The sequence below is a fragment of the Sciurus carolinensis genome, chromosome 10 (genome assembly GCF_902686445.1).
Source record: "Sciurus carolinensis chromosome 10, mSciCar1.2, whole genome shotgun sequence".
Taxonomy (NCBI): Eukaryota; Metazoa; Chordata; class Mammalia; order Rodentia; family Sciuridae; genus Sciurus; species Sciurus carolinensis.
The window spans coordinates 110,223,336-110,295,424 of NC_062222.1; the positions used below are offsets into that span (position 1 = coordinate 110,223,336).

Here is a 72,089-nt window from a genome sequence, read left to right on the forward strand (position 1 = left end):
TCATACCTTTGTTTAAATATCACCTTCTCCATAAGACCTTCCAGACCAACTTTTTGAAAATGGGACCATTGCTACACCTACACACACACACACACACACACACACACACACACACCAGCTAGACAAGGGCTCCACCACTGAGCTATGTCCCAATGCCCTCACGCCTTTTAAATTTTGAGACAGGGTTTCACCAAGTTGCCCAGTCTGACCTTGAACTTGAGATCCTCTTGCCTCATCCTCCCAAGTAGCTGGGATTGTAGGTGTGCACATACACACATTTCGTATCCTCTTTTCCTGCTTTATATTGCTCCACTGTACTTCCTCTAATATACTATGTTTGTGACTCATATATGTTGCTTGTCATTTATCCTTCCCCTTCCCCTTTCATAGGAGCAGAGAATTTTGCCTGCTTTGTCCATTGCTCTATTTCCAATGCATAAAACAGAGTCCAACACATAGTAGACATTCAATAACTGTATCCTGAGTGAGTGAATGAAAATAATTAATAATATGTGATACTCATAAATTCATCGAATCTCTTGCTATAGAACTCACTTAGATTAGAAACTTTGTAGGTCTCTGTTCCCTCCTTGTGCCTTCTCTGGGTTTCTCAACTTTGCTAAGAGGTGAGTCCTGGCCCCCAGGAGAGGTGAATATTAAATCATGAGACTCCTTGTTTAACCATCAACATGGGCTCCAATTTCCAGAGGTACCACAGAAAGACTGCAAAGCCTTGGGACACTGGAGAGATCATCAGTGCGCAGTATTTTTCAAAAATTTGGTTGAGAAAAATATGATTTTGGAGATGTGTATGAACAATATACAGTACAACTGGTTCTCTAGCACCTGGACCCCTGAACTCAATTCCTTTTCAGGTCCATCCAAGTGAAGAACAATTAACCTGGACTGTACTCAGAAAAATTTCTTTTGCTGAATTATATTTTGACATTATTCCATTGGTCTAATTGAAAAACATATATTTTATAAAAATTCACAATTTAGTCTGAGGATATTGTTGAGGATGGTATTTAATATCCTCAGGAAAATTTAGGAAAAGTTCTTCTCAGGGCTCTACCAGGAAAAATCTTTCTTTCTTTGAGCAACTGGTTATGTCTCCATCCCTGCACTGACCAGTAGGCTCAAAGGTCCAATTTGGGGTTCACAGCTGAGAGAGTCCAGCATATTTTGTGTGAATGCCCTTTCTAATCCACTGCCAGCTTGTGCCAGTTTTCATCCATCTGACACAAAATGTAAATACAATGTTATTTTCACAACATTGAACTAGATTACCCTGTATTCTGAGCTGATGTCCTTTCTACTTTATGGATATTAACAAAGAAATTATTTATTTTATGAGGTTAGGGTCAGAGCAAATGGTAGGATAATTTGTGCTTGTTGGTTTTTCTAAAAAATAATTTTCTGTTTATTTGTTGTTGTTGTCAATGGACCTTTATTTTACTTATTTATATGTGGTGCTGAGAATTGAACCCAGTACCTCACACATGCTAGGCAAGTGCTCTAAAACTGAGATATGACCCCAGACCTTGTTGGTTTTGTTTTTGTCTTGCTTTTAATGTTTTTACTTGCTAAAAGAACATGGTTGTATCACTTTTTCAATTTCTGGTATTTGGAGAAATTTTATTGACTCAGAAAATAGCAAGTCTAGAAGCATTGGTTTCTACCTCACTCCTAGCTTCATTCGACTTCACCTGCTCTCTTCCTTTAGTCAGATTTTCTTATTCATTTACTTTTAAATTTTTTTCTTGCCATCTTCAGTCATTTCTGAGATGTGGCAGACATGAATAAATGAATGCATGAATGAATAAGTACACTTATAATGGGGTAAGGAACATATCAATTTGCTTGGCATTGTCTCAACTCCACATGGTGCCAAATGCCTTTTTTTTTTTTTTGGTAGGTACTGGTGATTGAACTCAGGGGCTCTCTACCACTGAGCCACATCCCAACCCTATTTATTTATTTATTCATTTATTTAGAAACAGGATATCACTAAGTTGCTGAGGCTGGCCTCAAACTTAAGATCCTCCTGCTTCAGCTCCAGAGTTGCTGTTGGGAATACAGGCATGTGCCAAATGCTCTTATTCACCATCACCTTGCATGTCTTCAGCAGGGTGTATAGTGCTTTGTAATTTATGTGTCTCCTCTTACTTATCCTTTCAGTAGCCTTCAGAGGAAAGTGCGACTTCACCTTTTCCCCTGTTCTATAGGCTTCTGGAGTTTGAGTTGTCTGAGGCAGAAAACCTGTAGGGAAGAGGTTGAAATTTTAACCTACTTTTGCCTACAAGCTGCACTCTTTTCCTCGAAACCGTATTACTGCCTTTTATTTCTTTTTCTTTTTCTTTTTTTTACTTTTCAAGATTCATATTTTATTAGCAATCAATTTAGTATTTTTAAATTTGTTCCAACTAGTTATACATGACAGCAGAATGCATTTTGACTCATTGTACACAAATGGAGCACAACTTTCCATTTCTCTGGTGATTCCCACTACAGGGTCACACCATTCGCGTAATTGTACATGTACCTAGGATAATACTGCCCTTCTCATTCCACCATCTTTCCCATCCCCATACCCGCTCCCCTCCCCTCACTTCCGTCTGCCCATTCTAATGTTCCTCCATTCTTCCTTGCTCCTCCTTTCCCACCACGCCCCATTATGGATCTGCATCCACATATCAGAGAAAACATGTAGCCTTTGGTTTTTTGGGATTGGCTTATTTCACTTAGCATGATATTCTCCAGCTCCATACATTTACCAGCAAATGCCATAATTTCAATTTTCTTTAAGGCTGCATATTCCTTCCTTTTACATTACTGTCTTTTTGTTTTTGTTTTGTTTTGTTTTGTTTTATGTTACCAGGGATTAAACCACGTGCACTTAAACATTAAACCACATCCCCAGCACTTTTTATTTTTTATTTTGAGATAGGATCTCGCTAAGTTCTTGGAGCCTTGCTAAGTTGCTGAGGCTGACCTTGAACTTATGATCCTCCTGCCTCAGCCTCCTTATTCGCTGGGATTACGGGCATGTGCCACTGCACATCCATGGGGCCAAGTTTCCCTCAGTCAGCACATGCTGGGAAATCTGTGAGGTAGCTTCCTTTCGACCACTTTTTCTATTGCATAATAATTCACCTTGTGCAACAGCGTTGTGGTGAGAGCTTGCTTCATTACTTAGTAATTTCCTTTAACATTAAAGCTGAGCTGGACACATTTAGTCCTCTTCTCATTTTTCTGTTGCTAAATATAAAAAGTAGGATGAAGCTGTCCTTTATTCCAAGGAATGTGGGTCCTTGACTGGGAAGCTTAAGGAAAAAATAAAGAGGGAGAGAGAATCAGGTAGGTACCGTGAAGGGCGTAGCAGAACCTGGGAGCCAAGCCAGGTCCACGGGCCTGAGGGGAAGCCCTGTAGGAATAAAGACCGCATCCCTGTCTTCAGCATCTAAGTTTTTCTAATTCAAAATGACAACATTTTCCCAAAGGCCCATTTAGTAAATATTTTAGGTTCTGCAGGCCATTCTGTCCCTGCCCCCAATTTTAACTCTGTCATAGTGCAAAAGTAGCCCTAATTGATATGTAAACAAATGCGAATGGCTGTGTGCTGGTGGATTCAATGCTGAAATTTGAATTGAATTTTGTAAATTTTCACAGGTCATGAAACATTATCCTTAAAAATCTTTTCCCCAACCATTTATAGATGTAAAAACTATTCTTAGTGCACAGACACAACCAAGCAGCTGGATTTGATCCACAGCTGCTGACCCCTTCCTGGAGCAAGGCTTCTTAATCATTCTTGTATTGTAGACCCCCTTGCCAATGTGATGAAGCTTATGGACCCTTCTCAAGATAACGTTTTTAAATGCCTAAAATAAAATACGAATAATTACAAAAGTAACAAATTAAATGGAAATGTGGATATCAATATATATCTTAAAATATGATATTGTTATATATGAGCTTCATTTTTCGGGGTGGGGGTACCTGGGATTGAACTCAATGGCACTTAACCACTGAGCCACACCCCTGGCCCCTTTTTTGTATTTTATTTAGAGAAAGGATCTCACTGAGTTTCTTAGGGGCTTGCTAAGTTACTGAAGCTGGCTTTGAACTTGTGATCCTCCTGTCTCAGACTCCTGTGCTACTAGGATTATAGGCGTGGGCCACCGCATCCAGCAATGAGCTTCATTTTTAACATACTAAATAAGGTATGGCCACTGGTCTAACAGTACCATGATTTTGGGGTAGTGATGAGGATGTATATTTTGAGTTACCAAAATGTGATATGAAAAATCTATGGTTTCTATTGAGGACAACATCACAAAGATGAATAATATTGTTGTGGTTTTTTCCAACATAAATAATGAAAAAAAATGTCTAAATTGTGGTAAGAACTGCCACTAGTACTTAAAAATTGTATTTTTACTCTCCATTTAAGTCCACTGTACTCCTGGATCCTAAGCCCAGAGTCACCAAAGAACCTTTTTTTTTTTTTTTTTTTTTTTTTTTTTTTTTTGTGGTGGTGCTGGGAATTGAACCCAGGGTTTTACACATGCAAGGCAAGCACTGTACCAACTGAGCTATATATCCCCAGCCTAGCTGAAGAGCCTTTGATCTCAGGTTAAGAACCCCTAAAAAGTTAGTGACAAGGCTCCCTAAATCTGTGCTAAATTCCTTTTTAATGTTCCAGGACCACAAACAACTAAAGCACCATTTGGTTGAACACTCCTTGGAAGGAAAATCCCATACCTGTGCCTCTGGCCAGCATCAAGTGGTCAAGGACACTTTAGACTGTGTCACCTGAGTGAGTTGTTTGGCCTCTGTTTTGTCTGAATGCTCCCTCCCCGTAGATGGAGATAACAATAACACTACTCGCCTTGCAATTTTGTAGTTAGCATGAATGAGTTAAAAAATACTTAACAGAATCTGGCACGTACTAAAAGCATGTGATTATCATTATTACTATTCAGTGATGCAATTTCTTTTCTTTCTTCTCTGGATCTTATCAGTTTTTATACAGTCTTCTTTTCTCTTCTCTCTCTCTCTACAGGGAGAACAGGAGGCGACCCCCAGAGACCATCCTCTTTCAGGTCAAAATTCTGATAATTCCTATCTTTTGGAAAGTTAAGATTTCAGGAATCCTGCAGTCCTGCTGTCAGATTGCTGTAAGGAAGTTTGACACAGCACCCTGAAATGGCAAGAATTTTACCATTGGGGCAAGAGAGTTTCTCCAAAATCGGTAACATTTTTTAAACTTAAAATTACAAGAGTAACAAATTAAATGGAAATGTGGTTATCAATAGATATCTTAAAATATGATATTGTGATATATGAGCTTCATTGGGGGGGGAGTACCAGGGATTGAACTCAAGGGCACTTAACCACTGAGCCACACCCCTGGCCCTTTTTTGTACTTTATTTAGAGAATGGGTCTCAATTGAAGAAGTCTTTCAAAAGTCTCTGAGCCGTGTTCTCTTCAATGAGGTTTTCTCGGGAGCTCATAGAGTGGTATAGGACAGTATAGTCAGGGTTGGGCAGTTCTGCAACAAGCACACTTACTGAATTTAAAAAATTTGTACTAGAACAAAAATTTCTAAAATACCCATGAAATTGAGTTCCAAAGAAAGAACAAGACAGTCCCAGGTATTTAAGATGTGTGAACTATTTTTTTTTCTTTTTTCTTTTTTTTTTTAAGAAAGGCAGACAGAAGCTGCAGCTCACTGCCTGTGACCTTCAGGAAGAAGAGACCTGGGGGGGTTTCCAGGCTGAGGGTGTAGCATCCACACTGCCTGGACCCCTCCTTTTGTCCCTTGAAGCTTCTGTTGATACTTCAAACCTCCTGTTCTTGTCCCTGGTGTCCTGTCCTAACCCCTGGAGTACCAGAAACCTGAAAGCACTGCTACTCTATGAAAAGGATGTAGAAAAAGACTTTTCCTCCTTGTCCAGGATCGAAGAAGCTTGTAGTGTGCCTGAGTCTCCAGGCTGGGGCCAAACTGGGACCAGTGGGGAGGAGTTGAGGAGAGTTCACCATCGAAAGAGAAAATTTCCAGCCTGTGTCATATAGGAGTAGGACTGTGAATTTATTTTCACAAATTGGTGCTGGGGACCAAAGCTAATAAAAATAACATGAAGAGTCATCAGTAGCCAGGTGATACCGCCGTTTACCGGTGACGAGTTCTGCTCCTTCTAATGTTAAAGATTGAACACTAGAGAAGCACGCCAAGGCAAGCATATGAAGCAGGTTTTATTTAAAGGTAATAGTACAGACTTCTCCCGGCAGGAAGAAGGGGGCCATGGCTGATGTTCTAAAGTCCCAAGAAGTGAGCGCACCCTACATCTTTTATAGGTTAAAGTCTCTTTTGTTCTCCAGTTTTCTCCCCCCTTATCTCTCTCTCCTTCCTGCCTATGTGACTAGGCCTGGTTTTGCATAAGTGAGAAGCCATGGGCAGGGGGAGGGCCAAGGTGATTCAGGCAGGCAAGGGCCCAGGGGGCATTAACTAGCATCTCCTTGCTTGCAGTCCTTGATAAAGGCAGGTAAATTTGGTAATCAATGGGCTCCGGAGATCCTTGACATTCCATTCTTCCAGGGGCAGTCTCCAACTTCCAAAGGCAGATGGCTTCATGGCTTCATTTCCTCGAATTGACCCGATTTCCTACTTCTACACTAACTACCTGTCCTTAATTCTGGCTTCACAGGCACAGGAGCCCACACCTGTAGTCCCAGCAATTTGGGAGGCTGAGACTGGAGGATTACAAGTTCAAGGCCAGCCTCAGGAACTCAGTGAAGTCCTAAGCAACTTAGTGAGAAATAAAAAATAAAAAGGTCTGGGGAAGTGACTCAGTGGTGAAATACCCCTGGGTTCAGTTGCCAGTACTCCTCCACCCCCACCCCCCAATAAAAGGTCACCAGTAATTTAGTGAGGAAGGTTAAAATAACTCCTCTTAGATTATCTATGGTGTTTTCACTGTTGATAAAGTCTTTTGCATACAGGAGGGATTTTGTTGTTGGTGGTATTGGGGATTCAACCCCAATACTAGGCAAGCACTCTAACATGGAGCCACAGCCCAGCTCCTGTATATGGACGTTTTTAATTATAATGTGGTTCTATCTTTCGATTTATGGTTTGGTCTTTCTATCTTTCGATTTATGGTTTGGTCTTTCTGTATCTTAAGAAATCTCCTTGGAGGCTGGAGATATAGCTCAGCAACAGAGGGCTTACCTAGCATGCGAGTCGGTTCAATCCCCAGCATCAAAGAGAGAACAAAACAACCAACCAATGCTTCTGTACTATGCTATCAGAACGATAATCTACAATTTCTTCGAAAATACTTAAAGTTTTGGTTGTTCACTTTTAGACCTTGGATCCTACTGGAATTTATTTTTGGATATGCTTTTGAGTACAGTTCGAGGCAGGGATCGAATTTCAGTTTTTTCCATTTGAATAGCTGATGTCCCCTGAACTTTTAATTCAGTAGTTCTTGTTTCCCTGCAGCCCTGTGATGTCATCACTGTCATATTACATTTTCTTCTATGTCCATATGCCTATTTATTATACCTTTCCCATGGGGTTATTTGTCTATCCACCAAGTTTACTCTCTATATTTTTATAATAAATTTTGCTATTGGGCAATAAATTCCCCTCTTCTCATTGTTAAGAATGGGGAGGGTCTTAGATTTTTGCCCCGTTTGCAAGCTAACAAATTAGCCTGCCAGAGTTTCATGAATACAGGCAAAAGACCTGAGGCTGGTGAGTCAGAGGAAAGGACTTCATTGCTCCTGGCACAGCGGGCGGTCTGAGCTTCCTTCACCTCGGTCACCCCTGCATTCAAGTTCCCTGAGTGCCCCGGGAGGGCCGAGGTGAATGCTGCACGTGTCACAGTGAAGAACCCAAGCTTAGGAAACCCCCAGCTAGCAGCAAGCCTGCCTGTCCTTCACCTCAGAGGGACACACGTCTTGGTCTTTTCAAACATCCAACAAATCTGCCCATGGACCTGGAGGGAACAGTATCTCTTTCTTCTAAACTGTTTTTTGTACAAACATCCCTGAAAAAATAGTCCATGAAGAAAAGCTGCTGGCACCTCTCTCAAAACATGTGCCCAAATGCAAGCCATCAGTGGAGAGCTCTCTCTCAACGCTACTGTCCTTCAGTGTTATTTTGCCATGGTGGTCCTTTGCCCTTCCATATGAATTTTCTGGGGGGAGTCTACTGGGTATTAGACCCAGAAGTGCATAACTGCTGAGCCATATCTCCATTTTTTATTTTGAGACACTAAGTTGCTTAGGGCCTTGCTAACTTGCTGAGGCTGGCTTTGAACTTGTGATCCTCTGACCTCAGCCTCCTGAGCTGCTGGGATTACAGGCATGTGCCACCGCATCCTGCTTCTTTATGTGAATTTTAAGATCACTCTATACAATTGTTTGGAGTTGCATTATGTTGCTAAATATAAATTTATTATTTAAAGTTACATATTTGAATCATTTAAATGTCTGCTTTACAATGTGTAAATAGTGTCTTATAATCACCTGTAATTGGAAGTGTACAAAGCAATTAATTTTAAAATATCACAAAATGAAGAGTTAAAAAAAAAAACAATAAAACAAAAGCCACATTTTTTTTAAAAAATTGAAATCTTTAGGACCTTGAAGAAGCAAACACAAAATTAGTTTGTAAAAGCATTTCTACAATCAGGGCACAAGTGTCTCACTCATTTAAAAAAAAAACAAATCTCTGCCAAAGACACAACAAGAAACACACTAGTAAACAATCCACCAGAGGGACACAACAAATGAAATAGTATTTCAAAAACTTTAGTTTAAATAATAATTTAAAAGTGAGAATAAAAAAATTACTAAGGATTCTTCAGAAATATGCAAAAATGGACCATTGCAAAAAAAATGGGAAATGGGATGAAATGGGACATTCATGGACAAGAAAAGGAAGATTTGAGAAAAGAGCAGAAAGGACTTCTGGAAATTTGTTTAAAAATCACTGAAATTTGAAATTCCAAAGAAAGGTTAAACAGCAGATAAAAAAACATCTCAAAAGAGATTAGAAAACTGGATGACAGTTCTGAGTGTCACCAAGACAGTGGCCCAGAGACAGAGAGCCAGAAGACACTAACATCACAGTGAAACTGCAAAGAACCAGGGGCAGGGTGTGTTAAAAGCAGTCTGAGTGAGCAGATGACCTATCCTCACTTACATGAAGTTCAAGATCAGGCAAAACTAATCCATGGTGTTAACTGTCAGGAGAGCTGCTTTCTCTGGCAGCGAGGGAGTGAGTTCCAGCTGGGGAAGAACACCAGGTCCCCTTTGAGATGCTGTAATGTTTCAGACCTTCATGGCCACAGGGCCCTACACAAAGTAAGAAGTCTCTGAGCCATTCATTCAGGATTCTGCGTATATTGTACCTCAAATACTTTTTTTTTTTTTTTTTTTTTTAAGAGTCCTTTAAAAAAGAAGTCAGAAAAAAGAAAAAGAAAAATTACAAAGGGATTGACTGCTGACTTTTGGTCAGAAATGAAAAGTTCAGAATATAATTTAATAGTGATTTCAAAGTGCCTGGGAAAATAAATATCAGCTTTAGAACAGAAAATAAATATCAGCTTAGAATATTTACCTAGTAGAACATGAATTAACAAATGAAGGTAACTAAAGACATTTTCAGATGAAGATTAAAATAACCTCTGAAATATGGGCTCTAGCAAGAACATATACAGTTGGCGAATCAATAACAGCAAACAGGTTGATGAATCTACATAAGCATTAACTTTAAAAAATAATAATTTTTGAGAGGCTTTTAAAATGAAATGGCTGTGTGCGTGTGCACACACACACATACACAGGTATTAAATGATAGGTGGCAAGGTTATTCATTGCAATATTTTTCAAAATAGCATAAATTAGGTACAACCTTTACGTTTATCAGTAAAGGAACTTAAATTATGATGTAAGATAAGTGTATTTCTGTCTGGGTCAGATTTTTCTGAGCAGGTTAGAACAATGAACATGGATTTCTCAGTATTCTCCACCTACAGGGCAGGAGGGAGTGAATAATTGCAAACATTAAGCATGATTTCATAATTGCCAAGTTAAAAAAGAGTTGAGTGTAGAACAATGTGTACAGTGTCCTATCATTTAGATAAAATAAATCAAGACAAGAAAATCCATTACATCATTGTTTTGTATACAAGATCCCTGGAAAAATACACTTGAAATTGGCAAAGTTTGTTGCCTTAATTCATGGGAATAGGGTGGCTGTGAATCAGGAGAGAGATTTTTTCACTATATTTTCACTTTTGAGTTTTGTACCTTTTTTTTTTTTTTTTTTTTTTTTGCGGTACTGGGGATCGAACTCGGGGCCTTGTGTGAGTTTTGTACCATTTCAATACTATCTAAGCAAAAATTAAATTACTGTATCGTTTGGGTGAAGGATAGGAATATTATTAACTTTGAGCTTCAATTAAGCAAGTATAAATGTTAAGACTTTTAAAGTAAATTCAAAAGAATGGAAATCAAATGTACAACTAAAATAGCACAGGAAGCTAAGAGTAAAACAATTCTCTTGAGCACTTAAAATATACATATATTTCAGAATCATTTGTGTTTCCTCTTTTGTGAACTATCTCTATCATTTGCCCTTTTTCTGTTAATTTTTTGTGTCACTGATATCTAGGGGATCTTTTTTACATTAGGGAGATAAGCTTTTTGTGACACAAGTCACAAACATTTTCTCCCAGTCTGTTGCAGATTTTGTTGAATGTAGGCAAATTTTTAAGTGCTTACTCTCATTACTAGAGTCACGGTTAGAAAGATGTATTTGTAATGCAATTTTACATTTTATATAAATCTGTATTTTCCCCCAGTTCTCCATTGGGGGAAATTATTGTTTTTCTCAAACTTTTATCTAGGGAGGAACAAAAATGGGTACATGTCGATGTCATACAAGGGGCCCATTGCCTCATAGGTTACAATAGATAATAAATTTCTTTGGATGATCTTCATTTTCTCCTTAACTACTGGTTAATATTGTACATGGTTTAAGGCAATTGAAAAAAAATTTTTTTTTCTTTTTTTTTATTGTAAACAAATGGGATACATGTTGTTTCTCTGTTTGTACATAAAGGCATACCATTTGTGTAATCATAAATTTACATAGGGTAATGTTGGTTGATTCATTCTGTTATTTTTCCCTTCCCCTTCCTCCCATTCCTCTTTTCCCTCTATACAGTCCTTCCTTCCCCCATTCTTGCCCCCCTCCCTAACCCTAACTCTAACCCTAAAACTAACCCCTCCCACGCCCCATTATGTGTCATCATCCACTTATCAGCGAGATCATTCTTCCTTTGGTTTTGAGATTGGCTTATCTCACTTAGCATGATATTCTCCAATTTCATCCATTTGCCTGCAAATGCCATAATTTTATCATTCTTTATGGCTGAGTAATATTCCATTGTATATATATGCCACAGTTTCTTTATCCATTCATCAACTGAAGGGCATCTAGGTTGGTTCCACAATCTGGCTATGGTGAATTGAGCAGCAATGAACATTGATGTGGCTGTATCTCTGTAGTATGCTGATTGTAAGTCCTTTGGTTATAGGCCAAGGAGTGGGATAGCTGGGTCAAATGGTAGTTCCATTCCAAGTTTTCTAAGGAATCTCCATACTGCTTTCCAGAGTGGCTGCACTAATTTGCAACCCCCCAGCAATATATGAGTGTACCTTTCTCCCCACATCCTCGCCAACACCTGTTGTTGCTTGTATTCTTGATAATCGCCATTCTAATTGGGTGAGATGGAATCTTAGGGTGGTTTTGATTTGCATTTCTCTTATTACTAGAGATGTTGAACATTTTTCCATATGTTTGTTGATTGCTTGTATATCTTCTTCTGTGAAGTGTCTGTTCATTTCCTTAGACCATTTGTCGATTGGGTTATTTGTAGTCTTGGTGTTGAGTTTTTTGAGTTCTTTATAGATTCTGGAGATTAGTGCTCTATCTGAAGTATGATTGGCAAAGATTTTCTCCCACTCTGTAGGCTCTTTCTTCGCATTGCTGATAGTTTCCTTTGCTGAGAGAAAGCTTTTTAGTTTGAATCTATCCCAGTTGTTGATTCTTGCTTTTATTTCTTGTGCTATGGGAGTCCTGTTGAGGAAGTCTGGTCGTAAGTCGACATGTTGAAGATCTGGACCTACTTTTTCTTCTATAAGATGCAGGGTCTCTGGTCTGATTCCTAGGTCCTTAATCCATTTTGAGTTTAGTTTTGTGCATGGTGAGAGATATGGGTTTAGTTTCATTCTGTTGCATATGGATTTCCAATTTTCCCAGCACCATTTGTTGAAGAGGCTATCTTTTCTCCATTGCATATTTTTGGCACCTTTGTCTAGTATGAGAAAATTATATTTATTTGGGTTTGTGTCCGTGTCCTCTATTCTGTACCATTGATCTACCTGTCTATTTTGATACCAATACCATGCCGTTTTTGTTACTATCGCTTTGTAGTATAGTTGAAGTTCTGGTATTGCAATACCCCCTGCTTCATTTTTCCTGTGAAGGATTGCTTTAGCTATTCTGGGTTTCTTATTCTTCCAGATGAATTTCATGATTGCTTGTTCTATTTCTGTAAGGTACATCATTGGGATTTTAATTGGAATTGCATTGAATCTGTATAGCACTTTTGGTAGTATGGTCATTTTGTGAAAAAAAAAAATTTTAAATATCTTTTTAGTTGTTAATGGACCTTCATTTTATTCATTCATTTATATGTGGTGCTGAGAATCGAACCCAGTTCCTCACACATGCTAGGCAAGTGCTCTACCACTGAGCCACAACCCCAGCCCCTAAAAAATATTTTTTAAAATGATTTTGAAAAAAAAAAAATTGAGCTGGGCAGAGTGGCACATGCTTATAATCCCAGGGACTCGGAAGCTGAAGCAGGAGGATTGCAAGTTCAAGGCCAGCCGCAGCAATTTAGCAAGGCCCTAAGCAACTTAAAAATAAAATAAAAGAAGCTGGTGATATAGCTCAGTGGTAAAGTGCCTCTGGATTCAATCCCCAGGACTTGCCCCTAAAAAAAAAAAAAAAAAAAAAATTGTTTCTGTTCCCATTACAGAAGAGGAAAATAAGGTTTACAATTTTTTTAAGATGCTGGGCATTGAAGCCAGGGCCTTGCACATGCTAAGCAAGTGTTCTACCACTGAGCTACATTCCCAGCCCAAAAATGAGATTTAGAGACACCAAGAAGTATGTTGATATCACACAGAAAACAGTGGAGTCACACCTGAGACCCAACCCCAACTCCTACAGGTTGTGGTGAGCACAACCTAGAAATGATATTTCTTTTTCCAGCTTTATTAAGGTATAATCGACAAGTATACTGGTATAAATTTAAGGTGTTCTATAGAATGATTTGATATACATAAATATTAGGAAATGATTTCCACAATCAAGTTAGTTAATATACCTATCAATCACCTAGGGTTTTTTTTTTTTTTTTTTGCATGGGTGGTGAAAACTTTTAAGATCTACTTTCTTAGCAAAATTCAATATATACAATGCAATATTGTTAATTATTAATTAATTATAGTTAATTTACAATGTAATTCTGTACATTAGATCCCCAGAGCTTATTCATTGTGTAACCAAAAGTTTATATCCTTTGATCAACATTTCAATTCTCTTGCCCACCCAATGTTTTATATGAGTTTGATATTTTTAGAGTCCATATATAGGTGTCAACAGGCAGTATTTGTCTATAACCTCTGGTTGGTATTATTTAGTACAATGTCCTCTAGATTCATCTGTGTTGTCATGAATAGCAAGACTTTTTTTTAAGCTGAGTAATATTCCTCTGCATATATATAGATACACCACAATTTCTTTGTCCATTTGTCCATCTGTCCACAGAAATGCTGCTTCCATGCCTTGTCTGGTAACATTCTATAGAACACCTTAAATTATTGTGAATAATGCTGTAATAAACATGGGAATGCAGATATCTGTTCTAATTTAATATCCTTCAGATATAGACCCAAGCATGGAATTGCTGAATTGCACAGTAATTCTATTTTTAATTTTTTGAGGAACCTCCATTCAATTTTCTATAATGGCTGCACCAATTTACAATTCCACCAACAGACATACGAGGGTTCCCTTTTCTCTGTATCCTCGCCAATACTTATCTTTTTGATAATTATCATGATAACAGGCAATGTCTCTTTCTGGTATTGATTTCCATTTCCCTCACAATTAGTGATGTTGAGCATCTTTTTTTATACTTTTTGATCATTTGTATGTCTTCTTTGGAAAAAATGTCTATTCATAATCTTTGCCTATTTTTAAATCTGATTTTTTTGATATTGAAGTGTATGAGCTCCTTACTTACTAAGCCCCAACAGATATATGGTTTGCAAATATTATAAATGATGCTGATTTTTTTCTTTTTAATGATTACTGTCAACTCTTGGGAAACAGGGCAATGGAAAGATTTTTTTAAAAACAGAGCTGTATACATTAAATAGTAAGTTACGAAAATAATTTATAAATCTAATTTGTCCATTCGTACAGCGATAGTAATACTTTTAACACTTGGCAATTTATAAAGTATTTTCACCTAGATCATTTCCTGCGATCTTATCTTTTCTTTCTTTGGTACTGGGGATTGAACTCAGGGGCACTTGGCCACTGAGCCCCATCCCTAGCACCCCTCTTTTTTGTGTTTTTTTGAGAGACAGGGTCTCACTGAGTTGCTTAGTGCCTTGCTATTGCTGAGGTTGGCTTTGAACTTGTGTCCTGCTGCCTCAGCCTCCTGAACCACAGGGATTAAAGGTGTGCGCCACTGTGCCCGGCTTATCCTCTCTTTTTAACTGAATCCCGTTACCTTTGACTGATCACACTTTCATTATGCAGGGCAGAGCAGGAGTGGGCACAAGTGGCTGGTGATTGCTAAACTTTGGGACTGTGAGAACAGTTCGGAATGTGGTAAGTGTCCCACTCTGCACTCCCGTCAAGCGTTCTTGCTAAAAAATTAAACCTGAATCAGCTCATGCTTCTCAATCTACCTGTACCAGTTGGCAGGAAATATAGGGCACAGAACATGCTACACCCATGAGCAGGGAATGAGCACAATAAAAAAATGTGGGAAACGCTAGGGACAAATTAGTTACTTTAGAATAAACTATAAGAAAAAGAAGAAAGGAATAAAGAACTTCTAGATTGAAAAAGATTAAAGAGGCTGATGGATCAAATGCAATGAGCGGATGCTTTTTAAACCCTGATCCAAGCAAAGTATAAATGGAATGGGAGACAAATGGGGAAATTTTCACATTTGATATTAATTGGTCAATGTTTTTTGGAGAGACAATAGTAGTGTAATTATATGTGAACAAGAGCATATCTTTTATGGATACACACTAAAATATTTATAGGTGCAATGACAAGTCTGGGATTTACTTGTCCCATGTAAGAATTGTTCCATGGTTAGATGGGGGTCAAGGGAGAAATAGATGTAACAACGTTGGCCATGAATCAAGGTTTTGCTATAACTGGGCGATGAGTATCATTCTTTGTGTAAGTTTTAAATTGTTCATAATAAGAAGAAACAAGAATAAATTCTCACAGTAAGGAAAAGACAGGCGAAAGTCAAACATGAGAAGCACTGAAGATTCTGGGTAGGGGTCAGTGCAGAGTCCGTCATATGAAATGGATGTGGATAACTGAGTGGGGAAAACTGATTTGGGGCCAGCCTACATTGGATGCAATTTGAGGACATCTGACAGGGAAAGGCCAAACAAGGAAGTACTGGTATAAAGTCAGAGCATAGTAATGAAGCTTATGGTCCTAAGACCACAGCCAGGATCGCACAGAAGCTCTCGGGGGCAGAGGACAACAGTGACACCATAGGGAATGAGCCCATTTAGGACTAGGAAGGGAAAAAAGGAAGCCTGTGGCACTAATGGAGGAGATGACCAGCCTCAGCTGCCTCCTCGGTTCTCTTGTGGTTCACTAAACATGGGAAGGCTTATAAAATAGGGAGCAACATTTCATTCTTGCCACCTACAGATTTTTATAAAACTGCTCTTTCCCAGTGAAGGTGAACAGTATTATTTTATTTTAAATTTTTTTTAGTTGTTGATGGACCTTTATTTTATTCATTTGTTTATATGCGGTGCCGAGGATCAAACCCAGTGCTTCACACATGTGAGGCAAGTGCTATCCCACTGAGCCACAACCCCAGGCCAGAAAGGTGTATTTTAGGGATATATTAGGCTCTGTCATCTATAACTCGCCATCCTCACTTCCCTATGCAAGTTGCACAATGCCATTTTGCAAGAGTTTCAGAAGCTGGCTAGACCTGGAGCTGGCTCTTCAGTTTGTACATTCAACTCCATTTCGCACCAAAGTTGGGCCAAACACTACACTGGCTTAGCCAGACCCATGTGGGAGGTGGATGACAGCTTTGTTTCTCAAATTTTAATTTTGAGGAAATACCAAGGGGATTCAGGTCAAAAAAGCCCATATCCAGCCGGGCGTGGTGGTACACACCAGTAATCCCAGTGGCTCAGAAGGCCGAGGCAGGAGGATCTTGAGTTCAAAGCAAGCCTCAGCAATAGCGAGGCACTAAGGAACTCCGTGAGAACCTAGCTCTAAAAAAAAAAAATACAAAATAGGGCTGGAGATGTGGTTCAGTGGCTGAGTGCCTCTGAATTCAATCCCCAGTACCCCCCGCAAAAAAGCCCATATCCCTCAACCCTGACAATGGCTAGGACCCTGATCAGCTGGAGCACATCTCTCCAGTTTTCTTTCTCGTTCAGTTAACCTGAGTATTCCTTATGCTTTGCTTTCATGGAGCACTCTATAGAATAAGCAATGTTATTTTAAACTTTGATTCCCATCTGCCCAAGAGTGTGATATCTTGCTTTTAATGATTTATTCTATACAAATATTCTTTTTTTAAAAATTTATTTTTAGTTGTCAGTGGACCTTTATGTTATTTATTTACTTATATGTGGTGCTGAGAATCGAACCCAGGGCCTCACACATGCCAGGCAAGTGCTTTACCACCGAGCCACAACTCCAGCCCTACAAATATTCTTGTAGTAAGAATAGAAAAAAGGAACAATGTAGAAAAATGACATGCAAATGACTTCACAGAGTCATTTTGCTTTAAACACAAATGTTGGAAATTTGAACTTGAAAAATACAAGTCCAAGAGGGGCATTACAGAACTGCTTGCTCATAGTTCAAGGACCTTATCATTGCCAGGCAGCATGTGATGAGGTATTACCTGCATACCTGTGCATTTCTCTTGCTAGACTACAGTTGATATCAGGACTGTTTGTTATCAGTATCCAGGAAAGTGTCCGGCTGAATTCAGGTATGGCCCAATTAGTGAACATGTGAATTGATGTGAGTTAAATACCCGACATGGACAACTTAAAGGAAGAAAGATTCAGTTTTGCTCTTCAACCTTCAGAGGGCTCAGTCCATGGTTGATTGGCTCCATTGCTTTGGCCTGAGGTGAGGCAGAGTGTCATGGTGGAAGGGTGTGGCACAGGAAAACTGCTCAGGTCATGGCAGCCAGAGAGAAAGGCTTGGGGGCAAGAAATACCCTTCCAGGGCATGCCCCCACTAACCTACTTCCTCCATCCATGCCCGTCCACCTAGTTTCCACCCCCGCCCAGCAGTCCACTCAGCTATCAATGGCATTACCACTCATGAGGTCCGGGTCCTCTTGATCCAATCACTTCCCAAAGTCCTACCTCCGAACATTGCTGCATTGAGGACCAAGCCTTCAACACATAAGACTTGGGAACTTTCCAGAACCAAACCATACCATGAATAAGTACATGATTAGCTCTGAGGAAGCTGTCTTTTGGGATGTAGAAATCATATTTATGATTTAGATGCTAACCTTTCAAAATCCCTTCAAAGCAGGATGTGCATATTTGTTCTGTCCCTTATTTATTTTAAAAATCACACAAGCTTCCAATGTCAACCAAATAATACTTTCCCTTAATAGCATCGTGATTGAGATAGATCAGTGGGATAAATAAATGAGAGATAGTCCCAATAGTTCTTGAAGAGGAACAGCTGTTAGTTCAGAGACCACAAAGAATAAAAGTAAAAACAGTTGTTCTGCATTTCCTCCTGCAAGTCAGACTCTTAGGTAATTTGGGACTTGAGTTTTCTAAACACCAAGAGAAAATAGACTGCCACCACTGTGCTCAAGGTGGATAATCTCCCCAGGCAGGTTTAGTGATTAGGATGAAGACTGGGCTTTGTGGCAGCTCAGTCCTGATAGGAGGCCAGTGACCCCCTGACTCTTGCAAGCACTTTTCCAGCACCTGCACACCACGAGGTCTGTCTCACCTGACCCATCAGACCACGCACACCCTTCAGGCTGCAAGGCAAGAGAAGTCGTGAGCACAAGGTCACCCTATTTTGGTACAGAATATTTTCCCTCTCTTTGAGATGGTCTCTTATATGATCTTATAAGAGGGTTAACTAAGCATTTTGCCAGAGGGAATTGCCAGTGATTTGTTGTTGCTGATAGTGACCCTTTATGGATTTCTACATAATTTAAAGACCAGCAGCATGAAATGTCCTCAGAGACCATGTAGTGAAATTTCTTCATTTTAAAAATGACAAAATTATCACCCAGAGTTCATCGTTTCCATTAGGGTTCACTCTTGGTGTCGTACATTCTATGGGTTTGGACAAAAGTATAATGACATGTATCCTCCACTATAATAGCAGAGAGCACTATTTTCACTGCTTTAAAAATCCTCTGTGCTCTTTCTGTTCATCCCACCTGCCTGACTCCTGGCTCCCACTCATCTTTTTACTGTCTCAATAGTTTGCTTTTTAATGATGTATGTAGATTCATTGATTGTAACAAATGTACACTCTGGCAGGGGATGTTGACCAAGGGGGAGCCTATACGTGTGGGGGCAAGGAGTATATGGAGTATCTCTGTACCTTCCTTTCAATTTTGCTGCAAAATTACAACTATCCTTAAAGTTTTTCTTTTCTTTTTTTTTTTAAATAATAAAACAGACTTTGTAAGGTGAAGTGAGTTGACCAAGGTCATAGAGCTGGCTCACTGCAGGCTAAGAATAAAACCCAGGGGTCTTTTTGCTTTGAGCTTTATGTACCAGGTAGTGGGCACTACCTTCTATCCCATAATGAGATGAAGTTAAGAAATACTTAGTGAGCATCCACAGTGTGCTATTTCTTAGTAATGCACATGAGAAACTGAATTGGAAGGGGGAAATATGCTCTTGGTCCAAAGGGATCACCATTATGCAAGTGGTAGAGAAGTGGGGTGCATCCTGAAGCTTCATCGGTTCTGTTTCCCCATCTTCCCCCTCCTCCACCGCCAGCTCCTCTGCATCTGCTGATGCTGCTCTGAGCTGGGAAGCCTCTCTCCTCCCTCTTCAGCTGCTCCTCACTCCTGAGGCTGCTCATCACTGCTTCCTCTGTGAGCTTTCTCTGGGCAGAGGGAACCCGGCACTTCAGACACGGAGTACTTGCCAATAACTCTTGGATTGAATTTGTAAGTTCTGTGGTTACTTGTCAGACTTTGGATTAGACTGTGAGTTCGACACAGTAGGACTGGGTCTTAATCATCTCAGACACAAATTCTGAGAACAGGTTCAGGGTGCGTGCCAAAAGAGGTTATAGAGAGAACACAGACCTAATTTTTTTTTTTCCTAGAGAATAGTCTGAAACCAGAAAACATAAGCCAAAAATAACTATGGCTTCTCTGATGAAACCCTTGATAGAATATATTGGATATAGATTCAAGAGTTCTGGTAGAGGAGGCTGGGGAGATAGCTCAGTCGGTAGAGTGCTTGCCTTATAAGCACAAGGCCCTGGGTTTGATCTCCAGCACCCCAAAAAAAAGAGTTCTGGGAGAACACAAACTGTGTATCATGAAAATTATTTTTGTCCTACCTTTAAAAAAATGATCTTCAATAGTATTATAAATCCTCATTGTTCTAAACCTTTTGGTAACCATTTAGATTGATTTTAATAATAATAATGGCAACCATTTGCTTTAATAATAGGGGATGGAGATGTATTTCAGTTCAGTGTACAGCACTTGCCTACCATGTATGAGGCCCTGGGTTTACTCCTCAGTACTAAAAAAGAAAAAAAAAATAAAAATAAAAAGTAAATAAATAAAATAAAAAAAGAAAAAAATCTTATCTTTTTAAAATATATTTGGTTTCACTTTATGGGTTCCTGTAAATTGTATTTTCCCAAACATGAATACAACATATGACCTATTATTTTAATTTATGATTGACAGAAACATATATGTACATATACCTACATATGACAGTCCAAAATTTAGTAATTGTACAAGGTTTTTGATGATTTCAAATACACATAAAAAGAATTACACAGAAGACATACATTTATGCAAATTAAGGCATACTGATTACAATCTGTTTTTTGAAAGTTATTTTTTAAAGTGTAAAAATTCAGATAATGCCCAGGCTTAACATTTTAATAGAGAAGTTGGTTTGTTAGGTTTGGCTATCTTTTCTTTAGTCCCCTTCAAGATCAAACATAAAGCAATAAGGAATGCAGATCTGTTTAAAATATATGAATATTTTTATAGTGATAATTCGAATCATTTGGCCCTCAAAAACATTGCTTAAAAAAAAAAAATCAAGCTTAAAAAGTGTTGGGGATATAGCTCCCCATGTGGTAGAACATTTGCCTAGTATGCATAAGGACTTCGGTTCAATCCCCACTACTTGGAAAAAAAAAAAAAAATCCAGTTCAGTTTAGTTGGAGGTAAACGTAATTATGTCCAAGGCTGAAATATTTCACTCTGCCTTTGGCTGCAGATTATACTTTTGTGGCTGGAAAAAATTTTCTTCAATAGCATTGACTAGTTCATTCAGTTCCTTCTTTAGCTGCTCAGGGTCGCTGGAAAATGAGGAAAAATTCGGATTAATGGATTATTCCTAAGAACATATTAAAAGCTCCCTTCATTAACCAAGTGACATCAAAATTTAACTTTAAGAGAGGGACTAAATCAGAAAAAAAGCAGAACTCCAGTGACTACTGCATGGGAACACATTTGTTGACTTAGGCAAAAAAATCCCATGAGACAACACGTATTATTTTCCCTAAAGGTTTTTCCAAGGTCTTGACTATAAACAAAGTTAGCCCTTGGTCTTCTCATAAGAATTTTTAAGAAACACAAATTTTGGCCTAGCATCCCTAAAAGATCTACAGTGTTTATACCTAATAGTGTAAGCTTTCTTGATCTCAATTGCCATTAAGTCCTGCTGAACTTTTAAGAATGACAGTTCTGTTAAGTCCTCAATGTCCCAGGCTACAAATGTTCCTGATGATGCTTATCCTCAACTATGAAACTGCCTTCCTAGGATGGACACTGGTGGGAACCTCCTCACAGGTCCCCAACAGTCAAATACCAAGAAATGGGCCCCCAAGTTTTTTCTTATTATTTATTCAACTCCAGAACAAAATTCTCATAGCTAAAGTACAAAAAAAAATCTAGGGCAATTGATCACACTAAGAAAATCCAGTTTTCAAGGATCAGGTGAGAAATATTTATAAGGAAACGATTAGAAACCAAACAGCAGATAAAACTGACTCAACAGTTAAACAGGTTTCTAGCAGCTTATGGAGTCTAGTGAGTTACTACAAGCACTTAAAACCCCCAAGCCTGAAGATGAAAATTAAACACTTCAAGTCATCATATTTTCCATTACTTTATACTTGACTATCAACAAAATTTATATGCAAAGTTTATTTGAGTGGAAATGGCTATCCCTGCCATTAGGTACAATCATTTTTACATTGCTATAGCTAAGCAGTACAATTAAAGCAATCAATTTCATTGCTGACATTGATTCTGGCTCTACTCCGGTGCTAGTTATGCGCCCTTGGGCAAGTCGCTGAGGCTCTCTTAGGCCCAGATTCCTCATTTGTAAAACTGAGATAAAGACTTTACCTTCTCAGGAGAGTTGTTGTACAGATTGAGACACATTATATAAAGTAATTAGCACAGAACCTGGTCCAAAGACCTCAATAAATGTAGCTATCATTATAATTATTTTTATCCCCATTGGCAACATTTACAGTAATTATGCTTCATAAATGCATATGAATTATAATGCTTTTTTTTCCTTCTCCATAAATGTGCTTTGAGAAAATAACAGTTGTCAAGAAGGCACACAATAATTATTTTTTTTAAAAACCCCGAAACTAAAACTAAAACTCAGTGAATTTACTACTTTCTCACTTATTAATTGAGTTTGGTGTTAAAGCATGGCACAAATGCATATTGATTCTGTTATGTACTGATTTATAATGTTTCTGACACTGTGTTTCCTCTGCATAGGGGGAAAACTCAGTACTACTGTATGTGACTTAGCGATAACCGAAAGTTTTGTCTTATTATTCTTCATCCTAATCACTAAAATGTTCCATTTTTTAAATTAATGTGTAAGAATATTTCACAACATTTTAAAAAATAACAGGACACCACCTATGACCTCTCAAACCAGGATGAGGAATCCCTATTTCTAAAAAATCTAAATCTGGAGCCCTTTACAGAAATGTATACAAAGTCTCATATTAGGCACTTATTTTTCTCTAACATCATGAAAAACCATGTAAGCTAAATGACACCTGGGACTTTCAGGCAAGTTTGAATTTGTTTGTCTAGGCTTTTGTCCCCAGTTATTCAAATATGAATTATGGTGTGACTGTGAAGGTATTTTGTAGATGTGATTAACCTTTTATAAACCAGTTGACCTTAACTGAAGGAGTGTATCCTAGACTATCTGGATGGGTCAGATCCTAAAAGATATTAAAAGCAGAACTGATGTTTTCCTGGAGACTTTAACCTGTGGACTGCAATTTGGACCCATGCCCAAGAACTCTAGTCTGCCTTCTGGACAGCTGCCCTATGGATCTCAAATGTGCCTCATCAACCCCCCCAAAATCACACAAGCTAAGTCCTTGCAATAAATCTCTATTCTACTGGCCACTGCAACCCTGTCTTACTACAATTATCATCTAATAACATTGGGATATTAGAAGATGCATATTGAAATATTTAGGAATGAAGTATCTTGAGGTCTTCATTCCTAAATAAAGTATCTTGAGGTCTGCAACTTACTTTCAAATGGTTCATAAAAAATTCATAACATATATAGTGAGGGAAAGCAATACTGCAAGATGTTAGCAATGCCTGAGTCTAGGTTGGGGTCAGCAAACTATGCCTCATGGCCTGTTTTTGTAAATAAAGTTTTATTGGGACACAATCACATCCACTGCTTTGTGTATACAGCTGGTTCTGCACTGCAACAGCAAAGCTGAGCAACTGCAGTGGAAACCACCCAGGCAGCAAACCCTGAGATGTTCACTATCTGGCTCTTGACAGGAAGTTTGTCAACCCATGTTCTAGGTGAAGGGTATGTGGGTTTGCTGCACTATTATGATGATGTTTATACATGTTTGAAAAATATTTAAGTGTTTGAAATTTTATTAGAGTTAACATTCCATGAGGTCATACTCAAATCAAAATGCAAAAAATTCCAGGCATACAGACAACCATTTGTGTTAGTATGCCATCTTTCTTCTCAAAATCTCGAAATGCACTGTTTTAATGATACAAAAAGTCTTTAGAAAGTCAAATCCACTGTCTAGTTGTGTTGGGTAAGAAACCTATGTCTTAATTCTTTCATGGAATTGGAATCCCTGTTAAAAGAACCCTGTTTTGGTTTTATATTATCACAACACTCTGGTGTATTTTCCTTAATCCCCCATAGTGGACCACCATCTTGATTTCTCAATAGTAGGGTCTATTTGAGAATCTTCAAGCTGACTGGGTGTAAATGTTTCCACCCATGCCTACTATGTTGTACAGGCCCTTTAGATGATTCAGTCTGACGATTCACATTTGCTATATAAAATCCAGACTTGGTCAAAGATTTCTTTTATCTTTAAGGATAAAACTAATGTCTCAGTCTTCAAAATGACATTCCTGGGATAAAAGAGAACTCTCTGCAACCAAATTAATTTTAATCATATAAATTATCTTTATATCTATAACACTGCAGCTGCTTTCAGATTCAGCTTTGAAAGAGGCCCACATTTGAAATTTTTCAAAAACAAAAAGTTGGACAAAAGTAAAACATCTCTAACAAAACTGCTTTGAAGAACCAGGACTTATACTTGAGAAGGATTTTCTATTCTACATGACTAGTAGGCTATTGAATTCTATGAATACATGAAATCCATGATATAAAACATATTAATATTATTTAAGCTTCTTGGTCATGGATTCACTGTTGTTGTACATTGGGTAGGCTGGTATTCTGCTTGAGCCAGGATGTTCTACTTATTGGCCAACATTTTAATAAATATAATACAAGGACAGATTTTCAGTTTTTCCATCAATGTATAAACAAATATTTGAATTGAAGTCCCATTAGTAACCATGTGAAAAGTTTAAATAGTATAGAATCTTAAACATTAGTGTTGTTATTAAAGGAAAATGTTATGAAATATTAAATACATTTCATAGGATCTTGAAAAAGAGAGGACAAACACATGGAGAAAACAGATTCTTAAGCTGAACTGATGTTCATTTGGAATGATGCATAGGGTTTAAAGACCTAAACTAGGAATAACAAAGAAATGTCTATGGAAAACATACAATGGTAACAAACAGTTTATTATTTAACCATAAGGAAACACTGATACCTGTACAATACTATAGTAAAATGTTGATAATCAAGAATTGTTAGACAATGAACTGCATTACATGTTTGTTTAATGGGTGAGTTTTTGCCCCCAAATTTAAATTTAAAAACTAACACTTGATTCAGTTTTTGGTATAATCTGGATATAAAAATTATTTTTTCTATTGTAAACTTATGAATTCTAAATATAGATGAAGTATATCCAATAAAAATAGAGCATTCAAGTTGAGACATACTATAAGTGCATATACTGAATGAATTTTGAAGACTGTGAGGTACTTTTTTAAAAAAAGATGTAAAGTATCTCAATAATTTTTTACATGGATTATATGTTGTAATGAAAATATTTTAGATAAGTTAAATTAAGCATATTATTAAAATTAATTTTACCTTTTTTATTCTTTAAAAATCTGGTTAGTAGAAAAATTCTAAACTGCATGTATGGTTTGCATTTTATTTCTATTAGGCAGCATTGGCTTAATGAACCTTTAGAAAAAATTGTGCTGATTCTCAATCATATCCTGAATAGGGAAGTGCCAATTAGCTCAGAATTAAATAGGTACACAGTACCACATTTACCTGTGCTTAAGGATGTGTACCCAGGGTTCAAAATGTTACTATTATGGGAGGGCGTCCAACTCAACTTTTTGCTGAGGTCACAGAAACATGACCCTGAAGCCAGCAGACCCTCAGCTCTTTGGTGGCAGGGACTCTTTCTGTGGTAGCTCTTTATCCTCCCCAGCACCTGACTCAGACCTGTGCAGATACTCAAAGGTATTTATTGGATGTTGTGGAATGGACTTTTATTTATTTTATCATAGACACAGGAAGACTGTCCTTTTTTCAAGAAAAAGAAAAATTCACTGTAGGGTCTATTTGACCAGGTACCATTGAAAATACTCAGAAAAGGGGGGTTTTATTATCCTTACTGAAATTAGGAGTGTAATTTTCACAAAGAAAGGTAGGAGAGAAATAAGTAGGTAAGAAAGAGCACTATTATCCCTGGATCTTCAAGCAGTTGTTAATATCACAATATTGACATAATTTCTACTTACATTACACATTGGAAAGATGAAAGTTTACTTAATACTTGAACTGAACCAACGAGAAAGTCTGGGGAATGAAAGACTCATCAGTTGCTACCCACGTCATACCTGTTTCCAGGGGGCGCACACAGCTCTGCGTAGTATTTGATCTTGGGTTCTGTCCCGCTGGTCCGCATGGTGGCCACACCTCCATTAGCAAAGGTGAAGGTGATCATTTGGCTGCTTTTGCTAGTCGGCAGAACCTAGGAATCAATTTACACATGTTGCACATTTAAATAGTAACAAACTAGACTGGCTTAACTAATAGTTTCCCCTGGATAAAAGCAAGAAAGTAAATGTCAAACATATTGGTTAGAAAAGAACATTTCTGATAAAATGAGATAATGTTCTCCATATGAATGAAACAGTAATTTAGTGTACCAGTTTTTTATCTCCACAGATCTACTAAGGTTACAAAGGTTTCATTCACATTAAGCACATCATTTCACAAGACACTAACTTAAACATATTAATAATGCACAACCAAAAAAATTAGACCACATCTCACTGTTGCTAAGTGAAATTTTACCAATAAAAAAAGTCTATAAGAATTTTTTCATTTTTATTTTTTGGTATTGGGATGGAACCCAGGGGCACTTTACCACTCAGCTACATCCCCAGTCCTTTCTTTTTTTATTTTGAGACAGGATCTCACAAAGTTGCTAAAACTGGCCTTGAACTTGCAATCCTCTTGCCTCAGCCTCTCAACTCACTGGGATGAAGGTGTGTGCCACTGTGCCCAGCAATTTTTTTAAATAATGTTTCTGGCATATGAATTTATAGTTGATGGCTCCCCAAACTGCTAAAATTACAGTAGAAGTATTTTCAGAAACATATACATAAGGGCAAAGAGGAAAAGAAGAGAGAGCAGTTGATGGGTTGCCAACTAATTGTGGAAGTCAAAAAACAGACGGAGTTGCAGAACTGCTGTGATGCCAATGGCATCAGGGTTCCTGAGCAGGAGACAGACAGGAAACAGCTGGAGCCTGCACACTACGCAGAAGCCCAGCCAATGGCAAGACCTGGAGGCACCAGGTACACAGGGGCCAGTACGAGGCAAGGGTGGAACATGGAGGCAGTATTGGAAAGAAGCTACAGATCTTCCCAGATCCACACCCTAGCCCACATCGTCAGGGCGTCAGCTCTTCTCCATCCCTGCAGAAGATGCTTGGGTTCTCTGCAGCCTGAATCAGAAAATCTCGGGAGCAGGAAACCAGGCACCAGGGAATGGAGGATATGGTATAAAAAGGGTTTAAGTGAATGTGCTGAGACTGAGACACTCCAGCCTTCCCCCAGCACGTTTCCAGGGCCTTGGCATGCCAACTTAGAGCTTTAAGGCAATCCACTAGGCGTAGGCTTCCCTGGAGCAGCCAGACAGCCCCAGATGAGGGGTCCTCTTACAAAAGCTGACGTGCTATCCGATATCCCTGGAGTGAAGTAAGTCATCTGACTCGTACCCCTACACAGAGCTTCCAGTCAGCTTTTAAGTATTCGAAGGAGGGCTGGGATTGTGGATCAGGGGTAGAGCACTTGCCCAGCATGTGTGAGGCACTGGGTTCAATTCTCAGCACCACATAAAAAAACAAACAAATAAAAAATAAAGGTTAAATTCTTAAAAAAAAAAAAAAAAAAAAAAAAAATTCAAAGGATAATGAGGGACTAGCAGATGCCTGGGGAAATACCCTGGAAATATGACAATGTCCAAAACAAACAGGGAAAAAACCCCAAAAGAACTTTCAGGAAATAAAGACAATACAGGGGAAAAAGAAAATCTATATTTTTAAAAAGTTCTAACTAATATCCTTAGATTAAATATGGCATATATAAAATAAGAACAGATGCCATTTTGAATGGTAGAGTAAGGGCTGAAACAAATGGTCAACAGAAGTACTGAAAGTTAAAGTTGAGGAAATCTCTACAAAAGTAGAGGAAGGCTGGGTGCAGTGGTGCACACCTATAATCCTGTAATCCCAGCAGTTTGGGAGGCTGAGGCAGGAGGATGGTGAGTTCAAAGCCAACCTCAGCAACGTCGACAGGTCCCAAGCAACTTAGCAAGACCCTGTCTCTAAATAAAATAGAAAAAAAAGGACTTGAGATGTGGCTCAGTGGTTAAGAATCCCTGGGTTCAATCCCTGGTACTATCCCCCCCCCCCCAAAAGTAGAGGAAGATAGAGACAGACAACAGGAAATGAAAAAACAAACAAACAAACAAACAAACAAACAAACAAACAAAAAAAGATAAGTAGAACATGCATCCTGAAGAGCCGGCGTCTACCTAGGAACTCTTCAAGTAAGCCAAGTTACTTTACAACCAACAAGCCTCCTCCCTCAACACCTGACCAAGAAAACTCAGAAGTAAAAGAAATGATTCCACAGACCAAAACAGACTACCAAGTACCCAGAAAAATGGATAAACAGACATATGCACCTACATCACTGAGAAATTTTAGAACATAAAGTTTACAGAAAAGTTCCTAAAATCTTCCTAAAGAGGGGGGAAAAAAAACCCAAAAAACTATTTGCAAGGAAGTGACTCAGTGTGGCCTTCACAACCTGGTGTGAAGCACACTGGGGCCTTGACCCTGCCGACCCTGTGGAGGGCATGAGTGAGTGTCCCTGCCACACCTGCCAGTCAACCAGCAATGGGGACAGCTTTCAGAACTGAGTCAATAGAGCATGAGAAAGGAATAAGGCATTTTCAGACCCAATCACCTCCAAAATTTATATCCCACTCACTTTTTCTCAGGAAACAATTAGAGAACATGATCTGGAAAAATAAATATAGTAAGAGGAAGACATGAGGTCAGGAGCAAGGGTCCCAATGCTGGCCATGCATTCCCAGGATGACAGCTGTGCACTTGACCCAGAGAACAGCTGGGTCGGCCCAGATGGCGGGACCAAGGGAGGCCGGAGGGAGGCCACTGGAAAAACACAGAGCCATAGAAGAGCTGAATCCTTGGGGCGTGTGGGAAACACCACTGGAAGGTATCCAGAACAAATGGTGACAGTTACATGGAAATCCATGCATATAAAGGAAGAGAGCAACTATTAATTACAGGAAAGATAATTTTTTTATACAAATTAGGGAAGCCTAATAAAAAATACACTGCTCAGCTAAGCAGGTCACTGTAGTTACTAGTCAATAATAATAGAGGCTCAGAATCTGATTTAACCAGGAGTTGTAGTATAAATTTATCATGAGGGCATAGAGAGGGAGAATTGAACATAGGAAATACAAGAACTAAATCCTTATCTCCATGATAAAAAAATTAATAAAGTCTAATCCTGATAAGTCAAAACATCACATTATTTAGAAATTTGGTGGTAAACTCCAGGAGAACCAATTGAGAGGGAAGTGGTTGTCCCAAGGATTCATCATAACTGTTTTAATACTATTTATCTCTTAAAATATCTTGTGGGCAGATGAAAATAAAATACACAAAAAGATAAATATCAAAGAAGACATCTAACATCTCATAGGATAATCTTATACTTCTCCCAACCCCTGGCCAGAACTAGCATTCCTTCTGCCTACAATGGAGAAGCCACATGGTGTGAAGAAGATGAACTCCCGTTTTTCGGCTCACAGTTCCATACATTCAGGGAACAGGTAAAATTAACTAGAAACCAAGTAGTGGAAGCTGAGTGTGGAGGTGCTCACCTGTAATCCCAACTACCTGGGAGGCTGAGGCAGGAAGATCGCAAGTTTGATGCCAGTCTTAGCAACTTAGAAAGATCCTGTCTCAAAATAACATACAAAAAAGTTGCTGGGCTGAGATTTCATCTCAGTCTAGTCAGAATGGCAATTATTAAGAACACAAGTAACAATAAATGTTGATGAGGATGTGGCGAAAAAGGCACACTCATACATTGCTGGTGGGACTGCAAACTGGTAAAACCACTCTGGAAAGCAGTATGGACATTCCACAGAAAACTTGGAATGGAACCACCATTTGACCCAGCTATCCCACTCCCTGGCATATACCCAAAGGACTTATCAGCATACTATAGTGACATGGCCACATCCATGTTCAGAGTAGCTCAATTCACAATAGCACCAACCTAGGTGTCCTTCAATAGATGAATGTATGAAGAAAATGTGGACCATATGCACAATGGTATATTACTAGCCATAAAGGAGAATGAAATAACGGCATTTGCCAGTAAATGGATGGACCTGGAGACTATCGTGCTAAGTGAAATAAGCCAATCCCCCAAAACCAAAGGCCAAATGTTCTCTCTGATATGCAGATGCTAACACACAATAAACAGGTTTGTGGGGGTGGGAGGGGAGTGTGGAAACTTGCCAGATTAGACAGGGGAACATGGGGGAAAGGGAGTGGGGGTGGGAATGAGAAAGACAGTAGACTGAACTGGACATCACTTTCCTACGGTCATCTGTGAATACAGGACCAGTGAAACTCCACATCATGTACAACCACAGAATGGGATCCTAATGAAAATAAGTCATACTCCATGTATGTATAATATGTCAAAATACATTCTACTGTCATGTATAACTAACAAGAACAACAACAAAAAGAAAGGTGCTGGGGTGTAGCTCAGTGGTTGTGTGTCCCTGAGTTCAGTCCTTAGTAACACACACACACACACACACACACACACCCCAAAAAAAAGGTTAAGAAAAGAAAAAGAACGCAAGTAGTGGTTCCAAAGGGCGGATTGATTGTGACAGCATCCTCATCACCTGAAAACTTGCTAGAAATGCACATTACTGGCCCCAGTCCTAGACCTGCTGGATCAGAAACTCCTGGGCACCTGCAGCACTGTTTTAAGGAGCCCTCTGTGAGACTCTGATGCTCCCAGTTGAGAACTACTGATAGAAAGCAGAAGTTGCACCCAGAGTCCAAAAATAAATAGAAAAGGTTTTAGTTGATAAAAGTAAACCCTACTCACCGCTTTTTTATCAGGCTGGCTATCATCATAGCCAGTTGTAAGATCTCTAATGGCAGAAATTTCAAATTTGCCACAAGTTTTGGGATAATTATTCTTCCCATCATAGTTTCTCAGGTTTCCGAATAATTTTTTAATGGTATCTTGATCGTGGCAGATAAAATATGAAGCTTTGGTAATATGGTAGCCATACCTATCAAAAAAATTACAGAATCATGCAAAATTAGCAGCAAATAATTCTGCAGAATATATACAGAGTATGTATTAACCAGTATATTCTAAAATAAATGAAACAAATAACCATAACTAACTTTAAAGGAATAATCTACTATTTAAAAAGAGACCAATGTTGAGTATGGTGACACAAGTCTGTAATCCCAGATACTTGGGAGGCTGAGGCATAAGAATCATAAGTTTGAGGCCAGACTTGGCAATCGAGGGAGATCCTATGTCAAAAAAGTTGCAGAGGGTGCTGGGGATGTCATTCAGTGGTAGAGTGACCCTGGATTCAATCTTCAGTGCCACAAACATACAAAAAGACATCCAACGATCGATCTCAGGGATCACCAAATGCCTACCTGGCCTTCATACCATAATTACAAATTAAAAGTTTTATTGGAACATAGCCACACCATGTCCACTACTTTGTGTGATATCTCTAGCTGCTTTTGCACTATATAGTCAGAGTTTGGTACTTGCTACAAAGACTAGATAGATAAATTATGAATATATTTAATTTTTCTTTAACCTTGGATACTTAAATCACAATCTTCAATTGGCTATTTCTGCCACTCATGTTGTCATTTAAGAATAAATACAGCTAGGTATGGTGGTACACGCCTATAATCTGAGTGGCTCAGGAGGCTGAGGCAGGAGGATCTCAAATTCAAAGCCAGTCCCAGCAAAAGTGAGGCATTAAGCAACTCAGTGAGACCCTGTCTCTGAATAAAATACAAAATAGGGCTGGGGATGTAGCTCAGTGGTCAAGTGCCCTGAGTTCAATCCCTGGCCCAAAAAAAGGTCAAGTGCCCTGAGTTCAATCCCTGCCCCCAAAAAAGAATAAATCCAACCGCAAATGAAATTACTAATAAGTGGTTAAATACCAAAAGGAAAGGTATCATTTTTTTCCCTAAGAAATAGAATTCATCACCAAAGTAAGAGCATTAGGAAGAATATTAGTGTCTCATGCACAAGAACACAATAAAACATTAAAAAATATTACTACAATCAAACAAAGTCAATAGAAACTTACTCCACGTAGATGGCCTTTAACTGCTGAGATAAAGACAAATTCTTGGTTGCTAGAAAGCTAGCCAACTCTGCACTTATGACGGCAGCACTGACTCCATCTTTGTCCAGAACAAAAGGGCAGCACATATATCCTGCAGAAACACGTGGAGTCCTTTATTACACCACGTCAGGCTGCTCATGTGTACGCATCCTGGCTACTGCATATTAGAGGTGGTATGCACTGAGTACAGGCAATTTCTCATTCACTACCATACAGTAAAGAATTTACCTAGTGCCTAGTACAAAGGAGATCTTCAAGAAGTCTATGTAGAATAATCAGTGAGATTTTTCCCTCCTGGCCAAATGATGCTCACCGACTAGATTCATGTCAAGCCCTCCCGGCTCACATGAAGTTGGTTCTACTTGTTTTAGCCAATACCTATCTCTGTCTCCTCTGAAACCCAACAGTTCTTGATAGTCAAGTGCTTCACCTGGACACCTGGCCTGTATGCCTCTATGTGGTTACTCACTAGGACTATGTCAGGAGCTCTGGGCTAAGGTCAGCGTCATCCATCTCTTCTAGTCACCGAGTCACAGATATAAAATTAATATTTGATAAGCAAATATAAGACAATCTTTTTTAAAAAGCTATAAAAACAATTCTGACAAGAATATAAATGCTATTACACTTCATTCAATTAAACAAATGATGTGCATTAGCTGCACTGCAGGGAATATACAGATGAACATAAATAAAGTTAATGTGCAAAAGCTTTTACCAAGTTAACAGTTAAACAATTTCTGGTGCAAACATCTGATGTCTGTGTTTCTAGAGCTGCTCTCCTTTCTGCTCTTGTTTACTGACAGATTAGTACGAGGGTCTTCAGTCATTCTGGGTCATGGTTTCCCGTGACCATGCCTTTCATGGGAACACCAAAGCAGTGCCTTCCCCTCTCTCTGGAGAGACTCAGCGAACATCCTTGTCAGCACTTTTGCAAGGGGGTAGACTCATTTAGGCTGGGTTCTCAAGCTACCAGCAGCCAAGTGTACAATATTCTGTTTTCAGTCATCTGCAGATGGCCTGATTATTTGCAAGATATTTGTTAAAAAAAAAAAAAATGAGATGCCAATTTTGGAGTGGGACCTGAGCAATAGAGAAACAAAGTAAACTGTGTGCTCTTATTTACTGTGGATATTTTGAACCCAAGTTCAAATCTTTCACCCATTTGTATCCTATATATTAACTGATTCTCTGATCCTCATTATTACTTCTTACCAATAGCTTCTTCAAATGCAAATAAGACAGTCTTCCCCTGGTCTATGAGTTGTTTGGCTCTGTTTCCCATCCACTTAAAGCCAGTTAATGTTTCCTAAAGGGATAATGCAAAAGAAAAAAAAAAAAAAAAAAAAAAAAAAAGCCTTAGATCTTATATAGAGACAACAGAAGGAAAAATGCATGAATGTGTCCTTCCAACACCTTACCTCAAAATGAAAACCCTCCTTTAAGGCAATGGCCTGCAAGATTTTGGAGGAGACGGTGCTGGACAACATGTATGTGTCTTTGAGGGCACCTTGATCTTGGTTCTTCTCTTTCCAAGAAGTAAAGAGCCACCAGCCCAAGAGGGCCCCCAGCTCATTGCCAGAAAACACTCTCCATTCGCCACTGAAACAAAAATGCATTCAACTTTGTGATCTTAAGGAAGGCATTAGAAGCCAGCAGAGTAGGATAATCGTGCAGATAAGGCCTCCCTATGCTTTCTGTAGGACTGTCCCCATCTTTAATAACACATTGGAAACCTAACTGCCACTTCACAAATATGTGAGCAGCAACCATGTACTGGGCAAACAGTTCATCTCTGAAGACAGTATAAATGAACATGTCAAAGATGACAGGTAATGCTTTATTTTAATCTTCTACGAAAACTTTGGTTTTGAAACATAATAGACTTACTTGCTATTCCTTTGTACAAATTCTATGGCTGAACTTGTCTTAAACAGTGTGCCAATACCCCACAGGTATCGTTCCTGTTCCACCTAAATTCAACATTTCCTTGAAGACCCAGCTCCTTAGGAGATACACTGACAAATACTGAACTGTGAAGGCAGCACTAAGCAAAGTATTGTGCCCTTATTTGCCACTGAGAGTTACATTAAAATCAATCGTAAAGTGACAGAGGAGCACAAATAGCAATTTCAATCCCAAGTACACACTGTGTTGACGTTCCCTGCATCATGCTGGCAATGATGTGATCCCCCTGCCCTTGAGATCAGTGTCTCTTTCTAAGTTAGAGGACTCCACAGAAAGTTCTCCAAGGTAATTTGCAAAACAAATGCAAAATAAATGGAAAATGTTTCCCCATGGATTCGGCATTCCCAGAAATACATTATTGCCAAAGATGTTGTCCTTTGTAATTTCCATTATATGGATAATCACAATTCATTTCACCTGTCTTGCTTTTCTGCCACAGCAAGTCTATCGGCATCTGGGTCATTGGCTAAAACAATTTTGGCCTTGGTTTTGTCGGCCAAAGCAAAAGATAAAGTCTGAAAGAGAGTATGAAAAATAAAAAAACAATTATTGAAATCAAGAAGCAAGCATATCCTAGTTTTTATATATGTTCAGGTTTTAAGAGCTGAAAAGAACTTTCTTCAAACTAAGGCTGACTTTTATTTCTGGAGCTGGTCTTTCTTGGTCAGATAATATCTTCCTAGGTCAGAGGTCAAATAATGGGAGTACAATGTGTGGCCCATACCTGCCCTGTAATTCAACCCGCATGTGACAGTACATATGTGGTTGGACTGGTATTTCCCAGCAAGCCGTGTGATCAACATCACAAACAAACCAAAGTAAACTGATTCTCAACATCATTGTTACCTAACCTTTAAATATGTTATATGAATCATGATTTAAATAATACTCCTTTAGATCAGACAAATGACAATTAAGGAATAACAATCATAACATGAAAAAAATCCATTCTACTATTATTACTTTTGACATTAAGGAAACACAGTAAAATAAATTTTAACTAAACCAATATTTAGATTCCAACTCATATCCTGGTTCTAAGGTGTCTAATTTCAAAGTTCCTTTAAGAAATTAATGACTAATAAACACATATTTCCAATGATGAAATTCATTTTCCTCCAGCACAATGAAAACACATAAAATTCACTTGGCAGTAATAATCTGAAGATTAAACGTAGGTTTCATAATTTTTAAAAATTAGGTTACCAAGACATCTTTACCCTCTTCGGGATTCGGGTATTTGATGGTTGGAAACTCAGGATCAGGATCTTTCTGCTGGGGAACAGCCTCGGGAGGAACAAGGTCAAAAGCCTTGAAAGCCAGCTGCACAAAGTCATGACCCACACCATGGACGGAGGTGTGCACAAACTTCAACTTGGTCTCCCTGTTCACACTCCTGGAATCAAACACATCATGGAAAACGTTAAAGCTACAAATAAGACTCTCAAAACTGAAAGGTTTGCAAAATACCAAGGAGCCTTAGTCCTCAGAACATAAGAAATCAATGCAGTTAAGGATGTATAAGACAAGTGAACAACTTTCCAATTTCATTTAAAAAAATAAACAAAGCTTAGTATTCTCTCCCTAAACACATATTATCTCCCTCTGACAAATGTGAATTTACTCTGTAGTTATTTTCAGCAAATCTGACTACTTTCTGATTACTATCATATTCTACGGTTAAGCTTTCACAGTCCAAGGGAGGTATAAGAAAGAACTGTAGCTCAGTTTCCAAGAAAGACACACAGTTAGGTCCATGGGTGCTGATCACAGCAGTGCCTGAGCTGGGGTCCAGGGCTCCATATATTCCGTATTAGCTTCAGAAATGACTTTAAAATGTCTCTTTCAAAATATTGTGATAAATTATGCCATATGTTAAAAAAAAAAAAAAAAAAAATCTTTTTCTTTGCTAAGTAACAGTCCTGCTTGGCAAAGTGTCATGACCTAGAATTTAAATATAGATAGAATAACTATAAAAATACAAACTGGCAGAAATTACAGAGAAGTTGACAACTTCCAATGCTCTGATTGCAAGAAGCTTAAGTTATTATTCATTTTTTGGAAATGAATAAATGTACAAGGTTTTGTCTACAAGAACAGTAGTTTAAAACACTCATATAGGGTTGGGTTATAGCTCAGTGGCAGAGTGCTTGCCTAGTATGTGTGAGGTCCTGGGTTCAATCCTTAGCATCACATAAAAATAAACAAAATAAAGGCATCTGTCCACTTACAAAAAAATTTAAAAAAAAACACACACACATATATTAAACAATGCATCTGGAAAAAGAAATATGCAAGATCAGGGAGGACAAATTTGAAAAAAAAAACTTGGATATTAAAGTACATTACAAAGTTATAGTAATTACAGAGTTTGGCACTGGATATATAAAGGAGATTAAGGGGAACACAAACATCAGGCTATGGCAGGTATGAGCGTCTATTTTTAATGCTGTTCATTAGCACAGGTAGGATAAGGACTGAGAGCAACCCGTGAATTTGGCAACCTGGATATATGTATATAAAAAAAACTCACGTTTATATGCGTATATGTATATTATGTATCTATGTGTATGCATATTACATATGTGTATATATAAAAACTCATGTTTATATATAATATTATTGAAAAAATAAAAATATTTATTTATAATAAAAAAAAGGCAGACTAAAAGAACAGAACAAATGGACTGGTATTGTCACTCAGTGGTGGAACACTTGCCTAGCATGTGTGAGGTACTGGGTTCAATTTTCAGCATCATATATAAATAAATAAAATACAGGTCCATTGACAATTAAAAATATATTAAAAAAAAAAAAAAAGAACGAACCAGAGTCTAGAAACTGATTAAATTTGAACTGGGAAAGGCGTAGGAGAAGCAGTACGGTTTGGTGGTTAACATGCTCTGGAGTGAGACTCTGAATCCTGGAGTTCTGCCCCTGTGTGACCGCTAGGCACTGCTTAACCCCTCTGTGTCTCAGCTCTCTCATCTATAACACGGCAAACCATCAGAACCTACTCTTACACTTTGTTGGGGAGAATTAAAATGAAATTATATGTGAAGAAATTACAATAATTATCTGGTAGGTAATAGCATTCAATTAACATTGGAAACTGATTCTTAGAGTGGACATTTCCAATCCATCCAAAAAATGATGCATTCTTCAATTTATGGCTTATATAACTGCAAACCTTTCAGAAAAAAAAAAAAAAAGCTGCTTTTCTACTTCACATCCCAGTCAAAATTAAAAATCACCAATGACACCAAGACTAAATATTACAAAATGTAAACTTGAAAATTTTAGAAAAAACAAGACTTTCTTTTCTTATAATCTTGGTGTAGAGAAAGCCTTTTTATAAAAGTATGACATAAACTCAGAAGCTACATATTAGAAGATTGATAAATATTAACAAAAAAAAATTTAAAAGTTCAACAAAAAATTTCAGTAAAAAATTCCAGAGCTGGAAATGCATCTTAGTGGTAGACACACTTGTCTACCATATGTGAGGTCCTGGGATGATCCCTAGAGCTACGAAAAAAGAAAAAAAATATCCAAAAGTAACAACAGAAATAAATACTCGTTTTCTTTATAAAACAGCTTTCCAAATATAAAATATTAACAAACACATAGAAGAATATAGGTTAATAAATAAGAAGAAATAGTTTATTCATAAAAGAATGCAAATGAAAGTAATATCATGCTCATCTAGCAAATCAGGAAAAATGGGAAATTTTATGGGGTCATATACTGTTAACATATACTGTTGGTGGAATTGTCAACTGCTATAACATTTTTGGAGGGCTATTTGTTAACTATCAACTTTGTAAATGCATATACACATTTTTTTTTAGCGGGGGGTTACTGGGGTGCTTTACCACCAAGTTACATAACCAGACCTTTTTAAATTTTATTTTGAGACAAGGTCTCACTGAGTTGCCCAGGCTGGCCTCAAAAAGTTATTTTATGGATACATGGACACAAATATACACAAGCAATGTGCAAAGCAGATTTACTTCAGTGCTACCTGAAGTTAACAAAAACTGTAAACTCTGTGAAGTTGAATTGGTGGGTCAGAGGTAAGGTTCACAGATGTGTTTTGCTTGGATTATGCAGCAGTGAAACAATGATCCTCAAAATTTAGAAATTGGCAATTTTCCCTCAGGGAGAGAAATATTTCTATGTCTGGCAACTTGAACTTATATGTCACAGTTGAGGGTGAAATTCCACTGTCTGGCTTCTCCCTTCAGATGAGATTGGAGGCCATACCCTGCACTGCAGCCACCACACCCAGGTGTCCAACAAGTAACAGTATTGGAGATAACCCAGGAATTCAGCTTCCTAAAGCTGGGGACAATCAGGAGTCCTGGGACCTACAGCACACTGGTGAAGGACAACACTGCCACCCAGCTACACTGCTTAGCAACTGAAATGATTGAGTCTGTCACAGGGTTAAATAAATGGGTGCAGTGACCTTTAGAACACAAGGTCAGGACAGACAGGGACTAACACAGGAAGGCAGGGTCAGGACAGACAGGGATTAACAAAACAAGGTGCCCACAGCAAACTAACTGGGTGGTAAAAATTACAGAATGAGCTACATACATACTATATTGCTATTTATGATTCTGAAATACACAAGTATATGCTTGTGTATGGACAGAAAATTTCTCTAAGGATAAGAAAAATGTCAGTGCTTCCTTTGTGAAACTTTTCTGCAAATTTTCAAATAGCTATATGTGTGTGTATATGTATATGCACATGTACATATACATGTGTACATATATATATGCTTAGAGAAATTTTCTGTGCACATGCAAGCATATACATGTGTATTTCAAAATCATCAATACAATACAGTATGTGTGCAGCTCGTTCGAAGACTTTTACCACCCAGTGAGTGTGCTGTGGGCACCTTCCTGTGTTAGTCTCTGACCTGAACCTGTGTTCTAAAGGTCATTGCACCCATTAGTTTGTAATATATGTATATGCACACATACATATTTATATACATGCATGTATTGCACATCACACCTATGTCACAGTTCACAAACTATGGCCCACGGACTGGCCACCTGCTTTTGTAAGTAAAGTGTTTTGGGAACACAGTCACATATGCACTGCTTCCCTGAAGGGACATCTGCAGCTTGCTTCCTACACAACAGTGATATGGAGTAGTTAGAGAGGTTGGGTGGCCTGCACAGCCTGAGAGTATTTACTATCTGCCCCTTTAATGAAAGCTGACGACCCCGGATCCACAGGATACAGCTATAGGATATGCAACAACTCAAGAGAAAAACTTAGTGGAAATTGACAGAATTTGGCTGAATTGCATTAACTTAACTCCCCTAACGTCAGTGAAGACACAATCTACTTACCTGTGGAAACAGTATTTTTTAAGGTCTTCAAAGTAGCTGGTATTGATGGAGGCACTGGGGTTGTGAAGAAGGGCATTGCCATCAATTAAGGAGTCATCCCAAGCTTGAGGCCAGGGCTCAAGGTTTTCTTCAATAGCTTGAGAAATCCCTTTGTCGTGAGGAGAGATGATCTGCGCTCCGTTGTCCCAATAGACCTGGAGAAGCCAGGAGTGTATTCGGGAGGGTGAGAGTTAACGTTAATGGAAACAGAACAGTCAGTCATCACCTCTGCTCCAGAACAGTTTGGGTTTGGGATTCTGATAAAAGACGAGTAGAGAGAAAAACACACCTTATAGCCATTATCCTGCTTTGGATTGTGGGAGGCAGTGATCATGATTCCGGCGCAAAGCTTCAAGTGCGACACTGTGTAGGGCTGTAAGAGAAAAGGAGATGCAAATGGTTTCTAAAAGATTAGACAGACTTCAAATGCTTGTTGTATATTACCTGTGCCAATTTAGTTCCTATTTAATAAATGTGAGTATCAGAATTCTGGCTGGATACTTTTGCTCTGTACCCAAATAGTGTATGCAAGTTCCCCCTTCCAACTAGAACTAACTGGCTTGGAACTAGCTAGCTGCTTATACTTGGAACTAACTGGTTGCTGAAAATTCCAGGATATGTGTCCTAAACAGAAAGGTAAGTGCTTTCCTAGAAGCCTTCTTCTCTCAATAAAATATTTTTTTTTAAAAAAAGGGAAGGGGGCTAGGGATGTGGCTCAGTGGTTGAGCACCCCTGGGTTCAAACTAAAAAAGACTGCCTAAGTCTCCATTCCACATCCTTTTAAAGCTTTTGCTCAAGATAGAAGTTCAAATATTCAATTTATTCTCTCCAACTGATTTCCTTCTCCTCTTCTTTCTCATTTGCTTTTTTTTTGGTACTGGGGATTGAATTCAGGGGCACTCGACCACTGAGCCACATCCCCAGCCCTATTTTGTATTTTATTTAGAGACAGGGTCTCATTGAATTGCTTAGCACCTCGCTTTTGCTGACATTGGCTCTAAACTTGAAATCCTCCTGCCTCAGCCTCCTAAGCCACTGGGATGGATTACAGGCATATGCCACCATACATGGTTCTCATTTGCTTTTAAGGGATAGATTGAGGAAATGGAGAAATAATCCCTATTGCTCATTTATCTCTCACCCCAGGATTAAACATCCCTCCCTTATATTTCAACTTAGCTCCTTCTTTTTAAGACTACTTTCAAAATAAAGGAGAGGGTTTGGATTATATCCCTTATGGCTGCAAACAAGACTGACTATACACAAGCAAGAATCGTCTGCCCCCTCCATCTTCCCACCAAGCGTCACTGCACTTATCTGCCCTTGGAAGTTATGTCACATCCCTCAGATGCCCTGGTACAAAGAAGAGGTCGTCAGAACTACTCCATAATACAGGGAAATGATCAGGAGACACTCATTTATTTTATGCCTGAGACAAAAATAATAGCTACGAACACTTGGTCCAGAAGACAATAGGATGTTTAATATAGTGCTATTTCCTATCAGACAGTAAAACGAACAACATGTGGATGTGAAACAGAGTGTCTGCTGGGTGGGTAACTTACAACCCAGGAGGTGCTGATCTACCTGTCAGCGTCCTGGGGACAGCCAACACAAGCGAGCAGACGGACTTCTACACTAACACACTCACATTGCTACTTGATGCAAGAAACTGCATCCAACCATGAGTTCTAAAAAAATACTTTCAGCATCCGGCCCAGCTCTTGATGGTTCTGTCTACTTGAAAGTAACAGCTGTCCCAGGCCCTGGTCCCCTGTTCTTTAGATTCTGCTTCATTAGAGATTCCATAAAAATCTACCCAGGAATAGTATTTTATTTATACCCCAACTTGTCAAAAATATTCATAAGACAGAGTTTCAAGTGAATTCAGATTTAGACCCAAAAAGTTTCCTTATTATAATTGTGGGGAAAAAGATCTACACCAATTTAAAAACAGACAGACAAACAAAAACCATTTTGCTTACTTCCTGAAATATCCTTAGAATGCAAGCAAAAGGAAAATTACACTTTAAAAAAAAAAATCAACTCTGAAGAATCCAAAGTTGAATACTAGAAGAATACTATTAGGATTTGGGTGAAATTTCCTGAAGAGAAAATAGGTGGCCTGATCAATGAAAAGATGCAATTCTGTCACTGAAATACCTGAATTCCAAAAGTACTGAAGACTGAAAAATTTAGTAAAGTCCCATCCCTGATCCTGTGACAGGAAACTAGAAAAGGAAATAATACTTACCACAAAAGGGGTTGGGGTTATATCAGAAAAGAGGTGCACAGGAATCCCCTGGCTGATAAACGTGGTTGCAGCAAGTCGTGCAAACCTAGAAACGCAGGAACAAGGAAGAAAAGGAGAGTCCAGTTGTCAGGGCCATGGGTGAAGTACATGAACACAGGTTCATATTGCATACAGCAGTCAGAGCATATGCATATGCATAGGTTGCATACAGCAGTCAGAGCAAGTAAATTGTTCCTTACAAATATTTACATTGGTGTGGAGCAAAAGAGCCAGAGGACTCTTAGGAGTTATCTCATTACCGTCCACTGTTTTACAGAAACGGGACTAAAGCCAAGAAGGGCCAGGCAACATGCCCCACATCCAATGGTTACTCAGCATCTGAGCATGTGTCAACTTAAAAGCAACAACTGTCATGTTTCCTACTGCCCTGTTCTTTAGATCATGCTTCATTAAAGATTTCAAAAAAATTGACTGAGGAATAGTGATTCCGCCCGCCACAGGACATCTGAAATGGAGACATTTTCAGTTGTCACACTGGGGGAAAGATTCAGATGACTGTGAGTTGAAAATGTTATGATGTTGCTTACACGGGCTATGTGATTAGGCCTAGCATGGCTGTGTCTGTGCCGAGTACCTGCAGACCTGCAGACGTTTATTCTTGTTATTATTCCCCGCACAATGCAGTATAACCACTGCTTACGTAGCGCCTACATTGATTAGGTATTATAGTCATCTAGAGTTATTTGAAGAACATAGGAGATGGTGCTTAGGTTATATGCAAATACTCCATTATTTTATAGAAGGGACCTGAGCACCCCTGCAGGTTCTGGTATCTGAGGGGGTCTTGAGACCAATCCCCCAAGGAAACCAAGAGATCTTGTAAGTACTGTACAGGCTGTTGTGAGGACTCAAAGAGTAAATGCATGAAGGCCTGATGCATAACCAGCACTCAAAATGATCACTGCTATTCTTATCATCAGTACCATCATGAACAATCACCTACAGCTACAGAAAAGCGTCCCACTGGTTTGGAAATATTTGTCACAAAAATGCATCCTGAGATGGGTGTTCAAGAATGGGAAGGGGGTGCTGAGGTGGTGGCTCAGTGGGGAGCACTTGCCTCACATGTGTGAGGAACTGGGTTCAATCCTCAGCACTGCATATAAAGAAATGAATAAAGAAATAAATAGAGGTCCATCAACAACTAAAAAATATATTTAAAAAAATGGGAAGGGGACCATGAGGCTTGTGAATAGTAGAAGAAAAAAAAAATAATAAAAGAAAGCAAGCAAGAGGGAGGAATAATCCTGCCACTTTGTAATTTTTCTTCTCCTTCAATGCACATTACTTTCCAAAATCACTTTGTTTTCTTAACCAAAATCTAGAGCCAGAATTTTTAAAAGCTCGAGTTTACTCATTGTTTTTATTGTTAAGCAATGTAGCTAATGAATGTATTTAAAAATCAAGCTATTGAAATGGTAAATAAAAACAAAATCTTTTGCAAAGGGAACTACCAAAATCTGTTTCCTGAAAACTGTCACAGTACCTTCTACTGCTGCCACCACTGGGTGGATGTGCTCGGGCGTCAAAGCTGATCACAACGCCCCTTTGCTTCAGGTCACTGAACTGCTCTTCCAGGTACCTGCAAAATCCCTAAAGACACAAAAGGGCATGTGTTTTAACACATCCTTTTTATACATATGATATAGAAAAGTTAGCCCTGAATTACATTTTTGTTTTACTTTTATAGGAGAATATTATAGCAGAGGGAGAAAAAAATTTAGATGAACAACAGGAAAACAATAGCTTTATATTTATTGTCTATGTCAACCAGGCACTGTGTTGGGTGCTTAGTACCTATCATCTCTAACCCCAGATCAACTTTGCCAAGATATTGCATTTTATAGATGGAAAAACAAAGGCTCAGAGAGGTGCAGTGACTTATTCAGTTTCAGGCACACCTGGCTTTGTCCCCAGATCTAGTGAGAGGTGGTTCAGTGAGGGGGTTCAAGCACATGCTCTGGAGTCAGAACCTGGATTAGTACTTCACTCCACCACCTACAAGCAACTGACAGCTTTCGTCACATCTCGTCACCTCAGTTTCCTCTTGTGTAAAACAGGAGGAACAGGAGGAACCTACCACACAGGGCTGTCATAAGAATTAATGCTAAATGCTGAGAGTCCCACACCAAGTGTGCGCCACATAGTTCTAATTCTTATTTTCCTTCAAAGCCTATATTCCTTCTCTTTGACAATTAAGTGAACAAAATCAGCTTTGTTCAGTTTATTTGTGATATTATTTTCCAAAAGTCTAAAGGAGGCCATAATCAGTCCACATACAGGGCATAACCAACTAGACAAATAAAAATTGTGTGGTTTGGGGCTCTCACCACCTGCCCAGACCTGATGGTGCACACTACTCCTGTACCCCAGTGATAGAGTGATATCACACCACTCTCAAATAGAGAAGCCTGAAAAACAGTGAACTTGGAAGTAAGAAGATGCAAATTACTGGATATTACTATAGAACAAAGAGAACCCTGGTTTTGCAATAATGATGGTTCCTATCACTTATTTCACTTTAAAAAAAATTTTTTTTAGTTGTAAATGGACATAATACCTTTATTTTACTTATTTTTATGTGGTGCTGAGAATCCAACCCAGTGCCTCACACATGCTAGGTGAGCACTCTATCAACTGAGCTGCAACCCCAGCCCATCATTTATTTCACTTTAATTACAGAAAATCTTGTAAAATATAAATATAACTCTTCATAGCCTACTGCCAAAGCAGTGTCAATGTAGGATTCCTTTAATTTTTCCCTGACAAACATACTGTATTAGGCACATCTTCTGAGGTTCAGTGATTCAAGGAAATTAGGAAGCATGGGTATAGGTTTTATGGTCTCCCTGGAAGGTATCCGGATTCCTAATACTCTGTGGCTTACAACAGCAAGAACACGCCTCGCTTTTCCTAGTCAACCCATGTTGTTCCTCAGTGTTTGAGGGGCCAGAAAAGCATGCAACCTTAGTCAAAATCCTCACATCGCCAAATTCTCTAAAAATTTCTGGGCCTGCTGAGGACAAGAAATTGGGAGAATGGCCAAGAGAAAAGGATGTTTATTCTAAACAAATGATTCACTGGGAACGAGGGAGGTTTTCAGAATTGAAAAGTTATTATAAAACACAGGAGGAAACTTGTTTTTCTGACTTTAAAAAGTAGAACTATGATCAATATGTATATGCTTCAGAAAGATTTAGTTTCAAAATTATAAAGCCATTTTTTTTTGTACCAGGGATTGAACCCAGGGGTGCTTAACCACTGAGCCACATCCCCAATCCTTTTTTTGAATATTTTATTTAGAGACAGTGTCTTGCTAAGTTGCTTAGGGCCTTGCTAAGTTGCTGAGGCTGGTTCTGAACTTCCTATCTTCCTCTCTCAGCCTCCCAAGCCTCTGGGATTATAGGTATGCAGCACAGCACCCAGCCTTGAAACCATCTTTGAATAGAGAATGGTCCAAAGACAGAATGGGCTACTTCAGAGGATAGTGGGTTCTCCATCACTGATAAGTCATGTCTAGATTAATTAATCTAAGCTTAGGGATCACAAACAGCATAAAACAGACACAAATTAACTATCAGAAGGAAATGATAACCTCTATCAATGAGGCAAGTAACAGACGCTTTCTCCAGCCTCTGCCCTGTCTTGGAACTGTTGTTGACTCACATATATCAAACAAGGCCAATTTCAAAGGAACATGTGGATAGGGCTCCACAACCAGAGGGTGCCTCCACCAGAATGGAAGTCAGAACTGGGATGAGTAACCAATATGGCTGCACATCCACATTCTGCCTGGGGATGCTCCTCACGGTTGGGGGCTGTTCCGGGAATTTTCTTTCCTCCAAGGTTGGAACTATCCTGAAGTTAAAGATGTACGTGTTGCTCTCATGAAGCTTGCTTAACACTGTCATCCTCATCTCCTGTATTCCCACATAGCTAGATCATCACTTTGGAGTGCTGAGGTTGCAGAGTGTTCCAAGGGGTGGCTGGTTGAATCAGATGACCTTTAACATATCTATTCATTTTGCTTTACAGGATTCTTAACTATCACAGGGTCTATCCTCAGAAGAAACTAATTCTTCTAGGGGAAAGGTAGGTGAGATAAATTCTAAGACTTACTTGGGGATGCACTGACTCATTCTTGAAAAGTAGATATAATGGATACTGTGGAAAAAGCTTTTGGTTCATCTAAAATCTTGAGATCCTGTAACAATTAGACCTAACAGAAGGTGTGACCAATCATGGCAATATATCCCATCCCATGATCTGACGTTGACCTTCCTCCAATGGGAAATAAGTTTCTACATTCCTTCTCCTTGATCGGCCTTACTGAGTCACTTTTAACAAATGGAATATGGTAGAAGTAACTGTGTGGCTTTCAAACTTAGTCATTAAAGTCAATATGGCTTTTACATGTAGGTTTTCTAGCCCTGGTGATCCCAGTCTATAACAGCAATAGATGCAGACATGTGAGTGAAGGATATCACAAATTATTATTATTATTATTATTATTATTATTATAAAACTGGCTCAGGTGATGCCAAGAGGAGCAGAGAAGAGCTGTCTGCATGGATTTCTCCCCGAACTGCAGATCTGTGAGCAAAATAAATGTGATGGATGTTTCAAACCACGATGTTTTGGGGTGATTTATTCCATGGCCTTAGTAACTGAAACAAAAAGTGATCTCATTCAGGGGCCATCCCTACAATGAATGGCAAAGGACTCCCATGCCTACTACATCCTAAGCCTTCCCTTCAAAAACATCTCAGGGAGGCCTGTAGCTTGACAGGCCTGTGGTTTGTGGCCAGGGTTCCCAGGGCTCATCCCTTGGATAAGCTTTCCTGATTGGGGTTTCACTAGAACATGCTCAACTCCATCTTTTACACAGGGGTATACAAGCAAGTTACCATCATTAGGCAATTTTTCTAGCCTTGCCTTTCCCAGAATTAAGGTGATGTTTCTTTCTTTCTTTCTTTATTTTTTTCTGGTGCTGGGTGCAATGTTCATTCTTAACAAGTCTAAGGAGTTGGAGAAATAGTGAGAGTAAGCTGTTCTACTTCACCTCCCTCTACAATTGTTCTCCCAGTCTTCAGAGGCAGCTTTTCTTGTTTTGTCACGTTCTTCATCTCTATTCCTAAAAGTTGGGTTTTAACTTTGATAATGAAAGTCACAAATTGAGGCAAGGGAACTCAGTAATAACTTCAACCAGTAAAAATTTCAAGTAAGCTTCAATTTAATATAAGTTAAAACTAAGCAGAATAGGCTCTTGGTAACTCTAGCAGTACCTTTTCATCACTGGCATCTATTAAACCATGGTAGAAATGCTAAGACCTTAAAAGTCAGCTTAGTAGGTGGGTTTGTACTGCCACAGAATCTCCACAAGGGGATCTGTTTTAGTCATTAATACATCTCCAATGTTTGCAACATAGTCAGTATTCAACAAATTTATTAAGTGAATGGATGAATGGATAGATGGATGTCAAAATGAGTTTTAAAACAAAATTTCTTTGACGAACTGCACAAGCCTTACTTTATAAAGTAAAAGGTGCTGACTCTTTGCGCTAGCCAAGTCCACAAACGTGTCCACAATTATAACAAATTAGGTCCATCAGATACAAAAGGAGCCAGGGGCTATGTTAAGAGGAACTAGGAATTATAAAAACCTGGTACCTGTGTAGTCTGGATGATGGTTAAGTCATTCATATGAGAAATCCCTGCTCCCATAGGAGCTCGAAGGCCAGCAGTCCCAAACTCCATTCGGGCCCCGAAACATTTCTGTAGTTCTTCCTTATTACCTTCTGCAATTAATTGTTTCACTGATTCCAAAGTTAAAGGATTCTGCAAAAAAGAAATATACATTAAAGATACATAAGATGAATAAGAGTGAAAAACTTGCAATCGAAAAAACTCCAACAACAACAAAGAACCCAGCTGGGCATGGTAGCACATGCCTATAATCCCAGTGACCCAGGAGGCTGAGGCAGGAGGATCACAAGTTCAAAGCCAGCCTCAGCAACTTAGTGAGACCCTTTCTCAAAAGGAAAAATAAAAAGAGCTGGGTGGTAAAGTGCCCCTGGGTTCAATCCCCAGTCCAAAAAAAACAAACAAAAACAACAACAAAAAGAAACTACAACAATTCTAATCTCTGGGGGAAAAAAAAAAAAAAATATATATATATATATATACACATAGGCTTTCCAATTTTTTGATGATTTTGAAGTCTGAAATAGGGTGTTGGTTTGATGTTTAAGGTATTATTTTCTTTCCTATCAGGGCAAGCACTTTTGGAGAAATGGAAGACCCAGAATGGGATTCCAGACACATCACTTACCAACTCCATGTAGGTCAGCTCGCTTCTTGAATTTTCAGGTTCCCTATCTTTAACCTGGGCACAAACTAGAGCTTTCCCGACAAGGTTTTTAAGGTTTTAAATTAAAGTAATGAAAAATATCTTTCTCTGCTTGGCACTTATATAATTAAATGTTCATTTTCTTCCATAATGTCCTCATGTTTTCCCAGAGAGTGACAGAGTGAACAATGCAAATCAAAACCAAATTCTCTACAATGCTTTATAATTTGTACAAGGTGTTCACATAACTGATTAGGTTAGAATCTTAAAATAACTCCTAGAGGCAAGCAAGTAACAGATGGAGGGCTTTCATAGTGTTTTTAAAATTTTTTAAATTATTTTTAGTTGTAGATGGACACAATATTTTTATTTTATTTATTTATTTTTATGTGGTGCTGAGGATCGAACCCAGGGCCTCAGACATACTAGGCAAACACTTATTACATTAATTGCTTCAAATGAGACACTAAAGACAATAACTTAAGTTCATTATACATTGCCCTATTTTCTTTGTACAACAGTTATAGAAAATATTAAGACAGAGAAAAATAATGACAATCACGTTAACTCCCCATCAGACTTTTCAATGAAGAGTTCCGGGAAGGGACTGAGGTTGTGGCTCAGGGGAAGAGCACTTGCCTAGCACAAGTGAGGCACTGGTTTCAATCCTCAGAACCACATAAAAATAAATAAATAAAATAAAGGTACTGGGTCCATGTACAACTAAAAAAAAGTTCTAAAAAAGAATTCAGGGGAATATAGAGATGGTATCTTATACTTATCACTCATGTAGATGAGCACTCAGGCAAGACGTGACCACATAAACTTTGAAATGCTATTGCAATAAAACCTTGGCTTCCTGGAAGTATGCCCATCTTTCCAGATTGTTCCAGATTCAAAAGGAATTGCGTAAAACCACACCTTTTTTGATTAAAAGTCATGCACACTATAATCTTACCCATCAAATTGTCAGGAGCCCCCTAGGAAGGGCTCAGAACTGGTACGTAAAAGAGGCTCAATAAATATCTGTTGAGTGGATGAGAAAACCTAGACTTCACAGTCACATCCAACATCCAGTGATTCTGATTCACAGTGTAGATGTGGTTAATCTTAATTGGTCTTGGATATCTATAAAGGACCCAGTAGCCTGAGAGAAACAAAGCAGACAGAGAGATAATGAAAAGTCAGAGGGCAGCAGAAATGAAGACTGGCACTGGGAGTGACCAAAACTAACATCCAGTAAAAGTACAGGGATGAAGGTACAAAGGAGGTGCAGAGGATGCCTGCCCAGGGGCGCCCCAGCCTGTGTGGAATCAGACCAACGGCTGCAATGCTTTTTGGTGATGGGAGTTCCACGGAGGATGAATTGGCTGGTGAGGTGACTGAGTCAAGCCAAAGAAGAAACAGAGGAAAAGAGCATAAAGGACAAGTGAATATTAAAAAATAAAAAGGACAACATCCTTTCACTGTTACCCAACAAGGCTTCCATCACTGTAAGGATGCAACATTTTGCAGAAATGACATTTTCTTTTTCCTCAAAGAGAAAGATTTATGGAAAAATGAATGACTAATTCTGACTTTAAAAAAGAATAATATACTTCACATTACTAAGTTATCAGAAATGGAAACACTTTCCTTCCCATAAGAATCACAAAGTTATTTTTTTCCAGAAAAGAAAAAAATCCCCCTAAGGAGTTGCAAATAGTATCCTGGAAATGGGATTTGCTGACTTTTCATATATAGGAGTCAGAGAATGGTAAATAAAGACAAAGACAGGTCCCCTCCGAATGGATTGCAGTCCCCTGGGTTCATTCATTTAACAAATATGTCAGGCACCTACCATGTGCCAGGCACTGTCCAGGCACTATAAACCATGGAAGTGAGAGGAGATGGCACTGGCTAAATAATTTTCAAGAACCCAGTGCAAAATGAAAATGACTGAACAGTAGAAAATGAAACTATTCAACAATTAAGTATTTGAAGACAAGACAGCAGAGAATGACAACAAGAGTAGGCCCACCTGGGCAGGGTGGCACACACCTGTAATCCCAGCGCTCAGGAAGCTGAGGCAGGAGGATTGAGAGCAAAGAAAGTCTCAGCAAAAGCGAGGCACTAACAACTCAGTGAGACCCTGTCCCTAAATAAAATACAAAATAGGGCTGGGATGTGCCTCAATGGTTGAAGACCCTTGATCAATCTCCAGTGGGGGTGGGGGCAAGAATAGGTCCTTGGGATCACAGGTCCTGTCCAAGTGCAGTCTCACTGCCCCCTGAAGTCAGCCCTGGACACAGATACTAAATAAATAAATCTACAAGTGTTGTGTGTGTGTGTGTGTGTGTGTGTTTCTGTGTATGCCCGTGTGCATTTTTTCCAATCACAGGAAGAGCTCTGGAAAAGAACTGGCAGTTTAGAGACTGTATTAGAAAGAAATAAGATACTCTTAGGAGTTAGGGAAGCCTTTCTATGTAAATTACACAACAGAAGCAATAATATGAGATCTTAGACACCAAACAGGGGTTATAATATTAGACATAAATTCAGCAGAAGCAAGCAGAGAAATGTTCTGGGCAAACAACAGCACCCTGAAGGAACAGGTAGTAAAGGACAGACTGAAGTTAGGAGAGAGGAAGTGCTGCCCAGAGCTGGGTGGGTCCCAACTCTCTTTGCTCTAAGAAAGTAAACAGAAAAAGTGATGCTATGTCCAAATGGTTCTCTGTCGCCTTCTCAGAAAAGTGGCAGTCCTAATGAAGCCAGAATTGGGAACAGGCAGTTAGTGTAGAAATAGGGGATCGGGTCAAATAATGGAAATGAAGGCCATGAAAGCCATCTGCCTTGGAAGTTGAAGGCTGCCCCTGGGAGAATGGAATATCAAAGATCTCCGGACCCCACTGACTATCAAATTTACCTGTGCTTGTTAGGGACTACAGGCAGGGAGCTGCTAATTAATGAATGCCCCCTGGGCCCTTGCCTGGCTGAATCACTTTGGCCTTCCCCCTGCCCCATCGCTTCTCATTTTTTACATCTCACCTGCAAAACCAGGCCTAGTCACGTAGGCAGGAAGGAGAGATAAGGGGGGAGAGAACTGGAGAACAAAAGAGACCTTAACCTATAAAAGATGTAGGGTGCACTCACTTCCAGGGACTTTAGAACATCAGCCATGGCCCCCTTCTTCCTGACGGGAGAAGTCTGTACTATTACCTTTAAATAAAACCTGCTTAATATGCTTGCCTTGGCGTGCTTCTCTAGTGTTCAAACTTCAACATTAGAGGGAGCAGAACTCATCACTGGTAAATGGCGGTATCACTAATGCAAATTCCTGAGCCAGCCAGGACCACTAGGGAGGACTCTGTAAGAAAGCCCTCAGGAAGGGTGGAATGGAACATTACTCTGCAAAGATCCCAGAGGCGAAAGGAACAGGCGGGACTGCACGATTTTGAATCTGTGGGGACACACAGCCCAATGCGGAGGATGAGCGCGGGTCTGAGTGACAGGAAGGCATGCGGTTCTCAAGTAGACAGAGCCCGGAGTCACGCAGCGCTCAGACCTCCGGGGCTCGCGCCCGGACACTCATCTTGCAGTCCAGGCCGACCAGATGGCTGGCTTTGTTCCGGGACAACCTTTACCGGACTAATCTGTAAGCCGCCACATGCCAGCGGGAACCCGGGAGGCCTGGCGGCCGCCTTATCCGGATCTTCCCTGGGGCCGGCGGCCGGCGGGCTGGCAGGCGAGGGAAGGAAGGAAGCTCGGGCATCCGCGCTCGCCGCAGGAAACGCGGCGCCGCGCCTGGGAGGAACCAGCACCCGCTCCGGGCGCTCCCAGCCCCTCTCGCCCCTCACCTTGTCCCAGCGCAGCCACTGGGCGGTCTCCTGCTCCAGCCGGGCGTCCATGCCGATGCCGATGCCTCCTTGTGCGGGCGTTGCAGCTGCCAGCAGCCGCTGTCCGTGCCCGGCCACTACCGAGGGCAAGAGGCCGAATGGCCCTTCCGGAGGGGCGGGGCGCCGGGAGAGGGCGGGGCGCCGGGAGGGGCGGGGCGCCGGGAGAGGGCGGAGCAGCCAGCCGCGCAGCAGGAGGAGAGTGACGCACCGCACGTCGCGCCTTCATTTCTTGCAAGTTGGCAAGTGCGACTCCGGGGGCTGGGAGTGGGGCGGGATCTGCTCGCACCTGGCAAGTGAGGACAGGACGTCTTTGCCATCATCTCTGGGACGTCCCGAGATCCTGCATTCGTGCAATAGCTACAGGTTGAGTTCCTACTGTGCGTCAGGCACGTGAATGAGTACAACTGATAGGAACCTAAAAATTATGTAGAAAAGATAAGACGAACGTGAACAATGGGAACATGAGGGCAAACGGATGATGCTATAAAGCGGGCCAACTGTGCTGACCCCCAGAATGCCTTCTTTTAAAAAATTCCTGCCTGGTGTAAGTCAGTTGGGCATATTACATTCTTCAGCAAACAAGCTGTTATTTGCAAGAGAAATGCAAGTCCGAATGTCTGCTCCCTGCGGATGAGAACACAAGTTCCTCTGAAGAGGATTTTGTGACTTTTACACAGACCAGATTCCTGAACTCAGGGAGGTAGGCAAAGGCCCCTAACCATAGAATCTTCAATTTCCTATCAAAATGGGTCAGCAAGGCTGAGGAGTTGCCTTGGATCTATAATAATAAAATTATAATAGTAAAATCTCCCCACCGTGGGATAAAATCTCACACAGTGGGAACTTGGAAATCTGATGCAATATTACCATCAGTCAGAAGTCAAGAGGTGGACCTGGGCAGGACTCTGGAAACTTCCCTGGGACACCCAAGAAAACTGGAGGGCAGAAGGTGCTCAATATCCTTTTCCTTTCCCCAAGGACCCACTTACCCTTAAGAAGTTCCCTTTTCCCCTTTTCCTATACCGTCTAATAAATGTATGCCTGCTACTCTGAGCCACAGGTCTGAAATCTTTTAGATGTGATTATAAGAACCAGTAACTGAGGACCACTGTGGTTGCCACAGCTCTGCAGTGGGGCTCTTGCTCTGTAACAGAAATTCAGAAGGTTGAGAATAGATGACTGGGGAGGGTGGCACATGCTTTTAATTCCAGTGATTCAGGAGACTGAGGCAGGAGGATCCCAAGTTAGAGGCCAGCCTCAGCAATTTAGCAAGACTCAAAATAAAAAGAAAGAAATAAACAAATAAATAAATAAAAGGGACAGGACTGGGAATGCAGTGCATGCTAAAGCAACTCTGGGTTTAATCCCCAGTACAAAAAAAGAAGAAGTCGGAGAAGGAGAAGAGAAAGGTAAGAAAGGAAAGAAAAAGAAAGCGAGGCCGAGAAAAATCTTGAAAAAGAATAAAGTGAAAGTGTTAAGCTATATAGACTGGTGGAACAGAATGGAGGGTCCAGAAAGGAGACTACGTGTACATGGGCAATTTATTTCCGAGGCAGCACTACAGAGCATGGGAAAGGACTGTCTTCAGTTCATATTGCCAGATGACCTGTATATCCACATAGGAAAAAGAAAAAGAAACTCACCACCCACCTCACATCACACACAAATACTAATTCCAGGTCAGGTGTCACGTTAAGTGTGAAAGGTAGAATGAAACTCCTAGAAGCCTATTTAGGAGTACCTGTTCATGATCATAGATCACTAAGCCTTAAAGATGCCAGCACCTCAACATAAAAAAATCATGTGCAAGACTGTTCCTGGCAGCATTATTTATAAAAGCTCCAACTGCACACAACCCAAATACCCATCAACAATAGAATGGATATATTCATTCCAAGTTGTAAAAATAAATTATAGTGGGCTGGAGCTGGGGCTCAGGTGTAGAGCTCTTGCCTGGAACGTGTGAGGCACTGGGTTTCATCCTCAGCACCACATAAAAATAAAATAAATAAAGGTAAAAACATTTTTTAAACTAAATAAATTATGGTATATTTACATAGCAATGAAAATTCTGTTATACACAATGTCACGGATCTCACAAACATTATGTTAAGTAAAAAGAGGCCAAACTCCCCACCCTCACCCCTCCATCCTCCACCAAAAAATATTGAATCTTTTAATTTGTATGAAATTCTGGAATAGGTAAAATTATAAGGAGAGAAAACAAATCAGTGGTTTCCAAGAGCTGGGAGTGGGGCATGGGGTTGACTACGGAGGGCACAGGGAGATTTGGGGGATGGTGGAGCTGTTGTGTAGTTTGATTGATATAGTGGTTGCACAACTCCATGGATTGATCAAAACTCAACTGTGCACTATAAAGGGTAACTGTCACTGAATGTAAGCCAATTTTTAAAGGTCATAAGCGTAAAAACTAAAAAGGAGGCAAAAGCAGTCTGTGGCCATCAAGAGAAGTCCCCTTGGGAAAGAGGGAGATGCTCTCTGGGATTCTGGACTTGTTTTACTTTTTGACCTGGGTGGAGGTCACAGTGGTGTGTTCATGTGTAATAACTCACTGAACTGCAGTTTTATGACTTGTTCATTTCCTATATGTTCTACTTAAATCATAAAAAGAAAAAAATACATATCCAGGATCAGTAATATCTATTTAAATATAATAGAAAAGGCATATTAATCATATAGTCATAGGAGTTAATTCATAATTATCAACTGATAAATTTGCTGGAAAGGAAGCAAGGAAAGCCCAGGTTGACAGAGGTTGCCCAGGTCAGGAAGTTTCTCTGAGCATTTGCAGTTTGAATAGAGACATGAACGAGGATGTGGTTAAAGCCCAGGAGGCAGCCTGGCAAGTGTGGTCATTCCCCTACACAGAAGAAGAAAAGAAGGAGGTTTTCTTAGTCCAGTTTCTGTTGCTATAACTGAGTCCCAGAGGCTAGGTAGTTCAGAAAGATGTCTATTTAATGCATAGTTCCAGAGACTCACAAGTCAGGATCAAAGTTCAGAGGACTCTGACAATTATGTTTCCAACACATGAACTTTGGGGGAACACATTCAAACCATAGCAAAGGGACAGCCTTGGCTTCCCTGTCCATCAGGTTGTCTGCAGTCTGCTCCTCTTGGTTTCCTTTCTCTGCACGAGACCAATGTTCTTCTCAGTTACACTGTGGCAGAAATTGTAGGGCACAGAGACCAGGCAGGTAGAACATACCCCTTGTTTGACAGAGTGCTCTCAGATGCCTTTATGCACATTCCACCCTTCTGCTATGGTAGGGATGGGGCCAGGTGTCCAAAACTGAGCAGTCCTAGGACTCTGGATGCATATGGGTTCCTCCATGATGGATGGGCTGACTCTGCTAGGGTTCAAAAGTGGTATGAAGTCAGGTGGCAAGGGAGTGCTTTTGTTCTTTTTTTTATCTAAATTTTTATTTTTATACACTGCATTTTGATTCATTGTTCACAAATGGGGTATAACTTTTCATTTCTATGGTTGTACACAATGTAGATTCACACTATTCATGTAATCATACATATATACATAGGGTAATACTGTCTGTCTCATTCTACTATCTTTCCTTCCCCCACCCTCTCCTGCCCCATTTTCCTCTACAGCATTCAAAGTTCCTTCACTGTTCTCTTCCCCACCTGCCACCCCACCTGGTTATGTATCGTCATCCACTTATCAGAGAAAACATTCAACGTTTCATTTTTTGGGCTTGGCCTATTTCACTTAGCATGATATTCTCCAACTCGATCCATTTACCAGCAAATGTCATAATTTTATTCTTCTTTATGACTGAGTAATATTCCATTGTGTATATATAGCACATGTTTCTTTATCCATTCATCTGTTGAAGGGCATCTAGGTAGGTTCCACACAATCTAGCTTTTGTGAATTGAGCAGCTATGAACATTGTTGTGGCTGCATCACTGTAGTATGCTGATTTTAAGTCCTTTGGGTGTAAACTGAGGAGTGGGATAGCTGGGTCAAATAGTGGGTCCATCCCGAGTTTTTTGAGGAATCTCCATACTGCTTTCTAGAATGGCTACACAAATTTGCAACTCCACCATCAATGTATGAGTAAGGGAAATCCCATGGAACCACGCCAGATACGGGAAATCACATAAGGGAGTTTATTAAGCAAACAGAGTGTCTCCCTGCAGGATAAGAAAGAAAATGAGAGGAAAAGAGAAAGGAAAGAGAAAGGGCGCACGCTAGAGAGAGTGGAAAGCCAGGAGGATAGAGAAAAGTGAGGAGGACAGACAGAAGGATGGGAAAAGATGGCGGGGAAGCTATAGTAAACAGTTGAATTCCACCGGGCTAACAGGGGACCAATATCTGAGAAGGATACTTGCAAGCTGACTGATGAACCAATAGCTAGCTAGGATGTTCACAGATTGAAAAGTGGTTGGGAGGCAGGGAAAATGACTGCAACGGAATGGGCAGGGGAGCAGCTTTATACATTACATTCTCCCATTTCTTTTTTTATAAGAAAATCTTTTGCTCTCCAGTTCTTTCCGAAGCCTTCTCTCTCCTTCCTGCCTAAGTGACTGGGGCTGGTTTTGCAGGTGAGATGTAAAAAGTCTATTCCCCCTTCCAGACCTCCAAAGGCAGATGGTTTTCATGGACTTCATTTCCTCGATTTGACTGATCCCCTATTTCTACACTAACTCCCCTATTTCTGACTTCATTTACCCCTCTAATTCTAGGAACTCCTTCACTGCTGTAGGGAAAGGGGGTGATAACCGATCTGGCTTTTTTGAGCTGGAAAGGGGCAGCGTGGGGCAAACAGTTTGGAGTTCCCTTTTCAGAAATCGCATCAATTGAGGGGTCCAAGGTAGAAGTCCGGTTGGGGAAGAGCAGGTTGTAAAGGCATCTGGGGATGGGTGCTTTTTGGAGTCATTCTGACATGCAGCAGGGTTGTGAGGCAGAGCCTTATCTCAGGTAAGGCAGGGCTTTTAGCTCTATTCTCTGATGGAAATGAAGATCTAAAGAGTTATGTCAGCAAACTTTAAGAAGTTTACATATATTGACTCCTGAGTCTATATGAACATTAGTTAACACAATTTAACATTATATCTAAAACATGAATTAAAGAAAGGCTGAGAGGGCTGAGATATAGCTCAGTTGGTTGAGTGCCTGCCTTGCAAGCACAAGGCCCTGGGTTCAATCCCCAGCACTGCAAAAAAAAAAAAAAAAAAAAAAAAAAAGAAAGGCTGAGAGAGCTTTTAAGTTTCCTTTTGTATGGCAAAGTGGTAAAATGCTTTCATGCTTAACCTTTAAACAAATCAGGCTCTCAATAACTTTTAGAAATACATTTGACAAAATTTACATATACCCTCTTGATGACAGGTCCTATAATAGAACATTAAATGATAAGTCTACCATTACAGACAAGTTTAATTTGGAGAATAGCAGCTTGATAAATGTTCTGCTTTAAAGGCTTGTATACCTGGAAAATATGAACACATTTAATATACAAAGAATAATGTTTTTAAGTATGTTACTCCATGGAATAACTTTGTAAATTAATTAGATGTCTTTAACAAACACATTTGAGTAATCCCATACATATCGATTCTAATTCACTCATCTTATTATAGAAAAACCAAGATATCAGACAAGTGTACTAACAGTATTTGCTGTCTCTTTCCTGTTGAAGAAAAGTCCTAGAAAAATTGATGTTAGACATTTTATAAACATCAACATTTTATTAGTTTGACCACCTAGAGACTTGTGAGTTAATTTTAAAGACATTTTACTTCTATTAGTTTACCCAATTTAAATTGAACCTTTTTAAATCACGTGAATTAAAAATATTTGGATCCATTTTTAAAATTTTAATTTTTATGCGTGCTTATATTTAACATAAAAGCAAAGGCCTTGTAATGCTTATCTCCATTGCAATGTAACGGATGTTCAAAAATAACTCTAGAGTTGGATAAAAAGAACTGATCAAAAATAATTAACCTAGGTATGTAGGATCAAAATTGTGAGCTCAAAAATATAGGATTTAAGAAAAGCAAAAGTCCTAGAAGAAAAATGATAATGGTCATTAATTATAGCATGAGAAAATGAGAAGAAGAGAAAAGGTAAAAGGGAGAAAAGTATTTTGAATTGTAGCCCAGGAGAAATTTAAAATGGACAGTTTTTTTTTCTTTGGGTTTGAGACTGATATCCCACTGCACCTTCCTCCATTTACATTTCAATGTAAACCTTGACTGAGATCTGAATCTGAAAGGGGCTAAAATGTTCTAGCAGAAACTTGATGCTTAGGTCCTTTTAACCCTTTTTCCTGGTTAGTAATTAATTTAGGTTTGGATGTAGAAAATTGTCAAACAATTATCTCCCACTACTTGTGGGGAATGGGGCTGCTTATGTTACATGGGGAAGCAGGGGAAGTCGGAGAAGCAGGGTCTGGAGGCGCTTGAGCCTGCAGGAAGAGCCAAGAAACAAGAAAGAAGAGACTTGAAGATAAGGAATCCCTTTCCATCTGCCCGCTCGCTCACACAAGCTGTGTGCCATTACACAAACGGATTTTGATGGCTTTAAGTACCGGGGGTCGGGCGAAGGGTTCCCAGGGTGGAATCTGCCAGATTGGAGGACCCAGATTCCATGGTGGGGACTGATACAGCTGAGTCTGTGGCCAGGGCATCCCGAGGCCAGAGTACTGGGCTGGAGATGAGGGGCAGCTCATTGATTGTGTCATCACACAAGCACCAATGTGTGTGCCGGGCAGAAGCCAAGAAAGGTTTGAGGACCTGATATCAGGACTTTTGAATGCAAAATCAAGTGAGAGATGAGCCTCAACCCTGAGAGAATCTCCACCATAAAATCAGGAATCCACCCGGAAGATAAGACTGACTATAGGGGCCAGCCGTAACTATAAAAGTTGTGGCTGGGGGGATCCAAGAAGGCGGACTAGAGGGAAGCTGCGTTCCTTGTCGTTCCGTAACTCCAGTTTCAAGCAGAGGATATCTGTTTCTTGGTGAGGCAGTTTTTGCTGCTTATTGATTCCCTGGTGTTTACCCCATTTGTCTGCTGTGATCACGTGCAGTCTGCCAGCATATTGAAGCCTTTTTTGAGAGCAGATTGCTCACTGTCAGGCGCCTATCATCCGCCATTTGCCTGCCTCTGGCTGACCCATGGTCTACCTTACACCTATCCATCACCCAACACATGAAGTTCAACTCCCGATCGTATGACAACAGTCAGCAAACTGATGGCCCACCGCCAGTGGAGCACCAGCTGCCTGCTGTTGCCTGGAAGTTCTCTGTCACAGTACCTGCAGGTTTGATTACACGTGGCTGCCACCATTTTGAGACAACAGCCAGGCCCTGTAGGACCCCTGGCTGAACAGACTGAGCCCCATCTCCAGGATCCCTCAGCCCTGTTGATCACTCCCTGCCTCTGGGACCCTCACATCGACTGACTGCTCCATGCTGCCAGGACCCCCAGACCAACTGACTGCGCCCTATCACCAGGACCCCAGACCGACTGATTGCACCCAGCCTCCAGGATCCCACAACCACACCAAACACAACCGACCTCCAGGACCCCTGCCCGACCAACTGCATCCTATCACTAGGACCTCCTGCTAACCACGTCCACACTCTGAGCTGCAGCTCCCCATTTGCCAAAACATTTTGAAGCCAGAGCGGCCATCTTGGTTAATCCTGGAAGCCGTAGCTCTGATCTTTAGGTGGGGAAAATCCCATCCTGAGATGCCTGCTGGAGGCTTGAAGCTCATTGTCAGGTACCTCTCGTGCATCAGGCTACTGAACTCTGGGAGGTTTCATTACTCTATGACTTTTATACTGTAGATTTTCTTTTTTCTCCTTATTGAAAAAATTTAAGTTTTTATTTATTTACTTTTCTTGCTCTCTTTTCCTTTTGTTTACCTGTTCCCTCAGAGTCTCTTTCTCCCTTTTTTGCATGCTAACATCCAATTTCTCTTGATTACACTCTCACCCTTTCTATTCTTTAGAAGTTCTCTATATTCTTTTCTTATCCCATTAACAGCCACATTCTACATCCCTCTGCATCCTCTTTGTCCTCCATTAGAAACTGCAGACCTTATTGCAAATCTGTTTGTATTACTGAAGATAATATTTGAACTCATACTGTTTATTATGACAATTTTGTTATTGTCCTCATAGGAGCTATTTGGTCTAGGATTGCATAGTGTCTGAATTGGGCACTGCTAATATTGATCTCCCCTTAAAGAAAGGATTTTGGAAACCTATAGGGCCACTATAAGCCTCTAGGGGGAAATCTGCAATACTCCAAATCTGCACTGCTAGAGGGGAAGATACATGAACAACATGAAAAAACAAGGGAAGAAAATGATCCAAACAAATCTAGACAGTATTTTAGAAGAAATGTCAGAAAAGGTCTTCAGATTATACATGATTAAGATGATTTGCGAAGCAAAGGATGAGATAAGAGAGCAAATGCAGGCAATGAATGATAATACCAATAAGCTGAAAGAACAACTGCAGGAAGCAAAAGATCATTTCAACAAAGAGGTAGAGATTCTCAAAAAAAAAACCAAACATAAATCCTTGAAATGAAGGAAACAATAAACCAAATAAAAAACTCAATGGAAAGCATCACCAAAAGACTAGACCACTTGGAAGACAGAACCTCAGACAATGAAGACAAAATATTGAATCTTGAAAATAAAGTTGCCCAAACAGAGAAGATGGTAAGAAATCATGAACAGAATCTCCAAGAACTATGGGACATCATGAAAAGACCAAAATTTAAGAATTATTGGGATTGAGGAAGGCACAGAGATACAAACCAAAAGAATGAACAACCTATTCAAAGAAATAATATCAGAAAATTTCCCAAACCTGAAGAATGAAATGGAAAAATCAAACACAAGAGACTTACAGAACACCGAATGCACAAAATCACAACAGGTCCACACCAAGGCACATTATAATGAAAATGCCTAACATTCAAAATAAAGATAGGATTTTGAAGGCCACGAGAGAAAAGCATGGGATTACATATAGGGGAAACTAATACAGATAGCAGCTGACTTCTCAACCCAGACTCTAAAAGCTAGAAGGGCCTGGAACAACGTATTTCAAGCTCTGAAAGAACATGGTTGCCAACCAAGAATCCTATACCCAGCAAAACTAACCTTCAGATTTGAAGATGAAATAAAATCCTTCCATGATAAACAAAAGTTAAAAGAATTTACAAATAGAAAGCCTGTGCTACAAAATGTTCTCAACAAAATATTCCATGAGGAGGAAATGAAAAACAACAATGGAGGTCAGCAAAGGGAGGAACTACCTTAGAGAAAACCACTCAAAGGAAAAACCAAGCCAACTTAAAAAACAAAAATAAGCCAAATGACTGGGAATACAAATCATATCTCAATAATAACCCTGAATGTTAATGGCCTAAACCTATCAAACAAAAGACATAGACTGGCAGAATGGATTAAAAAGAAAGACCCAACAATATGCTGCCTGCAAGAGACTCATCTCATAGAAAAAGACATCCACAGACTAAAGGTAAAGGATAGGAAAAAACCTACCACGCACATGGACTCAGTAAAAAAGCGGGGGTTTCCATCCTTATATCACATAAAGTGGACTTCAAGCCAAAGTTAGTCAGAAGGGATAAAGAAGGACATTTCATACTGCTTAAGGGAACCATAAATCAGAAAGACATAACGATAGTAAATATTTATGCCCCAAACGATGGTGCATCCCTATACATCAAACAAATCCTTCTCAATTTCAGGAATCACATAGACCACAACACAATAATTCTGGGTGACGTTAACGCACCGCTGTCACCACTAGATAGATCTTCTAAACAAAAACCAACCAAAGAAACCATAGAACTCAATAACACAATCAATAACCTAGACTTAATAGACATATATAGAATATTCCATCTATCAATGAGCAAATTCACTTTCTTGTCAGCAGTACATGGAACCTTCTCAAAAATAGACCATATGTTATGCCACAATGCAGCCCTTAGGAAATGCAAAAAAATAGATACTGCCTTGTGTTCTATCAGATCATAATGGACTGAGAGTAGAAATCAATCACAAAATAAAAAACAGAAATTACTCCAACACCTGGAGACTAAATAATATGCTGTTGAATGAAACATGGATAACAGAAAACATCAGGGAGGAGATAAAAAATTCTTAGAGGTCAATGAGAACAACGATACAACATATCAAAATCTCTGGGACACTATGAAAGTGGTACTAAGAGGAAAATTCATTGCATGGAGCACATTCCAGAAAAGAATGAAAAGTCAACAACTTAATGACCTAACATTACAGCTCAAAGCCCTAGAAAAAGAAGAACAGAATAATAGCAAAAGTAGTAGAAGACAGGAAATAATTTAAATCAGAGCTGAAAACAGTGAAATTGAAACAAAAGAAACAATTCAAAAAATTGACAAAACAAAAAGTTGGTTCTTTGAAAAAGTAAACAAAATAGACAAACCGTTAGCCACACTAACAAAGAGAAGGAGAGAGAAGACTCAGATTACTAAAATTCATGATGAAAAAGGAAATATCACGACACACACAACTGAGATACAGAACATAATGAGAAGCTACTTTGAAAATCTGTATTCCAACAAAATAGAAACTACCAAAGACATTGATAAATTTCTAGAGACATATGCTCCTCCCAAACTGAACCAGGAGGACATACACAATTTAAACAGATCAATATCAAGCAATGAAATAGAAGAAGCCATTAAAAACCTACCATCCAAGAAAAGCCCAGGACCAGACGGATTCTCAGTCGAGTTCCACAAGACCTTCAAAGAAGAACTCATTCCAATACTTCTCAAAGTATTCCAGGAAATAGAAAAGGAGGGTACCCTACCAAACTCATTCTATGAAGCTAATATCACCCTCATACCCAAACCAGGAAAAGACACATCAAGGAAAAAAATTTTAGACCAATATCCTTGATGAATATAGATGCAATGATCCTTAACAAAATATTGGCAAACCGTATCCAAAAGCATATTAAGAAAATTGTGCACCACAATCAAGTGGGGTTCATCCCTGGAATGCAAGGATAATTTAACATCCGTAAATCAATAAACATAATCCATCATGTCAATAGACTTAAGGATAAGAATCATATGATTATTTCAATTGACACAGAAAAAGCATTTGACAAAATACAACACTGCTTCATGCTCAAAACACTAGAAAATATAGGAATAGTAGGAACATACCTGAACATTGTAAAGGCTATTTATGCTAAGCCCATGACCAACATCATTCTTAATGGAGAAAAACTAAAACCATTCCTTTTAAAAACGGATGTCCTCTTTCACCACTTCTATTCAAGATTGTCCTCGAAACTCTAGCCAGAGCAATTAGGCAGACCAAAGAAATTAAAGGGATACGAATAGGAAAAGAGGAACTTAAGCTGTCACTATTTGCTGATGACATGATTCTATATTTAGAGGATCCAAAAACCTCCTCCAGAAAACTTCTAGACCTCATCAATGAATTCAGCAACATAGCAGGCTATAAAATCAACACGCATAAATCTAAAGCATTTTTATACGCAAGCGCTGAAACAGTTGAAAGGGAAATGAGGAAAACAACTCCATTTGCAATAGCCTCAAAAAAAATAAAATACTGGGGCATCAATCTAACCAAAGAGGTAAAAGATCTCTACAATGAAAACTACAAAACATTGAAGAAAGAAATTGAGGAAGACCTTAGAAGATGGAAAGATCTCCCATGTTCTTGGATAGGCAGAATTAATATTGTCAAAATGGCCATACTACCAACAGTACTATACAGATTCAATGCAACTCCAATTAAAATCCCAATGACGTACCTTACAGAAATAGAGCAAGCAATCGTGAAATTCATCTGGAAGAATAAAACCCAGAATAGCTAAAGCAATCCTTAGCAGGAAGAATGAAACGGGGGGGTATCGCAATATCAGAACTCCAACTATACTATAAAGCAATAGTAACAAAAATGGCATGGTATTGGCACCAAAATAGACATGAAGATCAATGGTACAGAATAGAGGACATGGACACAAACCCAAATAAATACAATTTTCTCATACTAGACAAAGGTACGAAAAATATGCAATGGAGAAAAGATAGCTTCTTCAACAAATGGTGCTGGGAAAACTGGAAACCCATAGGCAACAGATTGAAACTAAACCCCTATCTCTCACCCTGCGCAAAAATCAACTCACAATGGATCAAGGACCTTGAAATCAGACCAGAGACCCTGCATCTTATAGAAGAAAAAGTAGGTCCAAATCTTCAACTTGTTGGCTTAGGATCAGATTTCCTTAACAGGACTCCCATAGCACAAGAAATAAAAGCAAGAATCAATAACTGGGATAGATTCAAACTAAAAAGCTTTCTCTCAGCAAAGGAAACTATCAGTGATGCAGAGAGAGAGCATACAGAGTGGGAGAATATCTTTGCCACTCATAGTTCAGATAGAGCACTAATTTCCAGAATATATAAAGAACTCAAAAAACTCTACACAAAGAATACAAATAACCCAATCAACAAATGGGCTAAGGATATGAACAGACACTTCACAGAAGAAGATCTACAAGCAATCAACAAACACATGAAACAATGTTCACCATCTTTAGTAATAAGAGAAATGCAAATCAAAACTACACTAAGATTCCATCTCACCCCAATTAGAATGGTGATTATCAAGAATACAAGCAACAATAGATGTTAGAGAGGATGTGGGGAAAAAAGTACACTCAAACATTGCTGGTGGGGATGCAAATTAGTGCAGCCAATCTGGAAAGCAGTGCGGAGATTCCTTAAAAAACTTGGAATGAACCCACGATTTGACCAGCTATCCCACTCCTCGGCCTATACCCAAAGGACTTAAAATCAGCATACTACAGAGATACAGCCACATCAATGTTCATTGCTGCTCAATTCACAATAGTCAGACTGTGGAACCAACCTAGATGTCCTTCAATTGATGAATGGATAAAGAAACTGTGGTATATATATATATATATATATATATATATATATATATATATATATAATGGAATATTACTCAACTATAAAGAAGAATAAAATTATGGCATTTGCAGGCAAATGGATGAAATTGGAGAATATCATGCTAAGTGAGATAAGCCAATCTCAAAAATCCAAAAGGCAAATGATCTCACTGATAAGCGGATGATGACACATAATGGGGGGTGGGAAGGGGCAAGAATGGAGGAAGGAGGGACTGTATAGAGGGAAAAGAGGGGTGTGAGGGGTGGGGGGAAGGAAAAAATAACAGAATGAATCATTACCCTATGTAAATGTATGATTATGCAAATGGTATGCTGTTACTCCATGTACAAACAGAAACAACATGTATCCCATTGAAGCCAGAATTAAGGACAGGTAGTTAGTGTAGAAATAGAAAATCGGGTCAATTCGAGGATATAAAGCCATGAAGCCACCTGCCTATCTGCCTTTGGAAGTTGGAGACTGCCCCTGGAAGAATGGAATATCAAAGATCTCCGGAGCCCATTGATTACCAAATTTACCTGCCTTTATCAAGGACTGCAAGCAAGGAGATGCTAATTAATGCCCCCTGGCCCTTACCCGCCTGAATCACCTTGGCCCTCCCCCTGCCCATGGCTTCTCACTTAATGCAAAACCAGGCCTAGTCATGTAGACAGGAAGGGAGAGATAAGGCGGAGAGAACTGGAGAACAAAAGAGACTTTAACCTATAAAGGATGTAGGGTGCGCGCTCACTTCTTGGGACTTTAGAACATCAGCCATGGCCCCCTTCTTCCTGCTGGGAGAAGTCTGTATTATTCCCTTTAAATAAACCTGCTTAATATGCTTGCCTTGGCGTGCTTCTCTAGTGCTTAATCTTCAACATTAGAAGAAGCAGAACTCGTCACCGGTAAACGGCGGTATCAGATTTGGAGGTCCCACCGAGATTTACGCCAAGGTAAGTAACCTTCTGTCTCCACGCACCCCACATCTGTTTGAGGTGCATCTTTCTTTCTGTCTCTTTATTTTTGGAGGGCAAAAAATGGGCACCCGTCGGCTACTTAAATGCAGTTAGTGCAGCCGCCATTCTTAAGACTCGGGTGAGAGGTTTCCCGGCCCAGGCAAGTTTCCAATCACCTGCTCTGTAGGCATGTTGGACTGTGCTGAAGCCGTTTCCTACTTTTCTGTCCAGGCCCGGAGCGCAATTGCCGCCAGTACACAGTGTCCCTAGTCCTGATCTGCCCAGGATGCGTGGAGGTGGAGGAAGGGTTGGAGCAACTGCGGGGTTCTCGGCCTGGGCTACTCTCGGGTGGACCCCAAAGGTTTCTTCTCCAGAATCCCCCTCCCGACAGCCCTGAGGGGTATCCAGGGCGATCGGTAGACAATGGCACTGAGGGAAAGCGCCAATCACCTTTGCCTCCGTATGGGCCGCACAGTGCACAACACTCCCGCAAATCCACTCCCTCCTGGATGCTCCCCTTCCCTTACTGGTCAGACATTAGGAATTCAAGCTGTAGGATTAAGGCCTGGGATGATTAGTATGAAAATGCCCAGGTTCCCTTTGTTCGCATAGTTAGCCTTCACTAGTCTAGACATCTAGAGTCTCCCCATTACTGTTCCCATGCTTAAATGTGCTCACTGTGTTCTCTTTAAGCTGCAAGAGGGAGGCATTTAAAAGCCCCTCCCGTGAGATCCTCCAAGCAAAGGGCATTATACGCCTAACAACCAATAGATGTCCCCTCACCCTCCGGAGATTCCTTTAGTTTACAGGGCAAGAAGATAGGTAAAAGGCACACTTTTTACTTTTGTCATCGTTTTTCATAATTAGGAATATATAGTGGCAGGGAGGAAAGCAGTAATGCCCTTAAGTCTGAATCCTCCCAGGGTCTCTAGCACAGGGCAAACTAGGACCCTAGCACTTTGCCGAAGAAGGCCAGAAATAACTTTGGCAAAGCCAGGTGGTGAGAGACGGGTTTTTCTGGACCGTAAGGAAGCTCAGTTAGGGAGACGTCCCTAATACTTCTAACTCAGAAGGGAGCTTCTCTCTCAACAGTATTGCCAGGTTCACCACTAGCCTGCATACTGCTAAATTGCAAATGATCAAGAAAAGTGCCTTTCATATGTTACCATGCTTGACAACAATAATCTCTACCATGAGAGGAGAAAGTCTTGAGGAATCGCCCACTAAGGGAGGAAAATTGAGGGAACCCTCCCAACTTAAGATAGGCAAAAATAAATTTAAGGAGGCTTTTGGAGGATCCTAATAAATATTGAGATGTTACAAAACTTACGCCAGGTATTTGACTTCACCTGGAAGATTATGCTATTAACCATCTAGAGAACAGGCAGTTCCCAGAAACCATCCTACCTGGGATTCAAATAATGAGTAGAATGCCAAAAAACTATTATGCAGCCTTCACGAAAGTCCTGCTATTTTCATGGGGAGACTTAGGAAAGCAATAAGAAAGCACACCACTCTGAATCCTGAATCCATAAAGGGCCACCTACTTTTAAAGTATAAATTTATCATTTAGTCAGCCCCAAATATTTAGAGGAAATTTCAAAATTGGCACGTGGCCCTGATCAATCCTCAGATGATCTTCTCCAGCTTGCATCTTCCATTTTTAATAGACATCAAAGGAAAAAAAAGGAACATATAGGCAAGAAAAAGGACTTATTAAAGATCATTCAAACTGATAGAAACTTTTAATGCCTTGCAATAGCCCATGCAATTTGCCCATTTAGGAGTTAAAAAAGCAAACTGCCTAGTCCAAGACCTTAGAATAATGAAGCAGTAATTTCCCCCATCCTGTAGTTCTTAATCCATACACTTTTATCTTGGATTCCAACTGCTGCTTGGTTTACTAAGTTAGATTTAAAAGATGGCTTTTCCTGTTTATGCTAGACTCTGAATGGCAATTTCTGTTAGCCTTTGAGGAACCAGATGCTGTATCTCAACTAACCTAGACAGTATTGCCTTAGGATTTAGATGGCCCTCACCTGTTCCGGACAAACCTTAGCTAAGGACTTAACAAAATTCAGAGATAAAACATCTGTGATTGTTCTCCAGTAAGTAAATGACATCCTTTATGTGTCTCCACCCAGGAGGAATATCAAAAGGCCATTGCAGAACTCCTAAACTTCTTAGCTAATAGGAATTAAAAGATCTCAAAAAAATAAAGCTTAATTATGTCATCAACAGGTTCAACTACAGGAAATAGCCACCATAGGACAATATTCTGCCCCAGGAAGGGGCCTTACTTCAAGCTCCTGTCCTCAGCTTACCTATGAAGCAAGATTTAACCTGTTTGTCACAAAGGGGAAAATAAATCCTGGATAGGCAGCCATAGGCAACTCAATAACCAATGGCATATCTCAGTGAGGAACTTAGCAAAGTAGCTTCATTCTCAAAAGAAATGGAAAATAAGGTCTCATAATTTTCTTTGACATCCAACCTGTCCTAATGAAATGACTAAAATACCCTAGGCACAAAGTTTCTGTTAAAACCTGTTAGGTCCTTCCAGATCTCAGTCAAGGCTTACATTGAAATGTAAATAAAGGAAGCCTAAAGGCTCAGTAGGAGACCGGTCTCAAACCCAAGAAAAAAAAAAGGTAAAAAAGGGCCTTACTTAAACTCCAGCAAAAGTAAATTTTATGGTGCCTTACTAAAGTAATTAACGGCCGTATCATTTTTCCAGGACTCTTGTTTTTTTTAATTCTATATATTTTTTTAGCTCATGATTTTTTTGATAAGTTCTATTTTTTTATTCAACTACAGCTTTTGAACATCTGTTACATTGCAATGGAGATTCACCTATAAAGTTACAAGGCCTTTGATTTTGTGTTATTTGTATGTCGTGCTGTCTGGTGTTGTCTGTATCAAAACTGAGCGCTCCTAAAATTAAAATTTAAAAATGGATCCAAATACTTTTAATTCACGTGATTTAAAGGTTCAATTCAAATTGGGTGAACTAATGAAAGTAAAATGTCTTTGAAAATAACTCGCAAGTCTCTAGGTGGTCAAGCTAATAAAATATTGATGTTAATAAAATGTCTAATATCAATTGTTTCTAAGACTTTTCTTCAACAGGAAAGAGACAGCAAATACTGTTCAGGACACTTGTCTGATTTCTTGGTTTTTACAGAATAAGTGAATTAGAGTTAACATGTATGGGATTATTCAAATGTGTTTGTAGAGACATCTGATTAATTTTCAAAGTTAAAATGCTAATTGTTAAATAACATCAAGTACTCTTAACTCCTTAAATTCCATGGGGTATCATACTTAAACATTATTGGTGTTTTCATAGGTTGGTAAATAAAAGGGTTTAAACTTGCTTTGTGTCATCACTAAACTAAAAACAAGGTTACTAAGAGTTATGTCCTAACAAGTGCAATTCTATATACAAAGGGTCCCAAAAGTTTCAACTGTGTTTCAATTAGAGTACTATAAACAACAAAATATTTAATCTTATTAAAATAGAGCAATTTATCTAAATTCAAAAATTTCATAAGAGTTGTTTCAGAATGTGAACAAAAAGGGGTCAACAAATAGGAAAGAGAAAATAAAAGGTTCTGGGTATGGAAATATATTTAGTAAAAGGAAAAAGGAAATGTTTCTGGGTAAGAAAGTGATTGTGTGATGAAATACATGAGGGTCTAAGTAAGTGCTAAGAAAGTGTGTGTAAGTAAAGGGCAAGTTTCAACAAGTTTGCGTGAAACTAAGTTGGTTGTATGTATGTGAAACAGCTAAAGCTATTTAAGGTTTTTCCTAAGGTGAAATACTAATGTTCTGATATAAACCAAAGTTTAATCTATATGGTAAAATGGCAAGGATTTCTTAGAAACACTAATTTACTCTTAACTTTGTGTCTATTAAGTTTTATTCTTTAGAACAATTAGTCTTAAAAATTGGGGTTTATACAATTATGGTTAAACAACTGTTAGAGTATTATACTGTGTTACAGAGTCTACATTTTTCTTTAAAAACTAAATTTGGTAAGAAAAAAGTGCCAAGGTAATTGTGAAGTGGTCACTAGTTGTATATTAAATGTGTTCATATTTTCCAGGTATACAAGTTTTAAAGCAGGGAATTTATCAAGCTGCTATTCTCCAGGTTAAACTTGTCTGTAATGGTAATTTTAAGCTTATAAAGAGTAAATTTTATTGGGGATTAATTTCTATCATTTAATGTTCTATTATAGGACCTGTTATCAATAGGGTATATGTAAAATTTGTTACTTTTTACACTGAGATAAAGAATTTCAAATGTAGATGTATTTCTAAACATTAGAGCCTGACTTGTTTAAAGGTTAATTTTGTGAAACATGAAAATATTTTGCCACTTTGACACACAAAAGGAAAGTTAAAAGCTCTCTCAGCCTTTCTTTGATTCATGTTTTAGATACAATGTTAAATTGTGTTAATTATAAAGTTTATATAGACTCAGGAAACAGTATATGTAAACTACTTAATGATATTTAAGGAAGAAGCAAAAATCAACATCAGAATAAGAACACTTAAGATCTGTAAAGAGCCATGCCTTACCTGAGATAAGGCTCTGCCTCCCACCTTACTGCATATTAGAGTGACTCCAAAATAAGTCAGACTTCAGCTTATTTAAAGTTATATGATCTCAAATAGGGAATATAATGTGGTTCTCAGTCAAAATTCAAGATAGCTATTATACAAGCTGAATATATTTTTACTCTTGCTAATTTCATTTTGTAAAATTGTTACCTGTTAATGTTTTGCAGAAGTAGGTGCTTCAAGAACACGCAACCTAGGTAACTTGTGATAATAAGCCATCACCTAACAGATAGTGGTAACTTCCAGAACTAATGCAGACTCCAGTTAGATAAAAGGGTAAATAACTGTAAAGTTATGGACATTAAAGTTAAAGCCCAGTACTCTTACTTTATGACTGGTGAGACTGGCTTGCTGGATGATTAAGATCAAACTTAGAGATTGGAATTAAATACAGAAGGCAAGATAGACCAGTATTTGGATCTTTTGCCCTCAGTCAGCCTGAACCCAGGGAATAAGAGGACTTCTCTAAGGAGTGCTGCAACTCTGGGTCACACAACCTCCTGATCAAGGAGATTGTTGAGACTAGAGGATGAAAAATCACTCAGTGCATCTGCTGCAGAGGAGGGTCATGGAAAAAGGGAGACATCCCTTTATGCTTCCAAAGGAAGTCACCTCATCAAGGAGACCCTACCTAACCAATGGCACTGGTGGAGCTAAGAAGCTGCTATTAAGTTCTCTACAAGTGGCCCCTGTGGGAACTCAGCTGACTCTTTAACAAGACAGGAACCAGGTCAATTTGACCAGCTTGATCTTAGACACCCAGCAAAACAGTTAAAACCAAAATATAACCATTCTTGGGCATTTAAAAGAAATAATAGTTAAATGTAACTTAAGATGTACACTTGTATTAGCCCACTAGAATAAAGACTGGAAGCTACAAATAAAAGATTCTTCAGCAAATGTGCCTGATAACTATCAAGAGAAATTGCCAGAGTCAGAAGTTTTTAGTCAGTTTAAGGCCTGCAGACCTTCCTAAGCTACACAGGTAGATTTAATCTATGTTTGCTCGTATGATTATCTAGCCCTAAGTAACAGAAGTATAGAGATCTCTACTAAACACAGGTTATACCAATAAAGGGATATTTTACAAAAATCAGATGACATTAAGTAACTTAACTATATTTTCTGGGGACATCTATGACATTAAGAGTAAACGTTGTGTTTACATTCCTGATAACCTGGACAATGTTAAAGTTCCCAAATAAAGGCCTTGTCCTTTCCAGCCTTTGCTAGGCCTAGTTATGGGAACAATTTCTCAGTTCTTCCACCGCCTGGTGAGAGATTGACTTCTGTCATTTTCATGATACTCAGTGGCATGTTCCAGATGCTGCAACATTTACTTTGTACTAATCTCATTTCAGTACTCATGTCTTTTTGTTCTTCTATCATAGAAGCACCCACCCCCAGATGACTTTACAACCTGCTCTTCCCCAACCAGACTTCTACCTTGGACCCCTCGATTGACCCGATTTTTAAAA

At 39.3% G+C, this 72,089-nt stretch overlaps 1 protein-coding gene across 2 annotated transcripts; it reads right to left on the bottom strand.

Moving 5' to 3' along the window:
* Positions 1 to 20,302: 20,302 nt before the first annotated feature.
* On the bottom strand, positions 20,303 to 52,080 carry Pgm2 (phosphoglucomutase 2). 2 transcript variants are annotated; one of them, XM_047567307.1, is made up of 15 exons: positions 51,950 to 52,043; positions 49,072 to 49,260; positions 47,435 to 47,602; positions 43,251 to 43,357; positions 41,705 to 41,789; positions 39,740 to 39,823; positions 39,412 to 39,605; positions 35,243 to 35,432; positions 34,454 to 34,551; positions 33,490 to 33,670; positions 33,284 to 33,377; positions 32,030 to 32,159; positions 30,781 to 30,970; positions 25,933 to 26,066; positions 20,303 to 20,963 (listed from the first exon to the last, which is right to left on the bottom strand). In XM_047567307.1, exons 3-15 carry the CDS (start codon positions 47,519 to 47,521, stop codon positions 20,861 to 20,863), a joined length of 1,677 nt encoding a protein of 558 aa, XP_047423263.1. In that variant the 5' UTR covers positions 47,522 to 47,602; positions 49,072 to 49,260; positions 51,950 to 52,043; the 3' UTR covers positions 20,303 to 20,860. The 2 variants fall into 2 exon arrangements, with proteins under 2 accessions (XP_047423263.1, XP_047423262.1); XM_047567306.1 differs by lacking the exon at positions 49,072 to 49,260 and having other exon boundaries at positions 51,950 to 52,080.
* Between the last annotated feature and the right edge of the window lie 20,009 nt (positions 52,081 to 72,089).

Excerpts from the sequence above, each read along its gene's own strand:
- Pgm2 (XM_047567306.1), bottom strand. The coding sequence starts at position 52,000 with ATGGACGCCCGGCTGGAGCAGGAGACCGCCCAGTGGCTGCGCTGGGAC. Across the intron at positions 39,824-41,704 it reads TAACCCCAACCCCTTTTGTG|CCCTACACAGTGTCGCACTT; the intron begins GTAAGTATTATT and ends TTTCTCTTACAG. Across the intron at positions 33,671-34,453 it reads GTGGCAGAAAAGCAAGACAG|TGGCGAATGGAGAGTGTTTT; the intron begins GTGAAATGAATT and ends TTTTTGTTTCAG.